A 68968-nucleotide genomic window follows, 5' to 3' on the forward strand; every position below is an offset into this window, starting at 1 on the left:
AAAAACAGTGATCCAATCTCAAGAGCTAGAGAACCTAAGCTGCGGCAAGATGCAAAACCACAGCAGATTTGCAATGTATGGAAACAGATCTGAGGTGCAACTGCCTGACTAATACGCACAACTACACCCTATTAATCTTTTCGGAACATATCGCAATGTTCAACGTCCAGGGCTGCACCTTTGTCCAAGTGCAGCCGTGGGTCATTGGTGTTTCGTTCACCGTCCTTAATACTTTTATAGTTTCTCAACGTTAACCCGGGGGAATGCTAATGCTGGATTCACAGCAGCCTGTTTTCCTCGTGGAGGACGAGTGTTTTCTTGCAGCCCACCCCCCCTCAGGCACGACGGAAGGGAAAATGGGGCTGAGGAGAGAAAAAAAAAAGCAGAGGAAGTGAAGATGACAGGTCCCACTGTGTTGGTTTTTTACGGCCCGTGGCGGAGCACATGGCGAGTCGCCGGTCACATGCCCTACATTGCCGTTACATAGCGCACAGAGTGGTGATTGTCCAACCCGAGCCGCACCAAAGTTAATTTTGTTGCCCCCAAACAGCAACTGATGTAAAAGAGGTCTATTGAAAAGCTGAACATTCCTCAGGCCCTGCCGAGTCATTCGTGTCCGGCCGCCGGGTTACATAAGCAGCGACGCCTCCTCGAAATCGTTACCTTGAATCGTTACCCCCCCCCCCCCCCGAAGCCTTGACCCCCTTTCTCCACAGCACATCCCATTAAAAACCTAGGAGGGGTCAGAGTTCAGACGCTAGCGAGGGGGCTCTACCTGGCCCCTGGAGACCCCTCATGAAAACACATACCAGTGAATTAGCCTGCCAGCCCGCGCTGGGGCTAACGTCAATATGAGAAGTCCGACCGTGACCCCTGCGAGGGCGCCAGGGGGGCCAGGCGACCTCTTCCGCCGAGCTGCTGGAACAAATGGGTCTTGTTGTTGTGATGAGGAAGGAGAAGTTGCCTCAACCTCGACCGAGCGGGAACGGTCGGGATTTGATCCAAAGAACACATCTGAAAGTCCCAATGCTCTTTATTTTTACATGAGTGGCTTTTTGAACCGGCTTTATTAGCCTCTTGATGAAAAAAGCAAACACTGAGTTGACGCTTTGTGCCAAATTGACACTTGATTGCACTTTCCACACGTTTGCAGAGGGCAAAACCAAGGCACGGTTTGGGATCAAGGCCCTTTGCAACGTCCCAAAAGGCCTTGTTTTGCAGAACTTTGGCAAAAGATGGACTTCTGGGGGGCTTATTGACAAGTCCAACATTAGTCAACACAGGTTTGTATAATATCGCACCTTTCATTAAAGAACTGTGAAATAAAAGGACTGCCCTGGTTTCAATACGGTAATACTAGGTGACAGAGACACAGTAACAATGGTGCACAGATAGACAAGCAGCCAGTTTAAGGAGGGTCCGATGACTCCCTTTGATGAATGCTTACATTTCTCTGGCCTGTCTTTTGTCCACACTGTCAAGGATCGACTCCCTCCTCCCTTCTGTAGCCCATGGGCGTGTAAAGAGATGGGTGGGTGAGGGGTGGTGGAGTGGAGGTCTCATTATGTAAGTGTTTTTGTCTCATGACTTTGCGCTCTTTTATTAGTCTGCCCAGAGGTCCGTGTGCTTGTGTTTAGATGTCCCTCTCCGATAACGGGCCCAGACACTTCCTCTCGGTTCGCAGGCCACAATGACCCGTTTCCACCCATTGGCTGGTGGCGCTGAAAAAAGAATGCCTGATTAAGTGTGTCACGGGCCACATCCACACACCCATTGGATTTATTTCATGTATCCTTTTTGGTGGAACGCCAATGGAAAGCACTTCCAAAGAGGGGGAAATGTTGAAGGTCATTCGGTGACCTTTGTCTTTCTCACATTCCAGCGGACAAATCAGGCTTTTTTTTTTTTAAATTGTGGAATTTAGCATTTCGCTCGACATTTGGGGCCACCTATTGGTACAGTGAGCGATTTTCCAATTCCAATGAATCTGCCACTTGTAGCAGCCATGCTAATTTCTCTCGCAGCCGCCAATGTTCACAACATAGTTGCTTCTTCTCTTCTTCTGTGTGTGTTTTTTTTATTTTTAGAATTGCTTTGATCAGTTTCTATTTAATCACAACTCACAACTCTAATCGTTTTTAACTGAAAAGGAAGTTGACTCAAAATACGATCTATAGATGTTGGGCATGATGGATGAGAGCGACTTCCTCAGACGTCAGTCGTGACATTCGAGTGAAACACCTGCCACGCAGGGGTTTGTGAAGGCTCTTGAAGAGGTAAGACATTTCATCGTTCCCTCAGTGAAACTTCCCCCTTTGTTGGTTTCTGACGTGAGAGGAAGTCGTCGCCCTCGTCTTGAGAAATTCACCGTCTTGACGAAATCAGAGGCTGGTTAGAAAAGGGCTGAACCCTTGCACTGTGTGACCGCGTGTTGTGCAAATGAACTGTTTATGGTTCTCAGCCGTAAACCATTGTTTATGCAGCGAGAAGATCCTACGGTAATTGGCGGGTTTGGCCTCAAGATGGCTCCTGAGTAGTCTCGCATCAGTCGATAAGTGTACACTGTGTTCTTTAGCTGCTTGAACAGGGATTTCGTTCTGGCGCATCTGTCGCGCGTCGTTCAATTTGTAACTCAGCCGGCGACCGATTAGCCTCACGAGGCAGCCGAATCGCTCGGGTTTCAGCTCGGAAAGCTCGGAAAGCTCGGAAAGCTCGCACATCCCTCTTGCCGACCTCTAATAGACAGATTGTCTGACTAGTATCGAAATGTTGTTCCATTCTGCAACCAATCAGAATCCTTGGAGGTGTGAGAGAGGTTGTTGTAGCTCTGTAAAATGAAAAAGAAGGAAGGAAGGACAAATTGGGTAAATGGCTGTTGCTAAAAGAGATTAGCATGAATGCTGTCGCGGGTTCTTTGGAGTCTGGTGGTTTTACTGAAAAAAGAAGTAGAAGACATCACTGAAAACATTTGTTTAATCAGCAACATTTTTTTGATAAACAGTAGCAAGTCATTTGACGGTGAAGTGGAACTCTGGAACTTGTACCGCTTAACTAGCAGTAACAGATTTGATTGTTCCACTTCAGTGCTTCCGAGTTTACACGCGAGAAAACTCAAAGATTTGGAAAACATTCTGTCTGCTGTGCCTGGTTAGCACCCTGGTTAGCACCCTGGTTAGCACCCTGGTTAGCAGCCTTGGCTTTAGCCCCCAGGAGCTGTGCGCTGGCCCAGGCTTCAAATTACTCCGCCGACTGTTACAACAGGGGCCGATTCGATCCACGATGCCACGCTTCCACTGACTCCATAATTCATTTGGTGCTGGGGTGTTTGGAGTGATGGGCCGGGGTCACACGCCGGTGCCATCTGCAGTCTGTTTGCGGTGACCTCATCGGAGAGTTGTCAGAACGGGGCAGCAAAGGTCTTGGAGCCTCATAAAAACGAAACGGTCCTGAAGCCTCTGGTTGATTTAAATGCCTAACACGCCACTATTACCCCCCCCCCCCCCCAATTCCCCTACTCCCTCTTTTCTTTTTTACTCCCCTCATCCTACAACTGCTGGCATTTAAGTCACATCAATTACTGTGGTCAACAGAGAGAACAGAGAGCTGCTCTCTGTGGCGGAGCTGTCGGTCAGTCGCTTCGCGGCCACAGGATGACGTGCAGCGCTGACGCTGGAGGAGTATTAAAAGATAAGTTGCCTAATCCTGTTGGCAAGAGAGAAAATCACAGAAGGCAAGGGGATAAAAATAAGACAACAGAATGGGCTTTGGGGCCGTGTTGTCTTTTCCTGTAAACTGAGGCTGACACTCAGCAAATGGCCCTGGCGTGGGGCCGATGTGTGGCCTCGTTACCGAACCTGGATTCTGACCATAAAGTGGGTTCAAGGTCTGGACGCAACAGTTTGATCCAAGCAACCGAGCCGCTTCCGCGATAAGAGGTCAAATTTACCTCCAGTGAAAGATAAGACAATGGATTCTGATGCTCGATGGTTAATATGCACCTTTGTTACATAAAATAAGCTCTTGATAAGAACTTTGTGAACTTAACCTTAACCTTTATAGTAAGTTGAGCAACTTAAGGTCAGCTGAGTCTTTGGATGTTTCTGGCTGCAAGCCTCTCTGTTTCGGGTTCGGCTCCAGACTCCCAATGAGCCCCTTTTTACGCAGCTTGTTGTGCTGTGCTCCTGTAAAAGCGTCAGAGAGGCGCGATGGGGCGGTAGGTCAGAGTAGTCACCGACTCCCAAACGGCCGTAGAGGCACCAAAAGCAGCAAATTAACTTCAGTGATGTGAGCAGAATGAGGAGGAGATGGCTGCTGCTTGTAGAGACAAAGGATGCAAAGATCACTTACAGTCTTTTCCACCTTAACATTGGCTTGAAAAAGAAAAACTTCTTTGAATGAAGTGGAAAAAAATTGCACACATTGCAACTGAACTTTTTTTTTCTCTTTTTTAACTTTAAATGTCCTGGTGCAGACAGCTGATTCTGCTTCCTGGAGCTCACACTGTGTGGGCTGGTGCAAACAGCATGCGTTGTGAGAGAAAAGGCACCGAATGAGCAGGAAAAAAAAAAATCCACTTCCTGTCTGACACCAACCTGAGCCACCAGAGCGAGAGAAAAAACGAACCTCATTGCTCTGTGCTCGTGTGTTAGGCACCGTTTGCACGCAATGCCACCGATTGCGGTGAACAAAGTAAAAAAATGAGAACTGAAGAGGAGTGGGGGCGTTTCTAACACAGGGAGAGAAACTCGTGTGAATGAAACTGTGACCAAATACAGTCAGGCATCAGCAGTTTTCAGCGTTGGTGTTGCTTGGAGGCAGAAAAAATATGTTCACTGATGCATCCTCGTAACTTGTTGCACTTTTAAAACACGTGTGCGTTGTATCGTGCAAGATTCTAAATTCCTTTTTTTTTTTTATAACGTTTACAGCAATCGTGCGAGGCTGCATCACTGGAGGCCAGGGATATGAAAATTAAAGATGTGGAAACAGGAAAGACGCTCAGAGACTAACGAGCCGTCTGACTCCGACATGCCGAACGTCTCGATAAAGCTTGTCTGGATCTGCCGAAATAACTACACAACTCTGCACTCGCGTTTGGTTCTAATGCCAGCATGAGGGTGTGGGCCAGAGCAGATGCACCCAGGCGTCAGTGCGGACACACACACACGCACACACACACACAAACAGTCAAACACACACACACATACCGAGAGCAGACAGACCAAGTTAGAAACTGAAAGGCTTTTCTCAGCTGTTGCCTGCGTCTCCGGCCTCCTTCTCCCTTTTCACAGCCACATTCATTGTCTTATTAATCCAAGCGAACGGAGCTCCGTTCACACGCAGTACGTGATTCATGCCAACATCATGCGGGAACTATTCAAGCCATGTCAGTGGGGATTAGAATACGACTGCGGTGTTGGAGAGGGCAGACACCTTCGCGGGGAAGATGAAAACACGAAACGAAAAACCCCAAACAGAGTGCCAAGCGACCGAAGCCTGGCGGCCCAGACAGCAGTGGCCATCCATCAGGAGCTCGGGGTCGGTTCCCAAAACAAACAGCTGTTGTCTCAGCCGGTTGGCTCGATGACATAGTAGAACAGAGGCGAATGGAGAGAAGAAAAAAAAATAAACACTTTCAGTCATGATTTCCCAGCAGCGGCGAGATAAAAATGGCGGAAGGAATGTGGCCCTTTTTTTTCTCCACTCCTTTCCAAAAGTGCTCGGATCGGATGCAATTATGGTCAGGCGGGGACGGAGGAGAGAAAAAACGTCAGCGCCGCAGCGAGCGCCGCCGGGCCGAGGCATGCCAGTGGGTCGGAGAGGAATTACAGAGAGGAAATGGAGAAGGATGAAGAGGCAGAGGCAATGATTTGGAATGTTTCGCTCATGAGAGAAATGGATAGGATTTCAATTGGCAACCGAGTACAAGAGGTGGGAGAAGGTGCGAGCGATAAGCGCAAAGGATGAAAAAAAGAAAACAAATAGAATTTAAAGTTGTTTTTTCTTTAAAAATAAGCTCTTAAAATTTAAGGACGACAAGGAAATATTTGAATGTAACAGAGACGGTCTTGATATTTGCTGCAGCAGAAACAGTGGTGGGGTTTCATAACGTGAAGCCTCCCACACAGTTATCGCAGAGGACAAACAGGCTTTTAATTCTTCTCGGGGAAATGAGAGAGAAAAAGTAAAACGCTTCCATAAAACTGCACCCTTCCACTGCCGGCCTTTACGCAAGCGGACGCACTCGCCCATCCCACAGCGCGACCCGGCCCAGTGAGTCCGGTAACAGCAGGTAGGCGCTGCCATATGTCAGCCGATCAAAGCCCGGGGGTCAGAGGTCACCTGGCTACCATAACGATTACCTGCTGAAGCGTGCCACCGCCACCTCGCTGTGTTGGTTTGTGTCGCCGTGGCAACATGGCAACAAGCTACTCAGACATGCATGACACACACCACACACACACACACACACACACACACACACACACACACTCAAACACCTAAGCCAGCCAGCGTCTACAATGTATTGTATCATGTTAAACCACATTAAGGCTTGAACAACAACACATAATTATGAAGACAACTCAGAGTTGTATGAATCAGAAGTTTGGAGTCGGAGTTCTTGGAGTGGAAACTGTGTCTTAATCGGAAGAGGTCACGTAATTTCCATCCCACGTTCGAAACCCAGGGTGTGTCTGACAAGGTGTGTGTGCGTCTCGGAAAAATGCCGGATATTTTGCCTGCCCTGAGTGCGAGTGTTTGAAATTGCTGTTTGTGTGCTCAAACAATCGATCGTCAAATCAAAAAGTTCCAAAAGCCACAAGGAAATAAAGTTTGTTGGAAGAGAAATGGAATGTGTGGAGTAAAGCTGCGTCTTAAAGCTGCGGACTTTGCCACTGAATCGACTGAAATGACAGGTTTGGACTTTCCAGTTTTTAAACCACACCAAGGGTCAAGCCAGTGAGCTCAGATCAAACTGAAAACTCGGCTGTCAGAGGCAGCCCACTTTCCTGCACATGCACACCTTGCTTCATTTCTGAGTCAGGACTGAGAAATGGAAATTCCCCATAAGTTATGAGCGTGAGATTAGCACGGACACACCGCCATGGATAAACTTCCTCGTTGAAAATATGTTTTCTGTTTTGACGTCAAAATATTTTAAACACCGTCACTGCTCCGAAGCCTCGACTCCTGGACGGGGAGGGTCCGTCCCACAGCGCCCCCTGTCCAACGCCAATCATTTATCCCTCCGGCGGTGGCCTTGTAACCTGCTGCTCCTCTCTCCCTACTTTGCCTCTCATTCACACAACCTCTTCAGCCTCTCAGCCGTCCGTAAATCTCCTGCCAGACACCCGTGAACCGACTCGACTCCCATAATTTCCAAACTCTCGCTGCTCCCACTTTTCTGCTTTTAACCTGGCGGGACCTCCCAGGGAGACGCTCACGCTTCCAGTTTATGCACTCTTTCGTGTGTCTCCTGCGTGTGGGTGTGTTTCCACACTGGCTTAGCATTAGGAGAAGCCCCGCCGCGGTGACTTATAGTTCACGCTGACAGCCTGTTATTCATGCGTCCCTCCGGGCCACGGCGTCAAAACCTGCCCCCGGTATATCCCTCCCTCACTTTGCATCCGATCGCCTCACAAATCAGCCGAGCAGACTCACACGATCGGCGCTAAATTACGTACATTAAACAAACCTCGGCAGACTTCGCCTTGACAGGCTTGAACAACGAGCGACTCTTTAACACTCGTGTTTTACGACCGTGTGAAGGATTTGGGGTGGCAAGAGGCTGTAGGTGTGTATGAATTTCCACAAAAACAACAAATTGGAGCCTCAGAAGCTTCTTTATGGCTGAATGGGACCATAAAACACTCTGGCAGGCATTCAGATTGAGTTAGCTGCCCTCCACCGAGTGTCTGAGGGCGTGCCCCCAATTCGATAGGACATCCGGGCCTGACAGGCCCTCCGCGGATTCAAAACCCCCGAAACCTCGCGAATAAAGCGAAAGGTCAGCGCCATCTGTCAGGTCCTAACATAATCTTTCTAATCTGCTGCGACCATTTTGAATGAGGAACCAAGGTTTCATGTTTGAACACAAAGCCCACATGTCCCCTTGGCCGCCTACTATTTATTATCGGGGAGGCCTCCCGCTGAATTGCTCCTTTGTCCGGCTCCCTCTTCTGCTGGAGAGCCGTCGAGCAGCGTGGGACGGAGATATTTTGAATTCTGCGCAGCGCAACCCGCTCGCGAAGGCGAGAAGCGCCGTTTTCTCACACCCTCGCACCCTGGCGGCCGCAGCCCGGCGGACAGGAAGCGAGTCTGTCTGCCGGCCGCGGCCCCTCCGCCTGTTGTGTCTCGTGAGCGTTGCGACGGAGAGCGAAAGAATGCAGCACCCGGATGCCAGATCTGGCGGAATCCCCCCGCTGACGCAAGGCCGGGGCAAGAGGCACATCGCCGACGGGGCACTGGCAAGATGTAGAATCTGCTGGGAATCTGAGGACGGGCCGAGAATTGGGAGGCCACAAAGCAGTTTGTTGTTTGGTCAATTATTTGGAGGTTTATGCCAGAAATGTGCAAAATGTTGCCTTTGTTTAAAACGTCTCAGATTTCTTTCACTTTAGTTTTCGCTCCAGACTCTGGAGGAGCAGTTGTGCATCATTAATTGTACTTAAAAAAAAAAAGACAAAAAAACAGGGCCTCAATTCTAGTCAGTTCTCCAGTTTAACCCTCTGTTTACAGCCACCGGCTGTATATCCAATAAGACTCTTTTCGTACTGGACCTTTCATATGTTTACGAGAAGGTTTCAGAGGGACCACCTCCTGCAACAACCTCGCTGTGGCTGTTATCTGGGAGTTATCGTCGCTCTCTATGACATCACAAAGGGTTTATTTTAAGATCTGCATGTTGTACTACAAACTGTCTGAAAAATAGAGCAAGCCCGAGATATAAAGGAAGGCTTTTTCTCATTTCAGGCAGGTCACCGACCATCACAAATCACTTTTTCAAAGAATTTGTGCAACGATTGTTTCTTAATAAATCCCCAAGGAAGAGCACAAATTGCATGAAATACCTCTGCGGGTTCAGCCAGTGACTCCTCATAAGAGCCTTCAGAGCCTTTGATGTGACTTGAGCTTTGTCCGCAGTACAGTGTTAATGAGGAGACCAGCGTTCGTCCTCTGCACCGTGTGATCCGAGGCACTGATCAAAGACCAGGGAGACAGAGCGCATCATGTGATCTGGCAGCGGCTACTGTGAGTTGTGAGGCGGCCAAAAAACAAAAAACGGCAACGAAATTAAGTTCGCCAAGGCCCCCCCACCCCCTCTGGTTTTTGTTTTGCCAACAACTTAAAAGCAAAAAAAAAAAAAAGAAAATCATTTTGAGAAGTTCTCAGGATGCATTCAATCACATGCAAGTCATGAACTACCGGGTCTCCAGTTGATTTTTGACTTTTTTTGCAAAAAAAAGTGTCAAATCTTTCTTCTTTCATAATCTCTTTGAAATTAAGTCGATAAAAACAAAGATTTTTTTTTTTTATCAACCCTACTGCTCCTGATAATCAATATATATTGACTACTATTTGCATACAGACAAATTTCAAGTAAATTCAATGAGTAAATCTACTAAAAAGATTCAGCATTTCCCAGATATCTTGATACCGTTTCGTCCGCAGCTCCTGTTTGGCATTACACAAATCCTCCACTGTGTCTTGTGACACCTCATACCCAGTAAGATAACCACCGACGCTCCCATTTATTGGGTTCAAGTCACTTCCACGTCCACCGAAGGCAACCTGCCAATGGGGTTTTTCACTCCTTGAAGATCCACTGATGCAATCAAGTGCACAGTTGCTGCAATTAGTTGTGATTTTTTTCCCCCCCTGTTTTTCACAACACAATGTCGCTTACTTTGGTTTGGTTCGGTTTTAACTTTGTCGCACTGGAAATAAAATTTTTATTTGCCAAGCTGACATAGAAATGGGGCCAACATTACGACACGATATGTTGATGATCAAATATAACGCTGCCACACAAACAGACGTGCAGGTATCGCAGCTTCTCAAAACCTCAAAAAGCAAGAAAGAGCGAAATATGTCACGATACAGAATTCAGCGATGACACAAGGAGGCTGACAAGCTGACAGACAGACTGCCGGGCATTTGGAGCATTTTAAAGGTCGCTGACCCTGTTTACACACCTGGTTGTCCCTCAATATTGTTGCAAGCAACTGTATGTTTCCATGTTATGAGTGAGAATAGGGCAGGTCTCACTGAAACCAGCCAAAGGCACCGTGACATAAGGAAATAATCCCGTTAATTCATGGAAGGCCAGTGGTTTTTCACAACCCCAGTGCATGCGCCCAGAGAAGACTGCATGATGATTTACTTATTCATCTGCCAGTCATAAAACCTTTGTGTACCGCAGGCTGGGCCGTCCTCGGTCCAGGATCAGACTCCTGGCTGATTCCACTCACAGGTGAAGAGGGTGTGAGCCGACCTGCCCTGATTCTGAATCCATCTGTCAACCAGGGAGGAATGTGGAAGGTGAGTCCGGACCGGGCGACTCGCTGAGCACAAACTGGCTCTGCAGGTCAGTGCGATGCCCTTTTTAGGCGGTGAAAGGCGCCCTATGAAGATTCCCATGGATGTCATGCATGGCATGCACGCATGGGTGTTAGCTTCTCGGTATGCGACGCCTAAGAAATAAAGTCATCTTATGTAACCAACAGCCAGTAATAATAACAATAATGATAATAATAATATGTTGGCGCCTCTCCTCTCCAACCACACAAGTCAGCTTGCTAAAAACCCAAATTACAGGCCGAAAGTTTCCCCCCTTTAAAAAAACGACCCCAAAAACGTAATAATTACACGTTGAACGACAATCTTTCTGCAGAACTGCGTGCCCCAGATACGGCCCAATGTTGGCTGATTTTCCCAGAGCAGCGTGCGGCGCACCACGTTTCCCAGAGGCTCCCGCCTGCCTCAGACCTTTGCCCTGTTATCTCACGACGGCAAGGGAACGTTTGCCCTCCGTCGACCACCACCAGGGGGCTCTGAGACGTTCCCCATGTCACTGTGACCCAAATAGACGTCAACAAGCATCTTGACCTTCGACCTTTGCTCCAGTCAAACTGAAAGGAGGCTGGAGAGGGCAGCGTGCTAGCGCAGGAGGAGAGCTGCAGCTCTTCAGGACCTTGAAAACAAAACACTGATATGACAAATTTGAGCGATGTGAGATAAGCACGTAGTACCGTTTACAGGGAGAACAAGCAGCCTTGAGGGATTTCACTTGTGCTTCTCGGCCATTTTTTTTTATGGAAAGGAAGTGATGTGGAGGGGCGATAAGGCTCACATGGTGCTTGGGAACGGTTTACATCTGCGTCCTTTGCCTGGAGTGGGAGCATGCGCATGAAAAGTGCAATTACATAATTCGCCAATTTGTTTGCTTGTTTTTTTTTTGTTTTTTTTTAAACACTCCAATAAATAACTTTGTTGTGCGTCAAGGGAGCCGGAAGGCAAACAATGACAGCCAGGTCATGGGAGAGTAATGGTGACACTGTAAAGATTTTGATTGACCCCGAAAATGTTGCCTATTACGCAAAAGGCACTTCACCAAAGTTTTATAACAATGTGTCCAGTTGGTGAACTTCCCAGAAGTGAAAACAGACCATCACTTTATTTCTTCTGCTTGCTCATTTTTGAAGTACAAAGTAAAAAGGAGCCCCACGTGATGTTATTAAGGGCACTGACCCCACCCCTGCCCCTCCTTCCCCCAGGTTAGTGACCACATCTCCAGCCAGCTTTTAGCACCACCATCTGAGACCAAATTGTTTGTGGTCATGGTCCAAGGTCCAAACACCTGGTCATAACATCAAATCATCCGTTTAAGCTGAAAGCTAACGCTAAAAAGCTAACGCTATAGAGAATTTTTTGTAGCCAGCTGCAATCAGCGGGCTAAATAGAACTGGAGACCTATTAAAATGATTAGATAACAAGCATAAATAATCAAGTGAGGCTGCTTCTCTAGAATGGAGAGGCAACAGGAAGTACAACATAAAAATAAGCAATGCACAATAACCCGATACTGAAAGGCTGGAAGGTATGCGAGAGAGAGAGAAAGAGAGAGAAAGAGAAAGAGAGAGAGAGAGAGACATAACTTTCATTCCAGACTTTCAATTTGTCAGAAAAAAAAACAAACCTGGGAAACTGTTGACTAATCGACCAATGAGAACCTGCTCAGCGGGAAACAATGGCTGAGCCCAACAGGTATGATTGCAATGAGGACGGGTGACATTGTGGTTGCGTGGTGCAGGCGTGTGTGCAGATCAGAGAGAGAGAGAGAGAGAGAGAAAGAGAGAGAGAGAGAGAGAGAGAGAGAGAGAGAGAGAGAGGTTTCTGTTGAGCTCACAGCGAGGATTAACTCCCAACTGTGGGACTCAACAGAGGAGAGAAAGGGCGGAAACATGACGATCCTCTGATGGCATCGCAGAGTCATGGAGAACTCCAGGAAGAAGAAGAAGCAGCGCTGGTGTCAGGCGCGCCATCACATGTCATTCAATTCATAGCAACTTTGCAACACCTCCTGGAACTGGAATCCCAGAGTTGTGCCGCATGAGGCGGCAAAAAACTGCGAAGAGTGTGTCCTCACTTCGTGTTTTAGTAAAGACCAACCGAGACCAAGACAATATTAAGACCAGAGAGTACTGAGACTGAGACAAGACCAAGACTGCATCTGCCAAAGAAAAGATACTAACAAAACAGAACAAATGACGAGTATCCTTTTTAAATTAAAATTTGCTTCTACATCAATGAAACAGCAACATCTCACAGCTGGATTCTTTTCTGTTATTATCTGTCATTGCCGTGTTGGCTGAGTCTCGACGGGTCTTGATCAAAAATCCAGACTCCGCCCAGTCCGAGACTGAGACAAGACCGTTTCCGAGTCTGAGACGAGACCGGGACTCTTAAAAAGTGGTCTGGAGACCGAAACCAACCTCAAGTACTGCAACACCAAGATCACAAACACAACAAAACCGGGGCTTCGTTGTTCCCGAGGGCCACAATATCTCAACTGCACTGCACGCTAATCTGCTTTTGTGCGTTGAGACTTGTGCGTGCGTGTGTGTGTGTTTGTGTTTGCCAGCGAGCGGATGTGGGCTTTGCGAGCACGTGAGAACACAGGAAAGAGCTCGTCTCCAATAGAGCCGCGAGAAGCACGAGGCCGCAGCTGCAACTACCGCGAAAGAAAATACGCTTTGCAAAAGGAGAAAGGTGTCAAATGCGTTGCTTTTACATCAACAGGAAATCTGCAGCCAACTACCGCAAACTACCGCCGCGCACGTTGCGATGAGACCGTGGGTCACGTTGTCGTGTCTCCACGCTCGGTTCCAGTGTGTACAGAGCCGAGGGTAAACAAGGGCATGTAACCAAGCGGCGCCCGAGGCCAGACAGACAGACAGACAGATGGACAGACTGGGGACTGTTCATCAGGGCGATGGAGGTGCGAGGGGAGGAGGAGAAGAGAAAAGGAGAAGAAAGAAGCTGCCAGGTGTGAAACTGCGCAGAGTGAGAGTTTTTTTTTTTTATTTATGATGAGGAACTGGCTAAATACCAGTAGGCAGCAGTCACTCTGGCTGCGCCTGAACACACCACCCATCACTTCATCTCACCACATCACAGGTGAGGCGCTGGTGCGTGAAGCGCCTGGAATTCACTCCCCCTCTGCACCTGGAGCAACAAGCCGGCGAGCCAAGAAAGCGAGGCTGGAATCCGTTCAATTCTAAACAAAAACTTTCTTTATCTGAGGCGTGATTCATGTTTTCTGATTCGCGTCTGTCTCGCCTGCCAGTGAAAACGAGAGGTCCACCGAGCACTTCTCAAGACAGTGTGCCCAAACACGTAGTGCTGGAAATCAGCCCATTGTGATGTCAAGAGGGGGGGCGGAGGGGGTCACTAAAACCTCTCCCTGGCTAGTAGCAACATCTCCTACTACCTGTTGGCTCCGTCCCTCTACAACATGTAGCATTTTTTTTTTTTGCAGGAGGCTCCAAACACAGGGCTAAATATATTGTTTTCCAGCGGTCTTCAGAGTTGTTTTTATGGCTGCATCATGCGAGGGGTCGTCCTTTAAGAGCCAAAACAAAGACTGAGTTGCGAAAAATGTTTGTCAACTCATCAACTCTGATTTCTCCCCCCACCCCAGCCACCAGCATTTGGAAGCTGACCCCACAAGCTTCTGATGAGATATTGGGCTAAATGTGAATTGTTAATGTTATCTTGCCAGCACGCCAGATAAGAAAGCTGTAAGTAACGAGTTTGATCTCGTTGTGGAAAAAAACAGAACAAAGCCCTGCCACTTGGATCAGATACGTCTGTGTTTGCACAATAATGCTGCTCCTGCTGCTGTGTAGCATGCACACAACCCCTCCCCCGCTCCCACCACCACCACTACCAACTGACAGCCTTCCAGCCTTGATTAAGACATCGGCGCTGCGAGCTAAATAAAGGTCGGGTCTCGTCCGAGGACATTCCAGAGTGACAAAAAATAACTAACAAGCAGAAAAAATGGAAGGAACAGGATGTCCTTGGTGTAAAGAGAGAGAGAGAGAGAGAGAGAGAGAGAGAGAATGCCTGCAGCTGCTGGTTGAGGAATGACAGGACATTTCCCATGACACAATCGCCGCCGCCTCCTTTCGGCTCTGAAGCTTTTACACAAAAAATACTGGTTGTGTGGAATGTAAAGAAGCGACGGGTCAGCCGCTTGATCTCAGGGTCTGATGATGACGTGGAGGCTGATGTCCAGCAGGCGACTGACGGTGCAAACCGCTTCTCAAATACCGTGGGAGAATATGCATGTTTATAAAATAAGTGATATCTGACTGTATTTATGACCAGTACTTGAGTGACCTCTGACCTTTGGAGAGACCCCAAATTTTGCACTTAAAAGATGAGACTAGTTTCTCTTGTGGGACCAGCAGTTTTGTGCTGAAGTACTCGAAAACTTGGTTGAATTAATTGTCCAAGTACTGAAAGAGAAAATACAGTACACGCACATAATTAACCCTGTGTTTATAACCTCCTGCTTGGCTGGAGTTTCTGTTCAGATACTATGTTGGATCTTAACATTTTTGTAAGGCGTCGGACAAAAAAATCAAGACAGCGCCAAACAACACTTGGATGGAAATATTGTCACTAACCTTGAATCAGTTCTGATATCAGCGGCAACACAAACTGCAATTTCCAAAAGTCTGGGTTTTATCCCACAGTCTGCTTTCTGAGCAGTTTGCTGACCAGCTGGAAGCGAAGATTATCTGGTATAAAATCGTGTATGTTGTCTAAATATTGTCTAAAAATGTATGCACAGATATACTGTATACCTGTGAAGCTATTTTTGCAAAGGGGTGGAAGGTCACTCTCAATGTTTTGCTTGAGCAAATTCCATTCGTAAAAAGAAAAAGAAAAAAAAATTGCTGATTTTGCCTTTTCTCTCCTCAGGGCCATTCAGACTTTCCACATGTCCTCTTCCCTTCCAGCCGTGATGGTTTTAGCAGAGCGGAGCCCCTCGCTTGTGCGTTACCTTGTGAAAAATCCACCCTGGATTTCTCAGGCTCCCTCCCCATTCAGCCTTCACCGGCATAAAGCGTCCGTATGTTCTGCGAACAGATGTGTTGCTTGGGGCCACATCGCTCATCAGTCTGCAGTTTAGAAGATTCCTCAGTATGGGTTTCCTTTTATTTTCCTTTCTTTTTAAACAATCATGCCAGATTACGCTCTCAGCCGAGGGAACTCTTTCAATCTTTCACTCCTGCAGGCTGGATGTGTTTTGCAGAACAGAGGGATTGTTGCTGTTTCCACCACACAGGCCTCAGTGACCCGCGTCCACCGAGACGGACTTGAGCACCGGAAAAAGCTATTTCAAGCCTTTTTCCATGAAAAAAAACCAAAAAAAAAACATAGAGAAACCACAAAGCAATCTAAAAAGCAGTGTGTCATGGGGGAGACATTCCGCCTATCTGTGCCATCATTTGTCAGATGTCTTTGCGGCGTGTCGGAGTAAAACGTGTGGTCACGTTTTCCCCGGCGAATGCAGACATGGAGTTATTAAGGCAAATATTCATCAAGTCTAGACCGAAGCTGCCTGTGGTTTCACTAAGTGGGGCGAATCCTCCCAGACAGACAGGTAGAAGAGGGAGGAATCAGGCCAATATCAGATGGAATGGCGACAATAACAGACGCTCACGCCCGCGATAATGGCAACTCTCGACCCCTCGAATGGCTCATTATTGTTGTTAGACTCAAATCAGCAGCATTTATTGTGGTAAAATATATACAATTATACAGATTTATTGATATTTTGTATTTCAGAATAAAATTCAGCTTGTTTTTACTCTTTCATACCACTTTACTACTGTCTATTATTGGCGTTTTATTTTTCATTTTTAGAATTGTTGTAAGCGCACAAACGTTCATTTCACCTGCATTATTTTGCCTTAATTTCTAGATCTACTCTTTTCTTTTGCTTCACCCTCACTACACTAATACCACATACAAACCAGCAAAATGCAACAGGCTGCAGTACACAGGCCATACAACGTGCTGTCAAGTCGCACCCAGAGACGAGCAGTGGATGGATGGCTGCGTCGTCTCAAAAGAAGAGTTGATGGTTTTACAGCAGAGATCCACAATCTGGACGCTTCCCAGCATTTTCTCCCCTCGAGATAAGACAGTTTGCAAACAGTGTCCATGGAAACACCTCACCGCCTCCTCCTCTGCAGCCACAGCGGACACGCTACATGTGAGTGCAAAAACTTCATGGTGCTAAAAAAGCACATGGGGGCCATAACAGTTTGGCACAAACCATAAAAACCAGACGAAGCTCAGCAAAGTCCGAGGAGAAGCTGGGTTTTTTTTTTTGTTTTTTAACAAGGCTGGGGATTCAGAGATACTTGAGAATGGGTCCAAGGCCAGCTGCTCTCTGTCCCACGGACTTCGGGAGAGCAGCCAAGCTGATGCCATCTCGATGGGAGGAACGCAGCCAAATGGGACGGAAATTCCTCCTCACTTTTCTCCCACTGGTGGAATGGTAGATTGTTTTAATGCAGACAGGAGAAAACAGTAATAAGGACTGTTAGCCAGCTCCAGCTCCACTAGTTATAAGCAATGCATTTGTCCCGCCAACATACTGCAAACTTCAGGAGCCTCAAATAGCAGCCCCACACAATCAGTGCTCCTGTTTACTTTTACTGCAGTTGAAAAAACTTTAAAATGTATTTTTAATTTCAAATGTATGCACAAATTTACTTACTTAGCACGAACGTTCTCTTGAGGCTTTATTGCCATCTAGTGGCGGCCTGGGTAGACGTGTTGACGACACGCACCTGTCACATGTCTATTAGTCAATTCCTCGCTGATAAATGACTCACTGATAGCAGACACTTTGGCTTAAATAGAACGGGCTCTGATTGGCTGATTATGATTTCAAGCTGAGACGAACAAACAAGGAAAAATAGTCCACAAACTAGATTGTCCTGGACTTACATCAGCTGAGAGGAGAACCGCTTTCTAGAAAATGAACGCTCTCCATCATCATCAACATTAAACTCGGGTTTGCTGTGGGTTTCTTTTTTCAGGATTTCTGATCCGTATTGATACACGACAGCAGAACTCACTTCAAATGTCTGACGTTTATGATTGTTTTTATGATATGCTGCCACCTGGTGTTGATTATGAAGAAAGCTCTATGCGCGACTGCACAACCTGCACACATAGCGCATCAGAGAAATTGTGCATTTAGAGTTAAACGCCTGAAGGCTTTTTTTTTAATATATATAAGTGAGGCATAAAAAAAAATATATAAATTAGCAGCATTTCCCACGTTGGCAACAGACAAAATGAAAATAGAGCATCAAGGGCGTGGGAAAGGCCAGGGAGGAGGATCAGGTGGCTGATAGCTAGAAGATGTTTAGGAATCCACCGGCCTTGGAAATGCTGTGAGTTTTTTTCTTCACATCACATCTCCTTCTCAGCCTGCAACAGCAACGGCTCAGTGCAGCTCAGCAGCCAGTGGGGCAACATGGAGAAGAAGGTGGTTCTGATCACAGGATGCTCCTCAGGAATTGGCCTCAGCCTGGCTGTCCGGCTGGCCTCCGACCCTGAGAAGACCTACAAAGGTAACGCCGCCCAATCCTGGTCCTAACCTTATAAACCTCCCTCAGGTCCCATCACTCTTCTCCTGAACATTGAGCCATCTTCTTACATTAATGCCATATGGCTTCCTGTCCAAGTCTATGCCACGATGAGGAACCTGGCCAAGAAGGAGCGCCTTCTGGAGAGTGTCAAAGGCCTGCACAAGGACACTTTGGACATACTCCAGATGGATGTGACCAGCATGCAGTCCATCCTCGACGCCAAGGAGAGGGTAGTGGAGAAACGGATGGACATCCTGGGTAAGACGATGCAGCGGGATTTCCAAGATTAGATTGTAAGACTTCGGGAACACTCTCGCTCTCCTGATCTGCAGTGTGCAACGCTGGTGTGGGCTTGATGGGCCCGCTGGAGGTGCTGTCCCTGGATTCCACCAGGCGGATCATGGAGGTCAATCTCCTGGGCACCATCCAGACTATCCAGGCTTTCCTTCCGGACATGAAGGCCCAAGGCAGAGGCCACATCCTGGTCACCGGCAGCACCGGTGGGCTTCACGGTGAGCTGAGCAATTGTCCCGTGAGCTTTGCCGTGTGCCAGCGGCGTTCCACACGTGCAGGTTTTATTTTTTTCAGTCAGATTTCAAAGACAGATCCGTGTTTATGCAAAAGCGCCCTGCTTGAAATTGCCAAAACAACCTCTGGGGTCTGGGGTGCTGTGTGCTCTCCCACAGGTCTCCCTTTTAATGAGGTGTACTGCGCCAGTAAGTTTGCAATAGAGGGGGCATGTGAGAGTCTGGCCGTCCTCCTGCAACACTTCAAAATCCAGTGAGTTTCCAAGTTTCTGCGTTGCTCCTGACAGTGGAAAACAAAAATGCTCTTATTAAGAATTGTGCAATGCTGTGCAGCGTGAGCCTCATCGAGTGCGGCCCCGTCAACACCGACTTCCTGGCCAACCTGCAGAAAGCCGAGCTGGGGGACGAGTGCCTCCGAGAGGTGGACAACCAGACGCTCAGCCTTTACGAAAAGTACTTGCAGCACTGCAGCTCTATTTTCCAGAATTCTGCACAGGACACTGAGGATATTGTAAAGGTAGGCTTGACTAACAATTTTGAAAATAGTGTATCTTCTGGTGCTCTGCACAATTGTGTGCATGGGCCTTTCTAGTGCATTTGTAGATTGTTCCCTGTGACCACGGGAACAATCAGGTGTATTTGTATTTACGTATTACATGTGGTATCATGGCACGCTGTATTGGATCTTTCAACTTCTGGAAACAAGGACAGTTACTGGTTTAATGTGTGACGTTGCTGAATATCATCCCAGATTGCTGTTCAAGTGCTGTGGCGCGTCTGTTTTCTTCGGCAGGTGTTCCAGGAGGCCATCCGGTCGCCCATCCCCGCCTTCAGATACTTCACCAGCGGCGTCATGCCGCCTCTCACCAAACTGAAGTTCACAGAACCGGACGGCTCGCGGTACATCAGCGCGATGAGCAACATCATTTTCTCGGCCGAGGAAGAATAACCTCGCCCGTGTTTGTTTTTGTAAGCGTTCACCCGGCCTACTTTTTCCTGTTGATTTCTTGTTTTGATATTTTAATTCATCTGTTACAAATTCAATTTCATGCTTTGATTTTTTTTCAGAAGTGACTTTTTGTCAGCTTTTTTTTGGATTGTTTAGTTCGTTAGTCAATGCTCAAGGAAAAAACATGGAGTTGTTCCAAAGTTTTATTTTTGTTGCTCTCTTATCATAATTGTAATTTGACATAAGTATAGATTCCCTTCAGGTTAGTGGAGAATACTTAACAAGGACTGTGTGTTTTTTTTAAAGGGTCGGTGCAACTTGCTTTCACATCCTGCTTTTCACTTAGTCAAGCTCTTGTTAGAATTGCTGGCATAGTTTTATGTTCACACTTTTTCCTTGTAGGTTGACTGTTCAACTTGACTGTTCCAGAAAAGAAGAAACAAACTATTCTGTATTATACATGAATTTGACAGCAAATGAAATAGTCATGATTTTACATAAACCGATTATATTCCTCATGAAATTTCTGCCCAAGTGATTTGACACAATGTGCATTTAAAGAGATCTGAAATTATTTCTGATTATTTTTTCACTAATTTAAAATATTGAAAGTGACCTTTCCTTTTTCCCAATCACATCACCTAATAAATGCCGACTGCAGATTTTAAAAGGTAAAAGGTTTCAAGAAAATTACAACAGCCACAAAAACAATCAATAGTCTGTAGATAAAGGCATTTTGTTGAAAACAACTAGCGCTTGTTGTTCCAAAAAAGGAGAAGAAGGCAGGAAATATGCATGCAAGTGCATTCTTTCACCCGAGCTGCCCCTCCACCTAAAAGTGCACTCACTTGGTGGCCTCTGGTCTTGTCTCGTGTAGGCCGCAATTTACAACACACACACACACACACACGGAGCCCCTTGACAGGGTTTGCATCACTCTTCTGGGAAAGAACACAAATAGTTTCAACTACAAAGAGGTTTTGTTCTTTTTCTTTCATCAAATCATCAAATCACCAAAATCTCAGGGGATGTTTGTCCCAGGTCTTCACCTACAAGGTAACGTCTTTCTCTCTGGGGGTGTCAAGATGTGTATTTCCACTAATAACGGCTGACGTAGCGAAGCCAAACTGGTCACATGGCCCTGCTCTCCAGCCGTAGAGATCTTGTCTGTGAAACTGCAGGCCTTCTCCTCTCCCCTGAGAATCCACCGTCCCCCTCCCCCGTCCTAGAGCAAACAGCAAGCAGGCACTCGGACACCGCCTGCCCCGTCAGCCACTTTCAAAATATTCATCCTCTGGGTGTGGCAAAGCCTGTTAATCAGGTCAATGCGAAAAACAATTCCATCAGACTGAGAGGGGTTTTGCATTGGGGTGGAAGGATAGCACTGGACTAATTCTAACGACAAGGAAGGCATTCAAGGAAGCACCCTGCCCCCGCCGTGGCTCCTCAGACTGCAATGCTAATTCCTGCGCACAACCCCCGCTGATCATGTTGGAGAAAAAGAATCCACTGTGAAGTGAGAGAGGCTCTGGCCTGTGAGAGCCAGCAGAAGGTGAACTAACCGTACAGTGAAGTACAATAGGTATAGGTGGGCCTCAAATGGGACGACGATGACCTCGCTCACAGAGAAAAGACGAACGTAAAACTGGTTGGGTGGGTGGGGTTTGTGAGAAGAAGGAAGGAGTATTTACTGACCACACTGAGGTGGAGATAGAAGGTGGAAACAAGTTCCCAAGGGTGTGGATAACAACTACTTCCTCCTGGTCTCTTCTTAAATAAGAGCACACACACCCTCCCCCACCCACCCAACACCCTCCCCATCATCCTCCCCAACATTGCAACAGAGGCATGAAACAGAACGCTCTAAACCAGGGGATGAAAGAACCAGGGAAAAAGTCCCTGACATCGTCACAGACCATCATGTCCGGGACATCATGACTCCGAAGTGCAGTTCACTCGGCTTTGCTCTCAGCCTTGTGTCAACAGCAACAGAATGGCAGCAAATTTGATCAAATTTGATCAAAGACCCGTGGGGAACTCCCTGGAACAGGTAGCCCGCAGTAAACCACAACACCCCTCTCCCCCACTTCCTCCTCATCGAGTGGCTTCCTCCACCTGAATCTCCGTGCATCCACGGCTTCTTTAAGTTCTTCTCTAATTAAGCAGCCTGATTCCAGATTGATGATCCTGAAGTGGATCCAGAACTGCCAGTTCCAACAATGCTGTTACAGCACAGCCTTACTGGCTGGAGTGTAACATGGACACCATCACAATTCTACATATAAACATAAAAATGTAAAAGAAATTCCGTGCTCCTGATGTGAGTTCTACAGTTGCTCAGTTGTAGAATTACACCGCTGACTCCCTCTTACCAAAGTCCAGGTGTGTCACGTGCAAATCATGCCGCATCTATTTGTTCACTGATTCAAAAACAGGTTTGCCAAGAAAGTTGTCACTGACTGGAATTGATCGGAATTGGTTTGTGTCCCATTACAGTGACGGTGTTAATGCCTTAGCAACAATAAAGTCACATGGTCATGAGTTCTGATGATTAGATGAGGATTAGATTACTTTAATTAATTCCACACTGGGGAAATGTGCCTTATTACAGTAGCATTTTAAGCGCAGCAGAGGGGAAAAAAAAGGAAACTGATAATAAAAAATTGACGGCATAAAAAACGTTTTCTATACATTTTATAAACATTCTACAAATGCATTTATTTATTTTTTTACCAGTATATTTCAATAAATAATATATTAAAAATGAAATTAGATTGAATAATATGTATTAAACAAAAATGTTTAATATCATGAATTGAGTTGAGATTTATGGCCACAAAACACCCGAGATAAAAAAAAAAAAAAAGAGAGAAGAAAAAGAAAAAAGTGATCAATGACTAAGTCGAGTGATTGTCGTGTGTGGCGGTCAGATATCGCCTCTATCGCCTCTATCGCCTCTCTCACCTGTGCGTGAGCGTGGGTCCGATTTTGGGATTGGTCTATCTCCACGTTTGAACCAAATGAAAGTGCGTCGTTGATTGGCTCGAGTGTGACGTGACGTCACAGCCGTGGCTCCAGCCCAGCGGCGAGCATTTATGAGGCGCAACAAACGCCGGTCGTTGTCGTTTGCTCTCGTTGCTCTCCGGACGGACCTCAGTGTTTTTGTTTTGACGGAGAAGCCGCAAGATGGCCAAGAAAGGCTCGTCCACGTTCCTCAAGGGACTGATGGAGCTGTGCGAGGTCCACTCTTCCAAGACTTTGCGTGGAAATAACGCTCGGAAAATAAACGGCAGGTAAGTTGAATTGGCCGAGAGGCGGAAGGAAGAAGAAGAAGAAGAAGCAGAACTGGGACGACGATGGGGTTTCGGTGAATTGTGGTCGCGTTGGCAAAAAAAAAAAAAAAAAAAAAATTGGCTTTCAGACGCAACACGAACGAAATTTGTATTCGATGAAAATAAATAAATAAATAAATGAAACGGTCGTTTTAATTGAAACTGATCGTTTCGGTGCGGGTGATCCCCGTTGAAACATTTTTGGTAGAATTCTTTTTAAACAATGGGTTTGAGGTCTTTGGCCCCCGATGACCCAGGTTTCCCTCGATGGATGACGGGTATGTCGACAAAAATCAGCATTTGGGGGGAAAAAATGATTGTCAAGAACTTCGTGGCATTGAAAGATTGCATGGAAAGTCATTTGTTGATCATAATAATTGACGGGTTTATTCAATTCTGCGCTTGATTTTCGGTTGATTCTTAAACAAAAGAAAATAACGAGGAAAAAAGACCACTTTAAGGGCCCACGTTGAGCAAAAGGCAACATTCATGCTTGTTTTGATAAATAACACCTGCCTCCATCCTGCCAGAGACTTTTTTATTGTTGTTTTTCTGATGATCTATTCGGTGGTTTCGATTATGTAATCATGTGTGAGGCTGAGATCCAGGATGGAAATTAAAGATCTAGAAATTTTAATGTGTGTTTAAAATGGGACTTTAAAGAAGAAAAAAAAACATTTAAGCAGTCGCGCTCCGGGTGTTCTCAGTAATAATTTATCCCGGAATTTCCAAATTCATCCTTCAGTTTCCACATTCTGCAATGCGCATTGATTAAACCGGTAGGACTCCTTCGCTTTCAATGGCCTCCCTGTCACGTGACCTGATCTTAATCCTCACCGGCTCACTTGAACGTAACATTTCTCAAATAAGAATCCTGCCCTGCTCACTGTGCTGATCTGATTGCTTTCTAACCCCCCACACAGACAATTGGGTGCCCGTGATTCCAGCGCAGCCAACAAAAATACCCCTGTGACCACCGTCCCCAGCCCCCCGGCTCGCAACCCACTCACCCGTGGCTTCCTCAACCTGGCTGCCTCGGCCAGCGCCCGCCGGATGGAGCACAGAGAGTGCCGAGTCCTCGGGTGAGAAAAGTCAACACGCTGGAGAGATCTCTGCTCGCCTTACAAGCCAAACAGTTCCTAGTGGGATGCCTGGTGTCTTTGCACAGAGAGACAGTCAGGGGTCTTCGCCCCACACCAAGGGCCGTGTGGAGACACAAAATGGCTGCCTCCTTCAATAGTAGAACCTGTCTCTCTCTCTGTGAATCCACATGCTTGTAATGTGGCATGCTAGGTATTCCATGTAACCAGTCAGCAAAACATGCGTTTATTCTTTTTTTTGGAAAAAAAAAAATATTCAATGCCATCAGATAAGTTTTGAATGCTTTGAAAATACCAAATTCATAAAGATAATCGAATGAAGCATTATTGTATCATTTTCCTGCGTTGAGGCCAATCAATTGTCTACTGACATGAAGTGATAAAAATCCTTTTTAAAAAAACAAACAAAAAAAGGTTGCAACTGTAGGGGGAATTGTCGTCCTGCCACCCACACAGCGCCCTCAGGCAGACCTGCTGTAGGAACAGCATAGCTGTGGTTGCGTGCCCAGCACCTGCCTGTGGATTACAACAAGTTTTTTGCTCAGCTGCTCTCTCTCCTCTGTTGGTGTGCCGATGTTGCTGTAGAGCAAGTCATGCTGTCGTGAGAGGGTGCTAGGCAGGCCACCAACGCTGTGACTTATCAATGGCACAATACACAATTTCCATATTGCTTGGCAAAAAAATTGTGAAAACTAACTTTTGAAGCTAATATTTTACCGTACAGACAAAGAAGTTGTCACTTTAAATTCCAATGTCGTCTAACTGGATTTTATTTTTTTCCCCTTCTGCTGCCATGTGTGTTTTCAGGTATTCTCCTGAGCAGCTGTACGATGTGGTCGCCAACGTGGACCAGTACCAAAACTTTGTGCCCTGGTGCAGGAAGTCCCGCTTCATCAAAAGACATACGGGGGATTTTAAGGCCGAGCTGGAAATAGGCTTCCCGCCTCTCGTAGAGCGCTACACCTCTGACCTCACTTTTGACCCCAATCGCAAAATTAGGGTGAGTAAATAGAAATTTAAGCCTTGGCTTTGTCTTTGTCTCTTGGTATTTTAATGTCGGTCATAAATGAGGAATGTCTTCTTTTTCCCTTCTCTCTCCCCTTTTACAACAGGCTGTGTGCACTGATGGATCCCTCTTCAGACACCTTGAAACTGTGTGGGACTTTGCCCCTGGTGACAAGGACTCCACCACCTGCAAAGTGCAGTTCCAGGTGAGTGTTTTATGCTTCCGTGACCATGAATACATGACGTATAACACGACTCGTAGAATAAGAAAAGAATGAAGTAATCAACAATGGGAATTAGGCTACATCATCAATACATTCACTCATTCAAATATCAGCCCTCCGCCCCTTCTAATTAATTAAAAAAAAAAAAAAGGTAGAGCCTCGCTGCAGCTACAGGTTGCTGTGAATGGATTATTGACTGGAAGAAAAAGTGGAGCATCTGTAATAGCCTCTGGCCAATCGTGCCGCGGCTGACAGGTTTGAGCCCATTCATGCCATTACCTCTTGTTCAGTGAGAACATGTATCAGGCCTTGTACATGGAGTTGCTTTTTAAAATGTCAGGTCGCTGAAACTGAAGCTTTTGGAAAACAGCCTTTGGGGGAGTGGGGGGGGGAGTAAACATTACTGCTTGTGTGTGTATGTGTGTACACAGGAAACCAGGGTTTTGTGGCCCGTCCCTTTTGTTTGACTCTTAGTGGGAGGGCTTTTGTTCGTGTGGCTCTATCTCCTAAGCAACCGCGGATCAACGGCAGACCTAACCAAGTTAGCAGTGGCGGTGCTAGTTTGAAGAGCTCCAATAGGGCTAGCATACATGTCAGGATGCGTGAACGTTCCGTCCACACTGTGGATGGGAGGCTTCATATGGGAGTTTCTAGTTTTCTAGCTTTTAAAAAGATCCGAAAGTAACTCGACTCCACTGTCAGTCCAAACATACATCCCCTCCCCCACTCCTTTTCTCTACTAGGCTTCTGATAGGCCAGTATGCTGGCCTACACTTTGGGAATTTGTCGCCACCTTTTGGTTTGGTTTAGTTTGGACTTAGTTGCAGCCAAAAAAAAAAAAAAAAAAAAAAAAAAAATCAAAATAAACAAAACGATGTGCAGACAATGATGAATAATCATGAATAAGTATGTTGGCTAACATGCTCCTCCTTCTGTCATCCACAGGTGTCCTTTGAGTTCAAGTCTGTCCTGCACTCCCACCTGGCCAGTGCCTTCTTTGATGAGGTTGCCAAGCAGATGGTTAGTGCCTTTGAGTTAAGAGCCTCCAAACTCTACGGAAAGCCGCCGCCGCCGGCCGATGGGAGACCCCGCTGTCTCTGATGTGCGTTAAGTTTTTTTTGGCCAACCGCACCACAGCCAAACCCTACCTCACTCCCCCCCCTCCCCCTCCCGTCCATTCATATGGACTTTCAGCAAAGTGTCTGTATGTTTACCGCCTGACAGGAGACTAGAGCGTCTTGCACTGTCTTAAATATATAGATATATATATATATATATATTCACTACTGTTGTCATGCACGTGGTCTTGAAAAAAACTTGAAAGTATTTATCTCTTTATCACAAGTCTCAGGAAAAATATTTTCTTTTTATTGTAGACGTAGTTAGAAATAAATGAAGGGTTTTTAAAATATTGTTAAACCACAGTTGTATTTAATGTTTGATGCAGGGGTGTGCACAGATGAGCGACCTCTGTTAGGTGCTGAATAGCTAAATGGTTGACATTTTGTTTTTGCCCGTTGTTTTTTTTTTTTCCAGTTGGTTGTTTTTTGATTTTTGCTTTTTTGTTTGGTTTACAGTTCAATTAAAATGTCTTATTTTGTTAAACTCACAACCACTCTCTTATTGTTTCATTTTTAATTAGACCATATAAGACCAATTTATTTATCATGCTTGACTTCTATTGAAAAGCCTTAAATTGAAAACAGAAACTAAAGCTCTAAATATTGTATTTTTTTTTTTTTTAAATGACTTTGATAGATCAGGGTAGAAGGTCATATATTCACTGGTGACATTTTGACAACGCAGGAAGAGTCACTGTGTAATCAGTCCAGCAGAGGGCACTATTTATGTATTTATTTTTTTTTTACATTTTTGGAGTCCACGCAAACTCCTTCACCATGATAATCACAAGGAAATATGACTGTAGCGCTGCTATGAAAGCTCCATGCATAGTATCTAGTTACTGAAGATGGTTTAAATGGGATAGAAAGTGTCAAATGGGTTTTCAAACTATGCCGAGCTTGCCGAACATGCAAAAATGAAAACAGAAACATCTTTAAGTTTGTCAATTATAAGTGCGAGTAAATGTATAAACTAATAATTCAATATTTACTACAGAAAAAAAACTTGAGAAACTGTCCTTTTCACTTTTGAATGTTTCAGTACTCATGATTTACTGAACAATAACAATTCAAGCATTCCATGAATGCTCGTTTTCCAGAAACTCTTTTATTTGTTACCAAGCAATGGAAGAACCAAATTACAGGAAATGGACTTTTACCAATCTCATCTTTGGAATAATGCAATGTTCCCATTTATCTACAATAAGACTGCAGCCCTGCAACATTCCTCTGTCCCTCATTTCAACATTAATATATATATATGTTGTATAGTGGCACCCTATGTCAGTGATGTTCAGTTAATTTCTTGTGATATTAAAAAGAAAATGTCCAATAAGACCGTGCAAGAAATTCAAGAAGATGATGTGTCGACAGTTTACTCTTGAACAATGAGCTTGGCTGAGCAACACGTCTCTCCGTGGCCATTTGAAGCTTTGCATGTGTAAACGTTGCTGCTGCCGGGACCAACTTTGGAGAGGATCAGGGTACATCTGCCATCTTCCTCATACTCGATCTGAATCATGGGCGTCTCCACCACAGGCTCGTCGCCGCAAAGCCACACCACCTCAGGGTCGGGGTATCCTGCAAAGACGAGCCAGATTTGAATGACGTTTAAGTTTGTTATCTTGTGAAAAGCATTTTCCCCCTCCATGTTCGTTTCGGAATAACAATGCTGCTCACTGAAATCTGCATAGATCTGTATCACAGGCAAGTCACAGCAGGCAGTTGTGCTGAGTTAAGCCAGACTCTGCTGCCCTTTCCATGGCTTAAAATAAAAAGGTACGTGACAGCCTAAGAGACCGATGTTGCAACAGAGGATTTGGTGCCAACAATAATGTGAGAGATTTTGACAAGTTCTGGCTTTTATTTGTACATGCCTGCCTGCATAAAGCTGGATCTGCAATCTGCCCTTACAGCCATATCCTGAATAGTAAACCACACTGCAGCTTTTATACTGATCTATCTTTATTTCCTCAGATTGGAAAAACTTTTATCGATCGTAACAAAAAAAGTGGGAAAATGAACATTATCAATTGCTGCTCCCTATAACCTGCCGGGAAAAAAATGTGAATGACAATCTGTGTCTACCTGTGAGGTGACATGAGAGTCTGGCACTAGTGCCTGGAGCCACTGTCTGGTCCTCCAGACTCTGAGTAAATTTAGGCGGTTCCTGCATCTTGTGCTCCAGAGACTTCAGAGCATTCATTGCCTCTGGTGACAGTGGTGATTCTGGAAGAAATCAAGTGAAAAGGTTAGAAAACTATGGGACTGCCAGACATCATTATTGAACCTGGAAGTAGAAATACAACAAAATAGTTTTACCTTCTTTAGGGGTGGTAGGAGTTGGACTGCTGCCGTCACCTTTAGACAGTAGAGCCATTCTCTTCAGCGCTAATAAGGCCTTGCCTGCTTTCTGTGTTGGCAAAAAAAAAGAAAAAAAAAAGTCAAAGGTCTGATTCAAAACAAACCCGAAACAGCAACCCAAAGACACTTTGCTGAGGTGTCACCTTCCACTTCTGTCTGGCAAGATATCTCTTCATCTTCTCCTTGGACAGATTCTTGGTCTCCAACTCCCCTGACTCAAATGCAGCCATCCAAGAGTGAGCAATGGCCGTCTCACAGGACATCCTCTTCCTGGAGAGCATAGTATTGTAAGTGACAAGTGTATCAGGTGACACTGATGCAAGTGACATGTGGTTATAAACCACCTGGGATCCTTCTCGAGCAAAGAGCTGATAAAATTTTTGGCCTCCTCTGAAATCTCATCGAAGCTCTCCTCATCAAACTCCCACTGGGCAGCTGTGACCAAGGCAAGGGTCTCCGCATCATCATTACCCTGGAAGGGAGATTCACCACTTAGTCTGAAAGGAATGAAAGACAACAAAGTTCATAAATGCATCAGTTAGAATCAGCCAAACAGTCACAGTGCGAACTGGTGACCCAACACAAACACAATTTTAGTTTTTTTTCGATAAGAGAAGTTGAGAAACATTTGAAAACAGTTGAATTGATGCAGTTTTAGCATTTTTCAGTGACAGTGGATTATAATCTGACTACACTATACTCACAAAATGTAACAGATGACGCCGATGCTCCACATGTCAGTGGCATGGGACACAGGTTCGTAGTTGATCACTTCAGGTGCCACAAACTCCGGAGTTCCCTGCATCACCTTCAGAGACGTGTTGCCCTCTGTTGTGAAGATACAATGCACACGTTAATGGATGGCTTTTTATTTCCAGCACAGCAACAATAAATCTGAATTGTGAAATGGTGATATTATTTCTTCACTGTAGGTGCAACCACACTGGAAATCTGCAATTTGTGATTTACGATACTCTAATTTGAAGTAATTGTTTGACACTTTAAATGCATTACGACATTTACGTGGAAGTGAAAATGTAGCATACGAACCACCGATTCAAAAAGACACAAAATTGAATGACTGACATTCAGCCCCCCAGAACTGGCCATTGTTGGCTACCGGGCGAAGGTGGCGAAATGAACATGCTAGCATACGTTAGCATGTGCCGTTAACTCAACAATTTGCCCCGTTAACGTGCCACGTATATAAATTTCTGTCGCCCCAAAATCTTGACCATTTCTGTCCATTTCGCCATTAAAAAGAAGGATGAAAATAAGTTTGATATCGCTTCCGTTCAACGAAAAGACATTGGTATGAAATGTGTGTGCAGCGTAACCCGACCGCACAACACGACTATAGCTGGAGCACAACTTTGCTGTCAGTCAAATCAGTACAACCGTCAACACCTGTGAACAGATACATCGTCAGCCAATAATACTTGTTCTGTGACAAACGTCACAAGGAACCTGCTACATGGAAAGAGACGCCTTCAGAGTTGAAGGCAAACTGTCGCACATTCGGCATTATTGATCATACATCAAACAGAGAGCCAAATGACCGTACATTATGCCTGGGAAAACTGCTCCTGCTGCTTAAACAGTGGCTTGTATTAGTTGGCCGGCAAACATAATATTCGGCTTGGTTGTTTTCTGACCGTGTCGCATTACAAACGAACAGCTTCCTGGCACGCATGTTTACACAAGACATGTTTAAGGGACCACTATCATACTGCCGCTGAATCCGGGTTTCTTGTGTGTGTGTGTGTGTGTGTGTGTGTGTGTGTGTGTGTGTGTGTGGTAACAAGCCCAGATTTCTTCAGAATGTTTGGTAGATTAATTTGGTGGTGGAGTCATTAGGAATATTTGTCAAGTCATAGCCTGCATTAAATTCATTACATAGAAGGTGTGTGTTGCACTGCCCTCCTCCCCAACACCATATTGACCTGGTGTGCTGCATAACAATGCATAACAACATCGTAACGCAATGTGACTTTAAGAGAAGTCTTCCCTTTGCATACCTATCTTGATTGCCAATCCAAAATCAATTATCTTTATAAAGGTGCCTGTGGTGTCGAGGCACACAATGTTTTCAGGTTTGAGGTCCAGATGGAGGATTTTTTGTTGATGCATGTAAGTGATGCCCTCCAGGATCTGCTGCATGTAGTGCACACTGGTGAGCTCTGTGTGCTCAAAGTTGTCGTCCACGATGCGCTCAAACAGCTCACCGCCAGCAATACTGCAACCCAGACAAACCACAGTAAAAAGAGAGAGAGAGAGAGAGAGAGGATGTATTCAAGCACTTTTCAGGGGGTAGTTTTCTAATCCACATCAGCATTCCTCAGTTCCATGGAGGGGAATGATTTCCACCTGGTAGGAAGCCTGTTGTTGCCAAAAAACAACAGGAAAAAAAAAGAATCCAACAGACCAAAAGCAAAACATGTCTCTGTACTGCAGTCCTTGGCTAGAGTAGGTTTCACTCAGATGGAATACTTTGCTCGCGTGAAATTGAAAAATGGCTGTGTGGATTGAAAAAAGTCACAAATAAGCTACCCGCTGCATAGCTTTCAAAATTACACTCACAACTCCATGACCATGACCATCTCTGGAGACTGATCATAGGCCGCCAGGCACTGGACCAGTTTGGGGTGGTGCAGGTAGTTCATCAGCTCGATCTCCTTGCGAGCGGCTTCCCTCTCCTTTGCACGCCGGCCCTTGTAGAACTTCCCAGCGTACACACGACCCGTTTCTTTGTGCGTCAGCTTGAACACCTGGCCAAACTTCCCCCTGATGCAGAGACACAGCTTGAGTCAATGTTCTGGACCTGCGAACCTGTAGTGCTCCTTGTTTTGCAAGACTAGAAGAAATGTCTCTGCAGGCGCAGTATGTTAATTCCTTCTTTCGAGACCTCATGCAAATAAAAGATTCTTCTCTTCGCTTTTTGGAAATTCTTATTTTGGAAAACATAATGATGAAAGACACTCACACTCCAAGTTTCTCGAGCACGTTGTAGTGTTCTGAAACCTTGTGTGAGGAGTCAATGGTGACAGTGCCGTAAGCCTCTGGCTGCTCCTCCTTCGCTGGTTTATTTGAATCTAGACACAAAGTCATATTAGCTGGAGGCCAACTCTGATATATTTTCTTATTTGCCATAAGAAATTCAAAGCCATCACACCTTTCTGCTCCATTCGGACCACAGGCGACTCCGGTCCTGGCTCACTGATCCCCACTGCGTTGTAGGCACTCGCTCTGAAGCAGTACTCCTGCTGAGGTTGCAGCCCGGACACTTTGTACGAGGTGCTCTTGCACTGGGCGGTGATCTCTCGCCACTCCCCGGGTTCTGCACCTCCTCGATCCTTGACCTCAACCACGTAGCCCTGAATGGCGCTGCCGCCGTCGTAGCACGGGCCTGACCAGGAGAGCACGAGGCTGGTGGAGGAGACGGGGGAGATCACAGGGCAGGAGGCAGGTGGCTGGGGTCTCTCTGATTGGAGGGGGGGGTGTTGGATTAGAAAAAGATCATCAAAATTACACAGATGTATATTTCGTGAAACACGTTTACAGTGTGTATTACTATCCTACCAATCACAATTAGCGTGAGCGTATGTTGAGCCGAGTTCCTTCGGTCCCTCAGTAAAACCGTGTAGCCACCGGCGTGCTGTTGTCTTGCTTTTGCAATCACTAATGTTGTGCTGAGATCTGTATTTTCCACCCACACCTCGGGGCCGTCCGCTATCTGCATGGAGAAATGGTGAAAGCCGTGAACAAGTCTGATAAACACCCATAGAAGTCAATGATCTCTGATGGCTTCACAGCGCTCCATAAACAGTCTCTCGCTCTGACTATTAACTGTGCAGGCTATCATACGCCTCGAGACAGACAGTGAGAAGTTTACAACATTCCTGTTTTGCATGTTTTGGGACTGTGTGTGTGTGGGAGAGAGTTCCTTTGCAGGAACATAGCGATCCTGCAGACTGGACTGGGAAAACATCCCTATCCTAATTGGGCTGTCGAACCGCTGCACTAATCGACTTCAGACGGCGGCGGATGAAGGATTCGTGTGCAAGTCTCACAAATACAACACCTGCTCGCCGTTTCTGATCCAACAGGACGCGATGGGCGGGCTGCCAGTGAACAAGCAGGTCACGCGTGCAGTCTGTCCCGCCTCTGCCTTCAAGTCTCTCGGAGGGCTTTTGAATTGTAACGCTGGACCTGCAAAGACATAACATATGTTTTGTTGTCTGCCTGCCCGCACGTTGGCCTACGGCTGAACTCAAAGATGTGCACTGGAAGGAAACTATTCAGCGTGGGTAGTCTGATAAAGCCAGGCGGGTACAGGAATGGGATTGGATGACGCTATCTACAATGTTTGCTGCACATCACCAGTGTGTGCTACTTCCCCTGGCACCCCCCATTATTGTAGCACACTGTAGACAAAATGTCTTGGGAAACAAATGCAAAAAACAAGTGACCTTCCACACACAAGAATAACCAGTCCTTGTGCAAGCAAGTGTGTTCGGTAATGTTGTGTTCACACTCTCATACATGTCCCTGTTCTGTTTGCCCAAACAAATATCCTTAAAAGGAGCAAACACATTGTGTCTAAAAGTTTGATCCATTTGTTTGTTTAACACCACCTGCTTTTACTGTCAGTGGATTAATCAATTTGTTCAGGTCATCTTGTCATGTGCAGTTCCAAGCATCCGGATACTTACTGTATACTTTCACTTCTTTCCTAATGTCTATTTATTTTGCCATCGTCTCAAGCCTCCACCCTTATCTCTTCCGCACAGCCATAAACAATCCAATCAGGCCATTACAGGGACACTGGACACTCCTAACCAACATTCAGACCTCCTTGTGAAAGCTTTTTTCGCGTTTTTTTTGGTTGAATATGGCAGAATTACAGATCATGGTGCATGGCAAAACCGATTGGCCAGAACAAAGCTGTCGAGATCTTCACAAGAACAAGACAGAAAAGCAGGTGTAGCTCAGTTCCAGCAGCTGTGTCCGAGTTCGAATCCACGCCAATGTGAGGACACAAACTCTGACAGATCATTTGGCAAAGGTTTGGTAAAGAAGGAATGATGAATATTTTTTTCTCACCTCTTCCCGAGTTGGCTCTCTTCTTTGGGATGACTTCTGTGGAAACGGGATGAAGTGGTGTTTTAGTAGGTGGGGACGGAGGGGGTGTGGTTTTGCTCTTACCCTTCTGTCTCAGCTCACAGAGAGTGACTGAACTGTGTGCACTCCCCTACATGGCGCTCCACAAGGGATTGAAACTCTCTAGTGGGTGTATCAGGAAGCAGCATTATTGTGGAAGTTTGTGCATAAATTCTGAGACACACACTTCATGACAACCAATAGCACAAAGACAGGAAATGCAGTTTTTTCTTTTTACACTCCATTTAAAATATGACATCTGGACATCCGGGGGCTGCAGTGTATAGATGTTGAGAACAATAAATTGACCTCTAAATTGTCAGCGTTAAGTGGGCAATGGCTATTTTTACCTCTTGGTGATGTGATTGGGCTCAGCTTGCTCGAACTCGCACGGGAGCTCCCCAAAGATCCTGTGAAAATCTGTTGCCCCTCTTGGTGAGACGGTGCGGCCCGTCCGTTCTCTGTGGCGGCCTTGGACGTGGGGGTGGAGGCACTGGGGACTCGCTGCCGCTCAGCAAAGATAGTTTCAAAGTCTGGTTGGGTTTTTAATTTCAGAAAGAGGAAGAGCAAAGGAGACCGCAACATGTCACAACTGAAAGGAACAGTAGTATTGAATTGTGAAAGGAACAATGACTTTATCCTTTGACATTGTACAGATCTTTTTGATCTTTCTCTCTGCAGCATTAGCTCAGCACCGCTGACACGAGCCGAGTCTCATCTCGCTAAAATCAATTGTTTCCAGTTTACTCTGACTGAACTTTGTATCTCACCGTATATTTGAAAGAGTTGCAGTGGTTCATAGGAAGTATATCACAACTGGGAGACTCCGAAGCCACGTGTTAGTTTGAGATGCGTTTATCTCTGCTGCTATTTTTTTTCCCCACAGAAGTGGGATGAGTTCAAGTAGCCCTGCTGGTTTGGTGTCGGCGTTCAGGAGACGATAACTCGGCTGCAGAAAAAGTATTTGTGTTGCAAACTCTTGGCGGTCTCGTCATTTATGTGCTGCATTTGTGTCCTACTGACCTCTGACCTTCACAGTGCCGCAGCTGTAGGTCCTTCCCGTGCTGTTTTCTGCCAGGCAGGTGTATTCCCCAGCATCCTCAGGCAGGGATTCCTTCACCACAAACTTTGCCTCCCTGCCGTTGAAGGAGGGCTGCCCAAAATTGGCCACCTCACCTGTCCACAGCACAGAAAACAAACGCACAAACTGTGAATCCTCCGCTGCTGCCCGGATGGAGACGCCTGAACTGTCGGGGTCTTTGTTCTCACCATTGTGCAGCCATGACACTTTAATCGGCTGACCTCCTGCGACGGTCCCCTGCAGTATGATGTCACCTCCCTCGTCCACGGCGCAGCCCTGCAGGGGTTTTGTGAAAACTGGCGGATCCACACGTTTCCTGTCTGTGAGAGAAATTCAAACACAGGCGCGTGTTATTTATGTCTGATTTATATCTAGAGCACCATTCTGACACGCTGACGCATTTGCTTGAGGAACTTGAATTCACACCTTCAAGAAGTGTTGCACAGAGTACTTAACTGTCCTCATGCTCGTTTCTTTTCTTTTTCTCAGTTGGTGAACACCTTATATATTTAGATCAACAGCGCATATACTGATGCACCGACATAGAAATACTTTTCAAATTTAGTTTAGATGAAAGGTCGAACTGGCAAATTAGGTTAAAACTGAAAACTACACACAGTGTAAAAGTGCAATGAACCTGATTTCAGGCTCTCCTTTCGTTCAGGCTGTATAAGGTTGGACTTTAACAGGTGGTTTTAGGTCAACCATTGGCCACCGTTTACAGTGCAGAATTATTTCCTGCAGTGCCTTTGAAATTAGCCACCAGCTGCTGCTGCAGGTGTCGCGTCAGCTGCTTCAAGCTGTAGGTACTTTGGGCACCAAATGGCTGATTTTCCCTCATTTTGTATTGTGTCTGCCATTTTCCAAAACGGCCCAGAAAGAAATTATATGTTTGACAAGGCAGTCTGCGATGTCGGTCATATGGCTGGACCACAAACTTATGAGTTTGTACTTTTGAAAGGAAAATATTTCAAAGGCACAGCTGCCATAACAGACAAGCCTGTGACAATTACGACACCAAAAACAATAAGGACGCGTTCTCAAAAATCACAGAAAACATGCGGAAACCAAAACACCACATTAAGCAACAGACAGTGGAGAACACGGGCTGCTGGTTTTGTGTGGGCCAGTCAGAAACACAAGGTTAATTTCTTGCTGCGTGTTATTGCAACGGCCCCAGGAGGCTTCATCGTGCCCTGGCTTGTCACCATCGCCTCATCAAAGCTACTTCTTGGACTCCTCCAACACTAAACTCACACCCCCAATGTTATTTAATCCCAGCAGCCTGCCTCCTTCACCCCCTCTGCAGCTCTTACCAGTGTTGGTGGACCGCTCTGCAGGTCTGATTTCCACACTCCTGGGACCGTTTCCTGGTGAGGATGATGCACGTGGTGAATGGATGTTCATCTTAAAGGTGGACACGTAGAGCTGCTGGGTGCCGTTGCCATTCATTTTTGCTTTTGCTGCTGGAGGATCTCCCCCTTCCTTCCTTCCTTCCTTCCGTCTTTCCACGCTGGAGAGCACAGAAATTTCACACAGTCATTTCCTGAGCTGATAACCCCACTTCCTGGCTTTGTCGGCTCGCCAGGCCCCCCCTCGGCTTGATCCCTGTTGTCTCTTGTTGACCAACACGCTCTCAAAGTGTTGCTCTCTCCCCCAGCTCTGCCGTGGCAGCTCTGCCAGCCCTCATCACACTTCTCTCTTGCACATGTTTGAGCCCTGGTGCGACACCCTCCCCCGTGCTGGTCCCGCGCTCCGCCTACATCACACTGGGGGGAAGAGCATCTCTTTATCATGGGAAAGGCGTTCTCACAACCACTGCTCAGTCCCTTGCGTTGTTTGTCTTGACACCACAGACACACACAAGCCCCCCCAAAAAACAAGCACAAAAAACACACACAAATAAAGGAAAAACAGTAAGAGTGATTAGTGGGAGAAAGAGGTTGGGCTTATCTCCCCACCCAGCCAAAGGTCGAATGAGCCCTCTCACTTATCAATGTGGCACATGAACTTTGTGATGCCTTCGAGGCTGGAAAAGCAAAGGTTCTTTTCTTTTTTATTTCACTGTAAAAGTTGTGTTTGTGAACAACAGGACAATAAATTTTCTCGACGCAGCTCCTCCCCTGCACGGCAGCAACAGCACAAACACTCTGGTTATTTCCTGGGTGACGGCGTCTCTTCAGCAGAAGCTCCCGCCATGGCAACCGCTGCTCTCTCAAGCCGCAGACCCTGCTGAATTCATGCTTCTGAAAATGTATTTTCAAGTCATGACGAGATGCACATTGTCGGGATTTGATAGATGATGTCTCCCCTGCTCTGCTCCCCTTCCTCAATTCCACAGCAGTGAGCTCTGTGTGCACAGGGGGTTCTGTTTTAGTTTCTCTCTCAGGGGAGAATTTTTCCCAATCAAACATTTACCACAAAGCCAGACCCACAGATACACCATTGTGAGGATGATTCTATGACAATGGATCAAAAAATATCCACTTGCAGATGGTAAAAGTGTTTTTGTTTTTGTTTTTGGAACAGGAATGTTTCTTTTTAAAATAACAGGACATTGTTTACTTCATGAATATTGACCAGAAGTGAACTGTGCCAAGAAATAATTTCAGCGGGAACATGAAAAATATTGACATTTTTCATGTTCAGAGGCTAATGTGCACTTTAGCCTCTGTCTTACTCCTCATGTTGTACTTGCTGGAGGTGGGGCCTTCTACATGAAGCGTTAATGCAGGTTCTGACTTGCAAAAACAACTTCCTGATAATCCCATCAAATTAATCTGATAAAGATTCTGAAGAAAGAATCTGGGCTTGTTAACACACACACGCACGCATGTACGCGAGTATGCACGCATGCTGGTGCGTTGTTGTGGCTATCAGGTCGTGGTGTCTATTGTTTTTCTTGAGGCTGTCCGCGGACACAAACAGGATGTTCAAAAGGACAAGGAAATAAACAGATTAAAGGAAACACACACACACACACACACACACACACACACACACACACACACACACACAAACAACACACAAATATGCTGGACAAAGTGTCTAACTGGATTTGACCCAAGGCTGTAAATGCAATGTGACAGCTTCCTGGAGGGAAGTGAAACTAAGTGTAGAGTGAAGTTAGCTCATTATGAAGAGGGAGACTAATAATAATGGTGTGTTTCTGCCTCCCAACCTTGGCCAGGAAAAGTCTAATTAATGCAATAAGGAACAGGATCATTTACTTCACACAATGGAGTCAAGAGCAGGAGAGAAACAAGCAAGGCCACCGACTTACCTCCACCTCATATTGCCAAAAAACCCTTAACCCTTATCAATGCCAATCACAGACATAACAATAATAATAATAATGACATCATGACAACACAAACAGGTTTTCCAGTGAACTAACATCACCTCAAGCCATTTCCTGGTTGAACTCCCCTCTGAAAGCTGCTACCTGATACCAGAGTGTTGTTACAGTCAGGTTTGGTCAGGGTGAACCACGTGAGAAGAGGTGGATTAAACGTCAGCTCAAAAGGATTTTTTTTTTTTTAAACGTAATAGGTGACTGGCTCCGTCTAGTGGCCAAAAATGTACATGCAAGCAGTGCGAACTGTCAGGTCCACAAAGTAAACTCCAATCAAATATTCACACAGTTCTTAAAAATCAGATATCCTTCTGTAGCCGGCAAAAACTGCATTCACCGGCGTACAACAAAAAATCAGCGGACAGGTGTGTCTTTGATATTTTAATGGCAACCAAAAGAAAATGCCTCCTCTTAAAAGTATATGTACTTTATAAAAGTATATGTATAAAGTACACAGAAGAAAAAGAAAAAAATACAACAACAAACCAAAAAAATTAAAAAAAAAAAAAAAAAAATACGGCAGTGGACTGGGTGGATTACAGTCACTTGTAGAGATGCTTCATCTACTCGACACAGTCACCTTTAACTCGTGATGACCATATTGGCTTTGCTTTAATGCTTTGCTTTACTGTCTTTGCTTTACTGTCACGACTCCGTGACCACATGGCACAACCTTTAACGTTCAGGACCGAACTCTCGTCTCTTTTTTCTTGCTCGCGTATCTCAAAAAAACACAGAACAAAAGAACTCTGCAACACCCGGCTAACGGTAGACTGCCCCCTGGTGGCAGCTATACACAACAACATAATAAAATAAAAAGAAGACCCAAGTGTTTACCACCCGGTTACACTTCCTTGAAAAAAAAAAAAAAAAAAACGATTAAAAAAAAATGTGACGGCCTTTGATTATGCTTTTAGTACAAACTGACAATATAATGTATCTTGTAACATTAGATATTCCCTGCGGTTTAGTTTAGTTGTAGATGTGGAAATGTGTATTTTGTTATTTTGATGTTTTCACCCAGTGTTCAATAAAATATTTTCTTGTTGTGACCATTTCATGTTTTTGCTGTAATTGACGTGTTTATGGCAAAAAACAAACAAACAAACAAACAAAAAACATTTCAAAGTTTTCCTTCTTTGGCATTTGCATTAGAATAAAATCCGTTTTTTGTCGCATTCAAAATAAAGTGTCCTTGTGTATTTCTCCACCTTCTGCACACTTGATACTCCCTTAGTAGCTGATTCCTGCAACAAGAACAACAAAAAAACTTTACACAACTCTGTGTGCAACTGTCAACTGGGGTTGTGATGAAGCGATGCAACACCTACCAGCTGACCGTTGACCTCTGACTCCTCCACATCAACTCACAGGCAGCCAGGACAAACAGTCATTAACGGCCTCAGGCTGTCACACTGAAAAGGCCAAAGTTGCGCTGCTGCCCGCTGTTTGCCTGCCTGCCGTCATTCACTGCTGTCTTAGTCTTTATTTCAGACCCAAGGTCCATAACCAAGATGAACAAACACAACAGACACACAACTCGTCCAAAATTAAACAAATGCATACATTAATATAAAAAACAAATACACCAGACACCTAAAGGAGCTACTGTGATGTTGGTCAAACTGTTGATTATCTGACTTTCCAAAGCATCAAGCTGACAGATAAATCTGTATACATAAGATTTCTAAGAACAGCATAAACAGCATTTTATTCACACTCAGCTGCCGAGGTTACTTAAGCAACATTCTGAATGCATCAATGTAACCAAACTGCAGTTTCTGCATGCTTGTTTTCTTATATTTAACACATTGGTGTTCAGTATGCAGAAGTGTGCAGCTTGTACTGAACAGTTATTTATTTATATTATTATTTTTTTTTTACATAATCTGTAGGTTTAGGAAACCTGCTATGGACCAAATTGGAGTGACTTGCGTGCACGAGCGCCAACTAGCTGCAAAGATTTTTGTTGACGTGATGTTGCAGTACAACAACCTGAACACCAGGGGGTGTTGTTCACCATGTCTATGTTTCCACACAGATGAAGTTCATCTAAAAGTTGTACGTCTTAGTTTTGGGTCGCATTAATAACCGCACGGGTTGGTTGTTCAGTATTTTCTAGCTCTTCTGATGAATCACCATTTGGAAGGATCTCCTGAGCACCATAATTCCTCCTACTTGCAGTTTAAACCAGTAGGACGTCTTTAAAAACTGACCCTGTCGCGTGAAAGGTCCTGTTTTTACTCGCACAGTTGGTTTCACACATTGACCGTGACTGTCTGGCCCCACAGTGCCCGGGGCTCGCTACTTCAACATGTGTGGCAAGGGAGGTGCGTGACACAAAGGGACAGGAAGTGAAGGAAATCTCACGGAAATTATCCCCCAACTCCCCCCAAGAAAGTCCAAATAAGCCTCTGTGAGACTTCTTGCTCCTTAAGTAGAGAGATTTGCATTGGATTTGATGTACATGTGAAACATTTGCAGCTATACTTTCTTTAATACCTCAAATCCCGTCGCAGCATATTGCTAATAGCCTTGCCAAAAATGAATAAATAAATAAATAAATATTCCATCTGTTGCATGTGAAAAAGGGCCTTATTGGTCCTATATGGAGGAACACATGGGTATTTGTGTGTCAGTGCGCGACTCCCACCTTTGCATGTGAGGCCCTCCGCCCCTTTGTTGCCGTGGAGGACCCACATGGAAGTGATTAGGCTGCACAGAGAGTGAAATTACAGAGGAGAAAACCTCCACGTCTAGAGCCCTCCTCCGTCTACTCCTTTCATTCACACACAAACACACACAAACACACACACACACAGAGGCACACACAGAAGCCAACAAGACGCACGCACACAGTTGCGGAGAAAACAAGCGGCGGCTCTGCAGCCACTTTGCCCAAAAGCAGCACACTTGCGCCGCCGCCTCTGTCGGGACAAGGCTGCTGTGTGACTTCCCTCCTGCAGGTCTGGAGCGGAATGGGGCCAGGGCTGTAAATTCCTCAGAAAGAGCTGTTAAGAGCACCTCCATTAAAATAAGGAGGCTGGGGGGCGGCACTCGCCAGAGAGGAGCCGATTCAATAAGTCATCTTCGCAGCCCGAGGCCCTGGTGGGGCCCACAGGAGAGCAGCAACAGCTACTGATTGGATAAAAGTTGCTTTGCTCTCGCCATAACAGGCGCCTGTTTACCTGCGAGTGCAGGTGCTGCGAGGCCCCGCAATGCCGCTCTGATGGGCCAATGGGAATAATTTTACTGCCTTGCAATGTCTCCGCTGGGGGCCTGATTGAGTCATCAATTAGAGGCTAAGCGATTACTTTCGCTGCAGTTGGAGTGCACGATTCAAGACATCTTCTTCTTTTGTTTTGTTTCATTTTTAAGTCCCCTGCTGCGGGGACACAAAACTCGCCTGTTCTGTAAGAATTATAGTTGTTGTTTGCGATCGGCCTCCTCTGAGTGTTTGTCGATGTAAAACCAAGTCCATCTCTGACTTGCTTTGCATAGTAGACGCAGTTCTAGAAGTCAATGACAAGTCTCCCTGGTCCCAGGACAGGACATCCATGTCCTTCAGTGACAACATGTGGGAGGTCCAACAGAGCGCTAGTTTTAGTAGGATGCTTTGCAGTAGGGTGTAAACAGAGGGCTAAATACGCTGTTTCCTTGAAGTCTGGAGAGGTTTCTGTCTTCGTGCAAAGCTGCTCCACTGGACCATGAAAGCAAATTAACTGAAAATGGGGCCTTTAAATGCACATCAGCTCCTCAGCTGAACACACTTGAAACTAGAATTTGGCCGTAACAGGATTTTTTTTTTTCTAAAAAACATTTCCTTGGTCTCTATGACCGTTCTGCTAAAACGCAGCCGCAGTAGTAAATCACCTTGGCTGCGAAAAAAGCTCGACGAACAATGACATCACACAGTAGCTGAGCGCTGCAGACACTTCATCCCTCCATCTGTTACCCCCTTTGCCTTCAAGTTTTACGAGTGGCGTGGCAGCAAACACACAATGTCTGGATGCATATGAATCATCTCCACGCCTCTTCTCACACACACACGTGCATGCGCATGCACACACACACACACACACACACACACACGCATGCACACTCCTCCCAATCAAGCCCATTATTATCCCAAGTGTGCTACCAGATCCAAAAATATCTGTCAGGCAGCTGTCGGCACCTCTCTGCTTGGCAGCTGGAGCGGCTCGCCGGCACCCTCTGTGGGACCATCCCAGGCTCACACTCGCCCGTAGGACAAACAGCCACACACACACACACACACACACACACACTCCCAAAACGCGTCACATTCTCCCCCAGTTGTTGTTGTTGTGTTTGTTTTCTTGTCAGAGCCTGAGTGGTCTGCACACTGACGAGCAATAAAAGCCCAGACAAATGGCGAGCGTCAGGCCGTGGAAACGAGCCACAGAGGGGCTCGGCCCAGTTTGTCGAGCTCAGCTCCCGTCGCCGCCATTGCTTTTATAGTGGTCTTGTAGTGCAAGGAGAGGAGGCCGACCACATGTTAATCTGATGAGCAAGGCAATAAGGTATTGGGGGGAAAAAAGAGAGCGAGAAGGCTGCGTTTAGTAATTCAAGAACATCTGGCGAGAGACAATGACGCGAGACAGAAGTGATGGAAAAACAGCAAAGAGAAAAAAGAAGAAAAAAAATCCTTGGATGATAACTGAAATGAAAACACTGCGAGATCTCCAGGATGTGGAGCCACTTTTGTGTTGTTATGAATAAACTTCTTTTAGAGGATTGAGGATCATTTCTGTCACTGGGGAAAGGCATTTTAATATGTTTTTAAATGAAGTTGTTACGATAAGATAAGAAAGCTGCATAGCAAACAAAGAATAAATGTAAATACAGTCAATATAAACAAGGGAAAACGCAGCATAAATGAACACCGTATGTAGTGCGAAACAGAGGAGATTTGTTGCAGACACATCATGGGTGGAGAAACAGGACGCCGGCCCTTTCTGCCACTATCAGCAGCCGCCATGTGCGAGGAAACAGACTGCGAGGATATGAGGGAGGAAGATCACTGATCAGTGTCAGCGTGCTCTGGAAAATCAGTCGGCCGCTCTCCTCCTATGGTTAGGATAATTTATGACTGCAACCTAATTTAGTGTTGGGCTTCAGAGCCAGAGTTCCACTTGAGCTCGCGCCAGGATTTGATTAGAAACAGTCTCGGAACATGTCTGGGTGGCGCACTTCTTGATTCCCTTGTTGTCAGCGTTGCTCCACAGAAGGCCGCCCGCTCAGGCCGTAAATACGGTGACGTGCGTTCAGCACGTACGTTCGCAGGGGCTGTCGAACAATGGCCCGGGAGACGCTGCCATGCTGGCTGCCTGCGTCCAATAAAAACAACGCCAACACCGGAGTCAACTGAGAGGGGCATAGTTCTCATCTCTGCCCGGATCCTCGGCTTGTCCCTTCTTGCCTCGGAGCGCACCAGGAAATGGCTGCACGCGAGATTTAAGATCTGAGATCAGCCAACATGAAAGATGTCTCTGAGCGCTGAACCCTGGGCGCTGCCTGTGACACCCAACACCTCCTTTGTCGCTCAGTGTGACACAGTCAGGCCCCGTCTCAACGGTTTGTCGGTGTAGAATTGATCAAAAATGTCCAAAGGTTTTTTTTGTTTTTTTTAAATACACAACAATATCACAGAGCAAAAACAACTAAAGCTTCTGCCTACAATCACTTCTAAGTAGAGCATCTGATTCTGTTTAGCTCTGATAGTCTGTGATCCAAAAGGTTTTTGCCTAAATATTCAGTAAATCAGAGGCCCGTCTCTCCTCATTTGCCTTCTTCCCTTCTTTGTTGTTTTTCCGCTGGAAGAAAGACAAAGGCAACCGAATAATACAAGATTTTCCATAGAGCTCTCCAAAAAAAAAAAAAAACTCCACCTCCTTCTCCTCCTCCTCCCCCTGCTTTAACCCTCAAAACAATCTTGCTGCTGCACACCGCCAGCACCCCACCCCACCCCACCCCGCCCCGCCCCGCCGCAGCTTGCCTCCATTCTCTCGCTCGGCGCTCGTTTCTCCGCTTCGGTGCAAAGCCAAACAAGCCGGCCATTAAGTCGAGTTAAGCGCAGGAAGTGGGCCTTCGGGCCGGGCGGCCCTGTTTACAAGGAGCTAGTCGGGTTTCGGCGGCGCTTTGATGTGAGCGGGGCACACAGGAGACCGTCTTTCTGTGGACGAAAAAAGGGCCCGAGCGCCGCTCCACTGACTCACTCACATTCCCCCCATTCATCTGAGCAGAGAGAGACAGAGAGAGAGGGAGAGACAGGAGGAGGAAGGAGTGGGAGGGAGGGAGGCAGGGAGGGTGGGAGGTGAGGAGGGCGGAGGCCAAGGCGCAGGGTGTAGATTTTATGGGTTTCCCCGCTCTGAGTATCTGTTTCGAGACGCTCTGTCGGCTGCCGCTGCCCGTCTGCTGTTACAACATTTCTTCATCCAGCTTGAGATAACAGAGGAACAGAACCCAACTTGTTCAGGTGACGAGATGTGAGGAAGATCAGTGCAAGCAGCCAGTGACTTCAGCATTGACTCTTACTGTCAGGACTCAGGGTGTGTGTGTGTGTGTGTGTGTGTGTGTGTGGGGGGCTTAGGAACAATGTTCTAAGCAGCACATTCGTTGTTTAAGTACAATGCCAATGTAGTTCTATACCCCCCCCGCCCTCCCCCCCGCCCTGCCACAAAAGACCCTCTGCTGCAAGGCACGAGGATCAGTTTCCTTCTCCAAACGTCCTGTTGCCTGATGACATCAGCACACCAGACTGGGCTCGGTTTCAGCCGGGCATGACCGGAGGGGATTCCGACTGGAGCTGCGGGAGGTGGGTGAGGGGCGCTAACCTCAACCAGGCGGAGGAGGTGAAACATTTTCTCACCTGAACAGCTGCACTTTACTCCCGTCGAACAGCTCAGTTAGATTTTCGCTTTGCTTTCCCTCTCTGGCAAACAGACAATACAGAAGGTTTTTTTTTTCCTTCACTGGTGTGTAAAAAAGGTAGGTTCTGGTGCTCCTCTCTCCAAGGAAGCCAACCTGGTCCACCACCAGCTTCTCAGAATGTTCTGACATCATGTCATCTAGCCGGAGAGGTGTGTCTGATTTCGTCAAAACAGGCTGCTTCACCAGATGACTGGTGTGAGGGCTAATTTCCAATAAGAATTCCAATAATCTTTCGCTGTTGCCTGCAAGTCTGAGGCAACAGATGTTCAGAGGTGACTCAAACCTCAACTCCCCCACTTGGAAAAACAACGCGGCTGCACTTTTATCAGAGAAAATACCTTGTGAAAACGAGATTTATGAAGAACACTGACAAGCAAGTGAAGGAAAAGTGAAGCCAAAAGCTGGTTAGCTTGACTCCGCCCATTTAGAATGTTGACTCTTATATCAAGCAACTGATTTATAGCCACTCCATCTGCCCAATTTCAGCACATGATTCTGGTTAAAGAGTCACTGCAAAATGAAAAATTGGATGTCTCCCAACAACCTGAAATGTGGACATTCTTTTAATTCATCAGAAAAGCAAATAATATCAAGCAATTCATTAAAAAAAGAAAGCAGCGTTACTAGGTGGACAGCATAATGAATGGTTACAGTGCAGCAGGAGGAAAAAGCGGGATGACTTTTGTTAAATACAAATATATATATATATAAATCCATGTTTTTACAAACGCTATTTACAATTTTCATCAGCGAAACGTTTACACAGCGGATGAATGGCTCTCTATGTTCTCGGCTGCGGGATGGCGGCTCCCTTTTGAGTTTATGGGGGGGCTTTAAAGAGTCAAAGAGGTGGGGAGGAGAGCGCTTCAGCACATGGTGTTCAAAGTCCCGCTGCTTGTTTGTTCAGACACTCAGGTTCAGTCCCTGTTTATCCAGCTTGACCTTTTGTCAGAATCCGACCCCTCAGGTTTGGCACGTGTGATTTAAAAGCCTGAGGTACTAAAATGTGGCAAGAACCCCCCCCCCCCCCCCCACCCACCCGAGTAAAAAACAAAAACAAAAAAAGACGAAACAGTCCCAATGGCGTTCAGATGCTCTACACGGCCGTTTCCCCGTTTTTACCGTTTGTCAGTCGCGTGTAGAACTTGTGCCATGAGTGCAGAGTCTTCCCAGACCAGATCCAGAAGCCCGAGGTGATGCCCACGATCAGCGTCATCAGGTACTTTATCATGTACACGGTGAAGTCCGGGGACATGCGGGGCCGACTCTGCATGGGGCAGGGGATGGCCAGGGAGCGGCAGTTGTGGCTGACCCAGCTGCGCTCCCAGTGGCTGCGGAAGGCCTGCTCGTAGAAGAAGCAGGCGATGACGATGGTGGCCGGCACGGTGTAGAGCACGCTGAACACCCCGATCCGCACCATCAGCCGCTCCAGCTTCTCCGTCTTGGTGCCGTCGTGCTTCATGATGGTGCGGATGCGGAAGAGCGACACGAAGCCGGCCAGCAGGAAGGAGGTGCCGATGAAGAGGTAGATGAAGAGGGGCGCCAGCACGAAGCCCCTCATGGGGTCCAGGTTGCTGAGGCTGACGAAGCACACGCCGCTCAGCACGTCGCCCTCGATCTGGCCCATGGCCAGGATGCTGATGGTCTTGATGGCCGGCACCGCCCAGGCCGCCAGGTGGAAGTACTGGGAGTTGGCCTCGATGGCCTCGTGGCCCCACTTCATGCCCGCCGCCAGGAACCACGTGAGGGAGAGGATGACCCACCAGATGGAGCTGGCCATGCTGAAGAAGTAGAGCATCATGAAGAGGATGGTGCAGCCCTCCTTCTTGGTGCCTTGGACGATGGTCTTGTAGGCCTCCGGGCTGAAGCTCTCGTTGCAGACCACGCCGTCCCCCAGGAAGTAGCCGGCGATGTAGGCGATGGAGACCATGGTGTAGCAGCCCGACAGGAAGATGATGGGCCTCTCAGGGTACCTGAAGCGCTGCATGTCCACCAAGTAGGTGGTGACGGTGAAGAGCGTGGAGGCACAGCAGAGCACGGACCAGACGAGGATCCAGATGCGGGAGAAGTGGATCTCCCTGTCGGTGAAGAACATGCTGCCGCCCCTCCTGGAGGGCTCGCACGGGGCCGCGCAATCCTTCTCCTCCAGGAACTTGTAGTTGAGATAGGTGGGGATCTTCAGAACCGAGGGGCAACGGAACGGCAGCTCGTGCGTGTGCGCCGTGGAGAGGCCGTGCGTGTCGGCGCCGGGCAGCACGGGCGGCACGGTGGCGGCCGACGACTCGTTCTGTCCCACGCAGAGGTTCCCGTCGCCCATCACGGGGAAGTTCTCGCAGCGCAGCCGCTCGGGCCACTGGAAGCCGAACTTGTTCATGAGCGCCTCGCAGCCCAGCTTGGCCCGGTCGCAGAGGGACCTGCACGGCGGGATGGCCTTCTCCAGCACGGTGCACACGGGCGCGTACATGGAGCAGAGGAAGAACTTGAGGTCCGGCGAGCACTGCACCTTCACCAGGGGGTAGAACTGGTGCACCTCCAGCCCCGCGTCCTCCTGGTTGTAGTGGCCCATCAGGTTGGGCATGATGGTCTTGTTGTAGGCTATGTCCGTGCACAGCGGGATCGAGATCGGCTGGCAATAACCATGTTCCGGGACGACGATCCCATTGTCCCCTTGGTGCTGGCTCGATGCGAGCAGTGGCAGCAGGAGCGCAACAGCCCACGTCTTGCAAAAAGTCATCCTCGCGAGTTTCCGAAAAAGGCTGACTTTGGACCAAGGAAGAGGGAAAAAAGTACTCGAGGCGAAATTTATGTTCTGTGTGTCATCGGTCCTGCGAAGAGTTCTCGAGGAGTTTGGCCCTTGCGTAGGTGAAAAATAATGACAGTGTGCTCCCGATAGCAACAGAGTTGTGGTCTCTCCGCTCCGGAGAAAAACTTCAGGATGACTTTTTTTTCTTCCTTCTTTCCACCAGCCCAGATTTATTCCCGTTGTCAAGGCAGCTGTAAAACACACCCAACTTCCGGTTATAGTTTTCCAAAATAAAGTCGTCACTGACGGAAACTGGCTTGTTTTTTGTCTAGCTGCTTCAGAGACCAATTGGTCACCAGCGAAACACAAATCACGGCAAATGGTTATCGATGACACTTAATTATGAACATAACAGAAGATAAATGTTTTAACATGTAGACGTAAAGTGAGACATTTGGTTCCAACGGTTTGGTTTGGTTTGAACAGATGGCATGCTTTTACTTTGAAAGTATTTTGAGTCATTCGCCCTCGTATTATTGCACAGGGAACTACACACATCTGGATTGTATAACCCAAACAGACTTAAACGGAGAGAGGTAACCATACCCACAAAGCACTCGTCTGCGTTCCAATTTATATTGAAATTTGATCCATCTATCTGTCAATCTGAAAAGCATTCAAAAAATGTATGCGCAAAGTAATTATGCCTAGAAGCCAATAAAGTGGCCATGGCTGTCAAAAGTAAAGACAATTTACAGACGGTTATTTATACGCATTCATTCAGAAAAGGAAAATGAGAACGAAGAATACGTCAATAACAATGAAATAAGGGTTATAAGCTCTAAACCTTACATTGCACAGTCATAAATTATAACTGTGCAATGTGAGAGCCGGACCACTTGTTGCCATGCCTTCCGAGCTCCTTGCCTAATGTTAATTGGAGCAAAATTAGGCTCGGCCTCAGCCAATGAGGATTGAGATGGCGTGGGCCGAGTTAAACTCCAGTCTGAGTGACAGGAGCTTGACAAGTGCACGAGCGAACAGCCTCGTTGAATTTGATTATCCATCGCCCCAAGAAACACGGCGGCAAAACTCCGTCAAAGGGATTGAATGAGGTAGATTCACTTTTTGTTGGCGGCGGAAACTTGTTGTCGTGACGGTGGGCGAAATGTGAAGTTGCTACCACCGTTTTCTCCGAACTAGCCAAGGCACCGTAAAGTTAGCCAGCGTAATTGTTGAAGTTGCTAGGTGGTGTAAAAAAAAAAAAAAAAAAAAAAAGTGCACTCCCTGTACTAACAAGCAAAACTTTTGGGAAAAAAGTGATCAGGGATCGTCAGTGAACGCATTTTGAATGACAATCGTTTTTTGTGTTTTCCCAGATAAGAAAGAGAGAGACGGCGAGAGCTGTGTGGCCAAGTAGGCCGAACTGATTGAAGAGAGAAGATGGCGTCTGGCGGCCTCCCGAGCCTCTCCGTGAGCGACGACAATCCACCATTTTATACGCACCAATTTCAGGTAGGATTCGATTATCAGAAGGACGTATTACGCAGACGTTAAACGTACATATTTCACGAGAAGCGATTTTCACCGTTACACGAAAACAGATCGTTCAGAACACATTGTACCTTGACGTTGTATTTATATAATAAACTAATACCGTCACCTCGATTTGTGTAACTAGTATATCACGTTATTGTAATGATCATATGATAGTTTTATGAATCTTTCATATTAGTTTACTTCATGTTGGGAACAATTCTAACATTGTAAAGTCAGACTTTACAATACTACAAATTCTGTAGTTGGTTGAGTTAAAATTCCCTGTGCCTGTTGTCTGTCTGCAGGAAGAGACAGCATCCCACGTGTCTTGGTCTCACGATGCCCATTATGATCCCCACAGCCTTTTCAGTTCCGCCCAAAGCAGCGCCAGGAGCTGGTAATCAATTTTAGATTTGTTTTTGGTGAGATTGTAATTGTTTGTTTGTGCGCTCTCTGAGGCGTGCTTAAGAGGATTGATGAGAATCCGCCTGCTTGTCCATCTAGTCAGAATGATCTCGCGGCGTTGGATTTTTTCTTTTCTTCCTGTTACTTAAAGGTGCTGGATGACTTTCTGTAGTCGAAATAAAAAGTTTTTATTTATACAGTGAAATATAATATGGAGAAAAATAATAAATATATACATACATTGTAATTAAGACCATGTCTTCTGAATTTGTAGGTATCCCACAGAACAGACTCAGCCTGATATGCAGGGTTTGGTCTTGAATGATATGGATGGAGGAGACTCACACTACGATTACAGTCTCTGGTATGTTTAGGTGTAATGTTTTCGAGTCCTGGTTATTGGTGTTGGTACAATTGTGTTGCGAAAGATTCAGTAATGTGATGCTGTATTAGAAGAGCCAAAATGAAGATATTCTTTCAGCTGTATACATGCATTTAAAGACATTACAAACTCTTCTTTTAGGTCTCTTCTGACACGTAGCTCCATCTGGTCTCCATTAGGGGAAGAGAAGCTACAGAATTTTCAACCAGATGCTAAAACACAACAAAACCCCACTTTTCTTCCGAGCCAAGCTTCATGTCTGACACAAGGACAGGCAATAGGCAAAAATGTGAACAATTTTTACCAACACTACAGTGACACCAGTGCCAGGCAACTACATCCTCCAAATCTGCCCTTACCAAACAAAGGAAGTGGCTACCTGCCTCAGGCGCAGTGGAATAAATATAGCAGTACTTCAGCTCTGGACAGTGCAGGGAACATCCAGCACTTGAATAAGTTACCTGTCATCAGTGAAGTCTTTTTACCTCAAAGTGAAATGACCGCACCCTCTTTTGGGCCTCATTATGATGACCAGCACATCCAAAACAGTGCAGAGCCTCCCCGTTATGAACCATATTCACCTCAGGCCATCAACCAAATAGTAAACAGTTTTCAGTCACTGATGACCGCTGATCATGAACACTTGGGAAAAAATAGAGCAGCGAGGAGCAAAATACCAAAGTGCACCACTAGTGGTAGTGCGAGTCTGCCACACACACAACACTTCCAGCAGACGCAGTTCTACTCTGGCTCTGGCAGTCTCCAAAACCGACAACAAAAAATTCCGTTGGCCACAAAGAGCACCGTGCTCCCTGTGAACGTGAGGGCAAACCATCATTATAGGCAGCATCCACAGCAGGGCCAGAGCAGGAACAAACCGCAGCCGGCGAAGGAGAAAAGGAGGACGCACATGTCTGGTTCCCAGGGAGACGGTTATTCTACCAGGAGTGCATCTAACTTTCACATGAGGGGGGGTGAAAGTAAGAGGTACCCACCACCAAACAGCCTGCACCCTCAGACATATGCAGGGGATAATGGCAGAGTGAAAGGTTTGGGTACTCAGCAGCTTGGCCCTCCAGGGTTTCATGCGAACGACCCCGCAAGGCATTCTGCTGTGAACTTTTCCAACTTCATCTCCAGATCCAAAACACCTCACGGAGGTAGTTTTACTGGACTGGAAGCCAGCAATACGATGGTAGCCAATGAGGTTGTAGGTTTAGGGCCAGTTCAGAGTGACACAGTCACCCACCCAAGAGATGCCAATCTTAACGGCGGCGCCTCAACCACTGCGATGAACGAAACGCCCGTGGCGCAAATTCATCTCTACCTGGAAGATTGTCACAGCCAGTGGAAGCTCTTAGAGATGGAGACGGAGATGGTAAGCCTCACTGTCATCCCTGATTAAGCTGCAGAATCTGTCAAATGTCAGAAATGTCAGAAATAGCCTCATCATCAGCGAGTAATAACAGACATGTTTTTTTGTTGTTGCTGTTGCCATTTTCATTTTCACACTGGATTTGTTGTAGACTGAAGCCGTCCTTGGAAAGAGTCTTTTTGGGAAAGAGACGACGTCAGTGGCCAAATCCCTACCGGAACAATGCAGCGTCGACCAGCTCCTTGTCAATCTCACCAATACACAAGAAAAAGTGAGACCAATAATGCATTATACTGCCACCTAGAGATGACATTGCACACTGCAGTCTGTCTTTGTTTTACGTGGCAGTATTGGACATTGTGCTCAGAGGGATGAAGTGAGGCTAAATCCACCAGTTGAATTGGTTGTTGTTTTGTAGGTGTCCAGCCTTCTGGATAAGATTGAGGGTCTCAGCGTTTCTCTGCACATCAACATCCGCACAGCGCTGAAGAGGCATCACATGGCCGTTAGCATGACTCAGGCCAGGCGCAAAGAAGGAATTACTAACATGATGCGACGCCATCAGCTGGCAGCTCCGCACACGGAGTGCAGAGGTGAGTCACTTTGCGAGCACAGATGTATGTTTTTTTTTTAATTTTTTTTAATTTCTTTTGAACTTGACTGATGCTGATGTCCGTCTGCTTCTGAAGACACCCTGCTGCTCGCCATCGCACTCAAGGACCTGGCTGCTTCCACGCGGAAACTGCGGACAGCCCTGTGGTGCGCTCTGCAGATGGCTCTCCCAAAACCCGTTCACAGACTTGATGAAAAGGGAGAAAGTGAAGACGCAACTGCACATCCTCTCCCAACAATGAATATGTATTTTACACTATGAATTAGCAGTCAGAAAGCACACGATTAAGTTAAGTAAGGAGATGCATAAAATAGGACTTTCCTCCAGACTTCAGCGATGTACTCTCCAGGCCTGTTCCATTCCTCTTGTATTTTAAGGTATTATTTATGAGGAACATTTTAGTGATAATTGCCCCCCCCTCTCCATTTTACCTATTTATTAAAATGAAAAAAATTAAACCAAACCAGTCTAATCATTAAAGTACTGATTTACTTCAGCTTGCTTTTCTGTAATCACAAAAAATCTTAAAACATGATTAATTGAATTATATTGAAAACATTGAAGCTTTTGAAAAAGGTCATTGTTTTAAATTGTTTCAGTTTGTCTTATCATATTATTTTTTTGAATCAGTGACATTAAAACATACAAAAACACAGTGGCGATTGAAGACCACTGTGAAAGAACCCCTATAATTTATTATATTTAGATGCAAAATTCTAAAAACATTTGAGTAAAGTCAGATTTCTTTGTCGTTTTGTAAGTTTGACATGTAGAATGTCATGATGTTCAGAGTTTAAATGTTTGATTCTTTTAAACTTGCTTTTCATTGTTATTTTGTCAGAAAACAGTTCATTTGTCTTAATATTTCTGAGTGATGCAAAAAATATGAATCAACAAGTTGACGATATCCTGTTATGTTCCAAAACTGTTTTTCTTGTTTCCTGTTCTAACTGGCATATAATAATCCATCAATAAAAAACAATCACTATTTCTCAGTGTTTTTTTTTTTTTTTTAATTAATTTAAAAAGTCAGCAATAAACATTCATATTTTGTTGTACAGTAATATTTGAGGTATAATTTAGTAACTTCTCCTTGGATTTGGATTCTCAGACAAAATACTGTGGAACTGTGCAGAGCCATGAGACCTTCGCAACTTTTACAAAGGAAGATTTAATGGAAAAAGATTTGCCATTCCTCCGACCCCGCAATGTTTTTCAAACAAAATCGATCATTGTCAATCAACAGTTCCAATCAGAATTGGTTTTAGCAAAGTCATTGCCCAATAATTCAAAACCTGAATTTGAGTCCTCCACCGAACTTTGCAGAACTTTGTTCTATAAACATGAATTCATGTGATGTAAATAATAAAGATGTGATAAAGGCATGATATTATTTGTAAGGTGCCAATGGGCTTAGCTACAATCATGAAAAGAGTGTTTAATCATCATGTTTTGTAGCAAAATATTGTCACCTAAAAAGTCTTCCCATCTCCTCGGTCTTATCTTTTGCGTTCCCCTTTTTGCGTGCGCTTTTTCTCCTTGTCCTTCCTCTCTTGTTTGGACACTTTGTCCTTCTCCCGCTGCATCTTGTCCATCTCCTTCTTTTTCTGGGAATCTTCCCGAGCCTGGACCCGCTTCTGCTTCTGCCTGTTGAACACCTCTTCAACGTTGGTGTTCTTGAAAAGAGCTAGGACGTGAAGTGAAGGACAAACAGACGGAAATAAAAAGGACCCATCTACAATGCTTTAAGTGCCTCTGCATTGGATGCGATTTAAAAAAAAAAAAAAAAAAAAAAAAAAAAAAAGAAATCACACAGAATTAGAAGGATACAGTTTTCACTTCCAATCATGTGGGCCCCACTTGTTGGCTCCTCCTCTTCTTCTTCTGTGCGTTTAGTCAAGGACGAGGTCAACACCACACGTGGATCACAACTAAACATTCATTCACAAGACAGTAGACCGCACGGCAAAACACGACTGGGTAAAACAACGACACGACAGCTGCAAACTCAAGGATATTCCTCTCCATCCGTTATGTTGGCGTACTGAGCGAGGAGAGCTTCTTTCCTTTTCTTGGACTCTTCGGACACCTCCTTAGACTTTACCACTATTTGAGCTTGCTTTTCTATCATGCTGGCGATGGCCTGGACCTCGGCTGCAGTGCGAAAATGCAAAACAAAACAATGACCTTCAGTTCCTTGACTTGCAGTAAAAGTTCATTATTTATTTATCAATATTATGCTTGCGGTGTCTACACAAGTATGTGTTTTAGCCACAAACGTCACTGAGTGCACAAGCCTGTGTGATGATATGCACAGGGTAAACAATCTCTTTCCAGTAATAAAAGGGGAACAATCTGAAAAAACAACACTTTCTGGTATAAACATTTTTTCATACCACAAAAAGAAAACTTTCTGCAGTTTCAGGAACTGTTTTGCTTTACTCTTCCAGGAAATCACTCCTCGAGATAAAACTGTCACGCACTCTGCTCCAAAACTCAGAAATAAACAATTTCACAATGTGTGTGTGTGTGTGTGTTTGTGAGTGATGCAAGACTCGTGGCAAACTGTCTTTTTTTTTTGTTTAATCTAGACTGAAGCCAGCTGATGTCACTTCTGCAATTTATTTTGGGGGTTTCAGTGACAGTGCCCACACTGTACAACCGTGCAGTGCGTTTCACCACAAACTAATTATTTTCAGCAAGTGATAGCAAATCTTGTGAAAGGAAAAGAGGATTGTAAAAAGACAAAAAAAAAAAGACAAAAAAAAAAAGATAAGTGATAAAATACCATCGTCACTGTCTCTTTTGGCTTTTGATTGGCTGATGTAGTCCGTCCACTGTTTGATGATCTGTTTGCAGACATCCTCCACAGCCACCTCGTCCTGCACAGAACGGAAAGACAGGGTCAATAGCCGAAGACAACTTGACAGCGACACGCCCTGTACTGACGATGTGGCCTCTTTACAGGTCAACGGTTATTTCCTGGCACGCACGCTACCGGTTGAAACATAAATGGCGCACACGATGTTTACAAACGAGCAGCGCGGTGCCTGTCTACGCCATCGTTCTGCTGTCTCTGGGAGACAACAACTGCTCAAGCCCAAAACATTCGATTCGACCTTACTTGCCGCCTGCGTCATTTACACCACGCACCCACACCAAAAACTTTGAACATCCTCACTAATATTGCGAACGACAACAGACGTGAGCACACACTCCTCGTTAAGGTTTTGGTAACCATATTTTCCATATAAGCAGAGAGCTATCATTAGCACACCCACTTCGTGCCGCCCATGCTCACTGGGCAACCAGCGGCTCAGCGGAGTGAGACCGCCGCCGCCTTGGTGGCAGAGGGGAACATGCCGTTGTGTTTAATCACCAGAAATGCAGATAAAATCCCCTGAAGCGCGTCTTCTTTCTCTTCGTCAGTCTCTTCCTCTTGTAGGACCCCTAAAATGTACGCCCCGTACACCTCACGGTCCACTTCCAACGAGTCCAGACGATCATTTAACCAGCTTTCAAACTCCCCGGCGTCTGCCACGGGCGCAGCCATCTTGGCCCCTTTGGGTCCTTCGCTGGGCCACTGCTGTCCTTTGTTAATGCCTGTAAGAAAATCCCTCCAATTCCGAATTTGTTTGACAAAGATGTCTGCATTTGGGTACTCTTGAATTTGTTTGTAGTTCTAATAAATATGAAGGTGGATTTTGTGGATGTCTGAACTAATCTTAACTAACTGAACTAATCGCATTTATGTACTTATTTCTAAAAACGTATTGTTGTATCTTTTTTTTTTTTTTTTTTAAATCACACTTTATCTTTCAGCCACAAAAAATAGACAAATTACTTGGAGTGTGTGCATCTGCCCCGAATTTGACTTGACTGTATGAATCAAGATATTTTTCTGTATCTCTTTCAACAATTGATAACGTTTATTCACATTATTAATAACTGAACTTGTCAAAGACTAATTGAAATAACAAATTATGAGTTATTCTTTCGAGATAAAAAAAAATAAAAAAATCTACAAGGTAAGGTTTTGCAAGCCTTCCATTTGATTAAAAACTGTTGTGATAACTTGGGTATACTGCCTGGCTTGTTGAATTCATTCCAACAGCCTTTCAGTCAGTGGCACATTCTCAGCGTTGGCAGCATTTGTACAGTAAGTGCCTTGGGCTTTTGCCACAAATCTCAAAGTTATTGGTTGAAAATTAATTTTCAATTGTTGCACAGTTTGCACAGATCTGAGCACTCGTGCACTCACTCACGGGCTTGACAGTAGAGGTCTAATTGGTATGCTGATTTCAGCTGGTAGTTGAATAGACATTTTTTGGCTCGTACTATAAATTTTCATGCCATAGAAAAAATACTGGAAAAATATTTGTTTATTTGAGTCAGATGAGGCATTGTACTGTAGTTATTGTTAACCTTTGTCAAGGCTGTTTCAATGCATTATTGGCACTCAGGTAGAATAAGGCCTTTAAAGTCTTGCAAGGTGACAATCATTAAATCAAAAAGTGAGTACAATTTTGTTGTTTATTCACTTGTGTTGATCTCCAAATAAATAAAATTTATATCATAAAAGAAGGGAATGAAATAAAAATGCATCGCAAGAGAAGAACAGGCCTTGACGTTCCTATATTGTCCTCTAGATGGAAGTAGAGAACACACTTTTCCCCACTCCTGCTGCTGAGGCGTTGACTACACACACGGCGGAACCTTGCATGACCATAGTTTGCGCCTCTTTTTAAGAAGTGACTCACCGCAAATTGCTCCGCGCTATCTTACGCTGCTTTTGTTAAGTATAGTTGCCGTAGAGCTGTAAAATGGAAACGTCCTTCCAGCTGTTTGTTCGTCCTCTTTCGTTTGACACCGTCAACAACTGCAGCCCCTCCCAGCTGTTTGAATGTATTAAACTGCGTTTCCATGTGAATGGCTTCATCCTGCTTCCGGACAACACTTTCAGCAACAGGGGACGGGTGAGTTATGAGTTGCCCTCCACATGCACATCCCACACCCTTTGCGGGCCCAGACGCACATGCACACATAAACACACTCGTCCCACTGTTCCTACATAATGACTTCACACGTCCCTGGCCTTGCAGTAATGAAGTGTGAAGATTCTGTGACGCCACGGGGAAGCTAACGCGTGGAACTCTACTCTCTATTTTAGTGCACCTCCTGCAATTCCTTCCAGCCTGGACACAGTTGCTTCCTATGAGTTCACTCTATGATATATTTATATTTATCCGGGCAAAAAAAATTCAAGTGCCTAACATTTCTTAAATACTTTTTTTTTTGAGTTTGTTATTCCATGTTTATATTCTATGGCATTTGCACAATCATGTATATGCATTATGCATTAAGTCTGACAATGAGACGAGTGCTATGAAGATATTAAAGCATGTGAAATCTAAAAGCAAAAGTAAACACTTTGTTTTTCATTTTTGAATGTAAATTGCGGTTTATGGTTTTACTGAGTCCCAGTCCACGTAGTCATTAATGTTTATTCATTATTCAGCGCCAGGCCTCTTCCACTCCCTTTATTTAGCTAGTGCATTAAGCACATTCATTTAAAAAAAAAAAAAAAAAATGTTTTTTTTTGTGCCAAATTAGTGCTCTTTCAAGGGGCTTCTGGTGTGCAAGTTGGAGGGAAGCTCATTATTACAACATCATCACGACAGGCTGGCGTAGTCAGCTGAGGGGTCTTGGGTCGATGCATAATGCCATTGCCTCTATTAGCACTACATGGCTTTAGGACACCTGTCCTATTTATATTGAGAGACTGTGGATTGATGCGAAATGACGAGAGCCGCGAGGCTGCAGAGTGGGTGGGCATCCACATGCTCCGCTCCACAGGCAACCCTCCCCTCCCATGCACACGCACGTGCGCGTGCACACACTCACACACACAGACTCACACACACACACACACACACACACACACACACACGCCTGTCTTCATGTCCCAGTGCCACCAGCCCTAGAAAAGCCCTAGAGTCTCAATGTGCAGTGTCCTCTCTCTGTCAACATATCCTCTTTTCCCAACGTTAATGTGACAGAATATAACCAGAGCCCGGAACAGCCAGGCAAGTGCAGCGCCATGAAGCAGCAGCATGTGTAACAGGCATGTTTCCCCACACTCCTCTCTTATCTAGGGTGCCCCTGTCCCCGTCGCACGTAGACTCCACTGCATGGAACGCCGTGAGTTGAGACTCACAGGCTCCTAATTTCCGGTGGATAATATGCGGTGGAGATTGCAAAGCCCCTTGAGGCTAAATAAATAAAATTGACTCGACTTGAACGAGCCTGTTAAATCTCTGCACTTGATCTGTTTTGCTGTGCGCAGCTGCAGAGACCTGGATTCACCTCGCAGCCCACAACATCTCAGCTGAGCGGCAGATACGCGGTATTGACTGGCATTAGTAGCACAAAATGGTAATTTATCAAATCGTTTCTCCAACAGTAGCCGATGACATCATCGCTCTGTGTCTTGGAAACGTTGCAGCGTTTGAGTCCGAAGCAGCAAAGCCACAGGTGAAACTTGAAACTGTAATTATACAACAAAAATGAAACCATATCATATCGAAACATCTTGTTCTATTTATCTATTAAACATGTCAGGCATTGCACTTGTTCTTCTCACACGTATAGATAGACACTCTTGCTACTTCACCTTATACCCTCTCCTACCCACACACACACTGTGCGATTTGCATGGCAAGGGATTATGAAAGCAGCAAATGTTTTTTTTTTAGACTGACTGCTAATTGCAACTGTCTGACGAGCTGTCTCTATGTTGTTAAACGCACACAATTAGCATGTGTAAAACCTTCCAATCTCACTATAGGAAGAGTTCAGGGATTTAGTGGACGTAGACGGAGAGGCGGAAGCCAGCGGGCTCGACTGAGGTGCACATCCCAGTCAAAAGCATTTAGTGTTTGTTCCAGCTAAATGCTACTTATTAAAATGGTAAATAATAAACAAACCCTACATCTATTTCCTTGAGCGATCCATAAACCCACCTGCACGGCGGTGGCATGCAGCAGTTCATCAGCTCGCTGCAGCCCTGCAACCTGCTCAGAGGGGAGAAAAAATTAAGTCGAGCTTAGAGCCATGGGAATAATCTGGTTATGTGTAATGAGTGCTCTTATTAGTGGTTATGTGTTTATCAGGTTGCGCTGTGCGCTGGTGTTAGACTTCCCACATCCTTCCCTCAGGAGGCGCGGCGCTCTCACTCTGCTCATCCGGCTTTTTACTCGGAAATGTAGGCAATTAAAATCCCGCCATGTGAGGCCCGGGAAAAGAAAGGTAATGAATATGTAACACAGACTCAGGGACGTCTGCAGAGACCGCTCGCAAGAGTTCTGAGGGTCCCCCCCACCCCACCCCCCCCCCCCCACTCCCCACTCCCCAAATCATTGGAAAGCACAAAGATCATTTGACAGCTTTCTATTTTTTTCCCTCGCACCTGTGCCTTGCTCGACGGCCACGTGGCGCCCTCAGAGGTTTTAAATATGCAAAGCCCAGTCTTTCCAGGCAGTTGAACTTCCGTGACCTCTGGCAGCGCGAGGGGAAACTTTTTTTTCTGTCGCGGCTTTTGGCGCCCTGCCTGGCCGACCGCGGCGGCTCTGGCTGCCTCTCGGCAGAACGGAGGAGTGACGGGAGGAAGAAGGGAGAAGGGAGGATGGAGAGGATACGTCTCGATGGCCAAGTGGCGGAGGGCAAATATTTGCGGTGCCACTTTGGGAGGAGATCCAGCCCTCCACCCCCCTCCCCCCTGCTCCACCACCCCCCACTCACCGTGGCACACCTCTTACTCTGAGAAATCAGGCCATGTCTCCATCCGTCTCCCTACACCGACTCCACACTCTGTATTCAGGGGCACGGATCTCATTTCTGGGATAATATTTCAGACTGGCCACAGATGGGAAATTAAATTGAAGACCTGGCCCTGTATGGGGCATAAAGGATGAGTTTAGGGGTATTTCTGTAAAAGAGATGATACGGACGGAAATGGATCCTGTAGGTTTAGGCTTAGCGCTTTTAAGCCACTTTTAAGTGTGAATGAATGTTCGAAGAACGGCGAGCGAGCTGCGCGCTTTAACGCAGGCGGAGAAACCTCGGCAGACTTCACTGTCACACACATCAGTCGGCCGCTCCAAAACAAAACTGCTGTTTTTTGGCTTGTGAGAGCTGTCAGTGTGATTCCTGACTGTCTCGCGGTTATATGTCAGTGGAGTTTACATGCAGGCGTTTGCAGCATTTTCTTTGTCTTTTTTTCTTTGTTTTTTCTTTTTTAAGAATATTTCCTTAAAAGCCCCACCACAAATCCAGGCCAATTACCCCTGGACCCCCCTTCCCCACCCCACCCCCACCAAAAGCATTTGAATAAGCCTGCTGTAATCAGATGAATGGCTGTCAGATGGCTGCCTAACAAGGATACTCAAATCAGGGGTAAATATTGACTCGGGCGACCAAGCACATGACAGTTTAGGGTTGCACCACATTGTCACGCGGATGACAATTTGCGCGCTTGCATCGCGGCTGGCGTGACGGCGGCGGCGGGAGCCAAAGTGGCACGCGGGGGTGGCAGGGAGGGAGGGGAGGGGGGGGTCGGGTGGGGGGGGGGGAGTGCCGGGAATTTGCACTCAGACAATCGCGCTCATAGTTTGGTTTCCCGCAGACTGGCGCTGGTGTCGCGTCTGCCGTTGGACTTTGTCGGCCCTGCTCCGCCGGAAGCCGTCAGTCACGTCGCGCGAGGCGGCGCGGCGAGTCTGGCGCCACCTGCCTTCCTGTGTGCAGACGCAGCCCGCGCGACGTGACCGTCTTCGCCGGGCCCCCTCGGCTTCGGGGGGCCGCTGTGCTGGCGACGACTCGGCTGACGAGGAGGGCAGGGGCTGAAGTTTGACACGTGGCACTCACGCTGGTGCAGGCTGAAGAACAGGAGATCCATCCAAAGATTTTCCTTTTCTTCTTTTCTCATTAGTCATCGGTGGCCGTCGAGCCGTCGCTGACGTGGCTGATTGATCGGTCGATGATTTTGACTGGCAAGCTGAGACAGTTTTGATAAAATATTAATGATAGGTCGTTTATCAAGTGAACTGCCTGCTGTGATAAATTGTTCCTTAGCTGGACGGTGTTGCGTCATTGTGAATCAAATTTTTTTTTTTTTTTTTTTTTTTTAAACCCAACAACAAAAAAAGCTTAGACAACTTGCCAGTGTGTTGTGAATTTAGAATTTGGAATTTTTTGACTCTATTGAAAAAAGAAAAGAAGAAAATAAGCCTTGTGAACCGTTCAGGCTGTCACCACAGGGCTCGTTTTTTTTTTTTCTTCTCTTAAACATTTCATATCCACACCTCTCTAATGAAAGCACTTGTGTTGCATCACTGTAAAACCTAGCAGGACTCGCCCTGCCGCTGCCGCCGCCGCTGCACAAATTACAGCTTATTAGAACCAATAGTCGCGCTGACAACATTTATCAAGGAAAACATGTCCTTCTCCTCCCTAATTGTCCCCCTCTGGGCCCGCTGTTATGCGGACCGCCGTCAACAGCCAGCCAGTCATTAGGACATCACACTCGAGCCGGGGAGCAGAGAATTGGAAGGCCGGACTCTGATTGGTTCATTTGATGTGAGCGGAATGACACAGCGTGCGAGGTCTTTGTGAGCAGCGTGGAAGGATCCAGACGGCCGCGAGGAGACTCCGGGGAACCGGAGGATGTGAATACCAGCAGGTTCGGGAAAAGAAAGAGCAGCCAGGTTTTTGAGTGTTGGAACAGGAGCGAGTGAGTGATATTCAGGTGTATCTGTCACTCTCCGGCCCGGCCTTTGAGAGCGAGCGAGGCCGACGCGGCCCGTCTGAACTTCTTTGTGGCTCTCGACAATGACGGCGGCCGTGACTGATAGCGATATGCCACCTGTCCGTCTCCCGTGTGCGCCGTCTGATCTTTCCTCCCCGCCTTTTGTCTGCGTGCGTTTGCTCTTCAGATTGTGATCTGCGGCCGGGGCGGAGTTGTCTCAGCTGCTGCTGCTGCTGCTGCTCGTGCGCGACGACACACTTCGCCCGACACCTGGGGGCGGGGCAGCGACACAGAGCCCCGGCCCCTCGGAGCGGAGAGGCTCGGTGTTTTGTCCAGATTGGCCCTGCTGCCACTCGGAAAAAGGTCTTTGCCTCTAAAATGTTATCACCTCCGAGCCCACGGCGCCCCGCCGTCCCAGATGGCCACCTGATATATCTCTCTGTCTGTCTCTCTCTCTGTCTGTCTGTCTGTCTGTCTGTCTGGGGGGCTGCACGCCGCCTGACGCCCCTCCCACCACCCTCCCCTCAAGTGTCGGCGCTCTATTTCGGTTCCGAACCGCCTCGCACCGGCGATTGTCGCACAGCTTTTCACGTTCAGGGGCGCTTTTCCTTTCCTCCCGATGGTTTGGACTGATGTCCCCGCTGACAATTAGAGGCTCTGATGCCGATCAGGCGAGCAAAACGCGTCTCTTGTCTGTTTGCCTCCTGGCTACCGAAAGGCCAGACGTGCGCTGGCACCAGATAATCAGCACTTCTCACACAAACAAGATAAAAAAAGAAAAGGAAGAGGAAGAAAAAGTTTGTGGATCTCACTGCCGTCCTGCTTGTCAGGCCTCCCGCTGCAGACGGGGGAATTATTTTGCTGGTGTGGGTGACGGCTGTCGTTTCCTAAACCGATTTCCTTAATCTTCCACTTTGTAAACACAGGGGGTGGAAGGGAGGGGGGGATGATTTTTGTAATGTGGGAGGTCCCGCCGAGGTTGCACAGGCTCACAACACCGACATCTTGTCCCTCTCTGGCTCCGCCCCTCCCCTCCCCCCCCCCCCCCCCCCCCCTCCTCGTCAGCCTCCACCCTAATTAGTCAGAATTAAGACGAATGCCTGGGCCCCCCGCGATCAATTGGTATCGAGCGGACCTTCGCTCGCCCCTGCCTGGAGGCCTCCGCCGGCCCGGCAGATCATTTATATCAATCGCCTTTGTTTTTCTTTTCTCCTCCCGCTCGTCGTCTTCTCGCCCCCCTCGCCGTCCAGGTCCAGCGGGGTGCGAGCTGCGCTCTATTGGCTGTCGCGCAGGATGGACGGCGGGCGAAATGGCAGAATCTGGCAGAGAAAACGGTGTTTCGGCGATATTGATGGAGCCCAACTACTCTCTCTCCCTTTCTCTCTCGCTGTCTCTCTCTCTCTCTCTCCGTGGAGGTTCAGGGGCGAAAAGCACGCGTCATCCATTTCTGTGTGTGTTGGAGTGCTCGCTCTGTGCTTTTCACGCTGCCTCCTTTAAGTGAAACGCTCACCCTTTAGAAACGCGGGTCCTTCTTCTCGGCCCCTTTCTTCATCCCGCTGGCCTTCCAGCAAACCTTCATTTCTCTCCTTTATTTCTCCTTCTCCTTCTTCTCTTGTCCCTCTCGCTCGTTATTCTGCGCTTTTCTGTGTGCGGTCCTGGCTTTTATCGATCGGGCTATTTGCACCGCGATAATAATCGGTTCAGCGGATCCATGTCAATCCATCCAACTCCTTAAGCCCGCCACCCACGTCTTCTCTTTGCTGAGGCTTTTATTTCGTCCTCTCTCGCTGTTTAGAGACGTGAGACCTGCTTCTGGGACTGATGGCATTAAGATCCTTTTTGAGATAAATAAAAAAAAAAAGGAGCAATTTCCGAATGACAATTTTTTTCTGCAATGATTTTAAAGCCCCAATTGATCCTTTCTCAGCCAGCAAAAACCTTTTTGCATTGCTTTTCTTTTAACTTCAACGACCGTTTCTCACTGTAGCGGCAAACGTCTTGTGCTATTTCTGCTTTTCGCTCCGTTTCGGCCACAGCGCCGTAGGGAAATTCTGTTAAAGGACAAATTAAATAAAGAGGGAACAAACGCAGACTTTTATTAGTTTCTCTCGCCAAGGTTGCCCGGGCCGAGGCGAGCTGCCAGTGGAGGCAGCCACCGATCCAGTTTGTCCTCTTTATGCAACTGTGTGGGTCACTGAGTGTGCGCCTGTGATGTTTTTGTTACGCTAGCTAGTACACACACACACACTCACACACACACACACACACGGGTGTATGACGGTGAGTGCATTTACCCCGGGGGACAGGATCAAATCTGTCAGGTCAGCAGCCTCTTCACGGTGCATGCTTCCAGCGCACGGCGCTCTCCTGATGCCTTGGAGACGGCGTTCCGACGCCACCGCGCTCATCCAAGCCTGGGCGCCGTCTCAGTTGGCTGTTCTGCCGCTACGGGTAGCGGGCTCGGGTCCACGCGTCTTTAGCGTGATCCAGCTCTGTCCAAACGACTTAAGCCAAGCTAACTGGTTTAAGCCGTGCAGCTAAGCTAAGATGAGCCTCGGGGGCTGCGAGAGGAATCCAAAGCAAACCAGTTACACGTTAGCCAAGGTGAGAGCGAGCCAAACCTGCTGTTGCCTCCGCTGTGGCCGCGTCTCTGTTTGCACCTGGACAGGTACTTCAATTTGGGAACGTCAGGCAGTCATCTCCTCCTCCTCTTTTTTTTTTTTACACACAGTGACACTTGAGACACAGTTCGGACGGCCAAAAGAGTTTTGTCTTTGCTGTTGTTTTCTGTAAATACAGGCAAAACTACCTGGGTTGTCGTGTGATCTTGTAATCCTTGCGTCAACCAATGGAGCGGCCGCGCCGGACGCCCCGCTTGGAAACGTGTTTGGTGTGAGAGGGTACGGAGCAGTTTCTGCGCACCTGTTGCGGACGCACCACAGATGCTTTTGGTGTAAATTGGGGATGAGTTCCCTGCTATTTCCAGACAAGTCAATGCGGTGCAATTTCCACTCTGCAGCGAGGGGCAAAGAAGATATAATCAAGAGCAACACGAGGGGGCATGCATGGAGGAGCTCTATAGGATCCTGCCAGATTAATGGGAGGTGAATGTGGGGATATTAATCCCATTTTCTCTCTTTGTGCTGTGAGTATATCGGGGGATATGATGGAGACAAAGTGGCGCTTAAATATTAAGCAGTGTATGCTTTAACACATCCTGCTTATTACCGTGCCTGTAATGAGCCACCGAGGAGCAACGCGCACGCTCAGCCGCGTCCCCCCACGCGTGCGTGTGCTTGATTGGGCCACGCCGTCTGCGGCAGTAGTGGCGGCTGCTTTTTCCTATTTCTGCCTAATTTACCATTGTGAATACTATTGAGTTAAGTGGCCTAAGTTTGTTTTGATTCCCCCCGCCCCCCCCCCCCCCCCCCCGCTGCGTTAGCGTTATTACCGCCACTTGGACCATAACGCAACTGGAGGAGCAGAGCAGTGAGAGACGAGGAGATTTAAAAGGGCCAGATGGGGCAGAATTTAAAAAAAAAGGGTGGAGGAGGAAGAAGTTCCGCTTTCCTGGGTCGATCCGTTTCGATCCGTTTGATCCGCCGCGGCTCACCCGGGTTAGCTTTCAGGTCGGACGGATCAGACAGTTGATCAGTTGTGTCACAGCCACAGAAGACTGACGTCGTAAAAATACATGGCTGGATCCTCCACTGGTATTTGAGCAATATGACAGTGAAAAAAATGATGTGTATGTGATCTGTATAAATGACATGCACTACCTTTCAGCTGTGGTATCTGTAAGCTGAAAAGAAAAGTCTATTATAGTCTAATAGCTGCACTCCAGAACTGGATGATATCAACTGTGTCAATGCTGTAGACAGTTTCTTTCTAAAGATGTATTTAAAAGAACATTCCCAAAGATGATGGAGATCTGGGCTTTTTTTTTAAGGTCTTTTATCAAAGGAAAAAAAGTGAACCAACAAGTGGGCAAGTGAAAGATTTCCCATCTTCCAGTGCTGTACATTTCCATCCGGTGCTGTAAAACATCCCAATCCAAAACCTGCAACTCCGGAATTCCAAAGGCTGCACAGTCAGAGAGGGAGAAAGAGGCAGTCTGCCTGTCTCCGCCTCCAACCCCCCCTCCGGAGCGCCATGATGTATTCAACAACCAGAATACATGTTGTTTGGAGATCCACACGGCGGCAGATTCTCGTTAGCCTGCATCCTGAATAATCATTTGTTGTCGGAGAGGCTCTTCCTGCAGGGGACCCGAGGAAGAGACACGGCCCCCGGGAACCTTGGGGACCCTGGCTGAGGGGGCTGTGTGTGTGTGTGTGTGTGTGTGTGTGTGTGTGGTTTGCGGCGAGGGTGCCGTTTGACTCGGCGTCTGTCTATCAGGAGATTTGTAGGGACGCTGGGGGCGCGGAGTGGAGACAGTGTCAGGGCGATACCCTTGACGCTGATGTGATTGAGTAGACAGCCGGCGACCCGCTCCTTTCTTTTACCCGCCACCCATCTCTTTGCCGCCACCGCGTCTCCACCCACCCACCGCCGCCGCCGCCGCCGCCGCCGCTCCTCACGCGGCAGTTTCCCACAGAGTGAGCGATCACTTAAAACTGCGCTGGTTATTATACCCCAGCACATCCTGGTAATTTATGCATGATTGCCCTGCAATCGGAGGCCATTCATCATTCTCTTTCCTATCTTTCTTCCTTTCTTTTTTTTTTTTTTTTTTAATCTTGTTGGTGTCTTGTTCCCCTGGACTTTAATCTATAGGGCTATTAAGAATGCCTGTAATAATGACCAGGCCCAGGTGACAGCGTGACATTGGCGCCGTCATTGGCGCTACGCAGGTCTGGGGATCCTGCAGGACCTTGGCGCTGAACAACAACCCAACCTGCCTCCAATAGCTAAAGAAAAGGAAAAAAGAAAAACAGCCTTTTGACTCACGATGTTTGTTTTGGTCATCGGAGGACATTCGCTCCTGTCAGGCAGCAGGAGGCGCTCTGTTTGTCCGAGTGTGAAGCTTCGAACTGTTTTCGGATGTATTCTTAAAGTGCGGCCAGGAAGCCAGGCGGCTCTTCATCAAACTTTTATCTACTTGTTTGACGTTTTAAGTGCACACATGTATGTTCCGCGTTACTGTGAGTTGCGTCACGTTAAATCTGTACATCCATGAAATTCATTAAATTTTCATCCCAAAACGAACGTTCCGGAGGTTGTCTTTCGTCGCTGAGTTTTGACCGTAATTATGTTTGATTGACAGAGCTTGAACCCATAAACTAAATAGGATAGGATATTCCACCCCCCTAAAAAAAACATTCATCCATTTGAAAATAATTTAAAATAAGCACAATTGGAACACTAAAATAAGTTCATATAAGATGTATAAGGGGTTCAAAACTAAGCTAGTAAGAGAAGGTGACACTTTTTTTGTTCTGGTTTTGACGAGAAGCGTTTTCCATTTTATTTCTGCACTGGAAAGCGAAGGAGCAGCCTCTCCACTCTTCAGCTTGCACTCAGCTACTCTTTTTTCATTTTCAAACCTCAAGCCTGAAGGAGATCCTTTAAGAGACGTGTTTTTCACAGTGGGGCTGCAGAAAATTGGAAAAGAAGAAGATAAAAAAATAAAAATCAAGTAAATAAATAAATGATATAATCAAAATGTATTTTAATTATTGTTATCAGATCCAATCCAATTATTATTTCATCATTGTTAAATATAATCTCTAATATCATCATCATACGGTGGCCTGCATCGTTCATGCCATTGTGTGTGTGTCGTGCCTGTTTTCAAGGTTGTTTGTTCCACAAGCCTGCCAATGTAGTTGAAAATAGAGAGGTTTGTGACAAATGGACCAAAGGAACAGACAGACAGCCCCACTGTGGAAGACACTGCTGCAAAAAAACAAAAAAAAAAAACAACCTTAGACTTGGTCAACTAAAGTAAAAAAAAAAATACGAGGTGGCATGCATAAAGCGTGGCTTTACAGCCATACAGAAAAATGGTCATGATTATCAACATGTTAGTTGACTGTATCCTTATTCTAAACAAATGTCAATTTTTTTTTTATATAAAATAAAAGCAAGAAAAAACATTGTAAAAGTTAGATAGATTTTGTAACATTGCGAATGGGGTCCCCGGTCAGATGCTAATCCTGGTTGGGGAGCCATGGCCTGGAAATGTTTGGGAACTTCTGGGTTAAACTACTTAAATGCAGATCAGTGATAAAAGAAAATAAAAAAAATCCAATTAAATGTGGGTTTTTAGTTAGCTAGCTAACAATGTTAACAGCAAAAGGAGACAGAAAGCTTTGCTTCGTGACGCCTACTGCAGCACGCCCACTTGATTGGACCGCAAGATAGAGAAATATTGCTGCTCCCTACGTGCACTGCTGGACATGGATATGGTTGTCCACATGCAGACAACCATGAAACATTCAGCAATGGAGAGGCCGAGGCGTTAACAGCACCAGCACCGGGTGACCCCTCTATTAGGGAGTCATCCATCTGTGACTCCCAGGCGCGGCTAATGGATGCTGACCTCGCCGCCCGCTCTCCATCGCTTCCGTTCAGAACCTATCAGGCCAGGGATGTGTCTTGATTTACCCCCCTGCATCCCCCTGTAGTCCCGACTTCCACGTCCTGCATGTAGAGCGCAGCGACGCGGCACACTGTGGCCTGCCTGCGGGTCTTTTTAATCTCGCCGGGCTTAGTGGCGGCTAAATTGGGAACGGCAACAGCATGAG

At 46.4% G+C, this 68968-nt stretch overlaps 6 protein-coding genes across 7 annotated transcripts; 3 read left to right on the forward strand and 3 right to left on the reverse strand.

The window, feature by feature from the left end:
• The first annotated feature begins 13336 nt into the window (after positions 1-13336).
• hsd17b1 (hydroxysteroid (17-beta) dehydrogenase 1) lies at positions 13337-20144 on the forward strand. 2 transcript variants are annotated; one of them, XM_076038779.1, is made up of 10 exons: positions 13337-13549; positions 15496-15717; positions 15812-16795; positions 16928-17083; positions 18027-18170; positions 18285-18446; positions 18521-18700; positions 18875-18968; positions 19049-19232; positions 19509-20144. In XM_076038779.1, the coding sequence occupies exons 5-10, from the start codon at positions 18074-18076 to the stop codon at positions 19662-19664; spliced, it is 873 nt and encodes a 290-aa protein (XP_075894894.1). In that variant the 5' UTR covers positions 13337-13549; positions 15496-15717; positions 15812-16795; positions 16928-17083; positions 18027-18073; the 3' UTR covers positions 19665-20144. The 2 variants fall into 2 exon arrangements, with proteins under 2 accessions (XP_075894894.1, XP_075894895.1); XM_076038780.1 differs by lacking the exons at positions 13337-13549; positions 15496-15717; positions 15812-16795 and having other exon boundaries at positions 16865-17083.
• Positions 20145-22772: 2628 nt separating this feature from the next.
• On the forward strand, positions 22773-26937 carry LOC142896667 (coenzyme Q-binding protein COQ10 homolog, mitochondrial). Its single transcript, XM_076038480.1, has 5 exons — positions 22773-22957; positions 23920-24078; positions 24904-25096; positions 25209-25307; positions 26271-26937. The coding sequence occupies exons 1-5, from the start codon at positions 22851-22853 to the stop codon at positions 26424-26426; spliced, it is 714 nt and encodes a 237-aa protein (XP_075894595.1). The 5' UTR covers positions 22773-22850; the 3' UTR covers positions 26427-26937.
• A 529-nt stretch (positions 26938-27466) lies between these two features.
• mylk5 (myosin, light chain kinase 5) lies at positions 27467-36750 on the reverse strand. Its single transcript, XM_076038479.1, has 17 exons — positions 36368-36750; positions 35240-35371; positions 34994-35146; positions 34321-34503; positions 33914-33949; positions 32892-33019; positions 32390-32543; positions 31983-32291; positions 31794-31902; positions 31391-31594; positions 30829-31046; positions 29515-29638; positions 29155-29307; positions 28954-29080; positions 28769-28859; positions 28535-28675; positions 27467-28027 (listed from the first exon to the last, which is right to left on the reverse strand). Exons 1-17 carry the CDS (start codon positions 36501-36503, stop codon positions 27822-27824), a joined length of 2604 nt encoding a protein of 867 aa, XP_075894594.1. The 5' UTR covers positions 36504-36750; the 3' UTR covers positions 27467-27821.
• A 9155-nt stretch (positions 36751-45905) lies between these two features.
• LOC142896728 (frizzled-2-like) lies at positions 45906-48303 on the reverse strand. The gene has a single exon (XM_076038601.1). It carries the CDS (start codon positions 48092-48094, stop codon positions 46457-46459), a length of 1638 nt encoding a protein of 545 aa, XP_075894716.1. The 5' UTR covers positions 48095-48303; the 3' UTR covers positions 45906-46456.
• A 2772-nt stretch (positions 48304-51075) lies between these two features.
• Positions 51076-52678, forward strand: moto (minamoto). The gene is made up of 4 exons (XM_076038602.1): positions 51076-51807; positions 51956-52075; positions 52223-52397; positions 52494-52678. The coding sequence occupies exons 1-4, from the start codon at positions 51340-51342 to the stop codon at positions 52676-52678; spliced, it is 948 nt and encodes a 315-aa protein (XP_075894717.1). The 5' UTR covers positions 51076-51339.
• Positions 52679-53568: 890 nt separating this feature from the next.
• Positions 53569-56003, reverse strand: ccdc43 (coiled-coil domain containing 43). The gene is made up of 5 exons (XM_076038603.1): positions 55797-56003; positions 55206-55299; positions 54436-54571; positions 54248-54303; positions 53569-54104 (listed from the first exon to the last, which is right to left on the reverse strand). The coding sequence occupies exons 1-5, from the start codon at positions 55968-55970 to the stop codon at positions 53917-53919; spliced, it is 648 nt and encodes a 215-aa protein (XP_075894718.1). The 5' UTR covers positions 55971-56003; the 3' UTR covers positions 53569-53916.
• Positions 56004-68968: the final 12965 nt, after the last annotated feature.

The sequence above is a fragment of the Nelusetta ayraudi genome, unplaced genomic scaffold, assembly GCF_046127955.1.
Source record: "Nelusetta ayraudi isolate G7.1 ecotype Tasmania unplaced genomic scaffold, CSIRO-AGI_Nayr_v1 ptg000057l, whole genome shotgun sequence".
In the NCBI taxonomy this organism is placed as follows: Eukaryota; Metazoa; Chordata; class Actinopteri; order Tetraodontiformes; family Monacanthidae; genus Nelusetta; species Nelusetta ayraudi.

Bases quoted from the DNA above. Each gene is read 5' to 3' on its own strand.
- hsd17b1 (XM_076038779.1), top strand. From the start codon at position 18,074: ATGGAGAAGAAGGTGGTTCTGATCACAGGATGCTCCTCAGGAATTGGC. The intron at 18,969-19,048 runs GTGAGTTTCCAA...AATGCTGTGCAG, and splicing joins CTGCAACACTTCAAAATCCA to CGTGAGCCTCATCGAGTGCG. The intron at 19,233-19,508 runs GTAGGCTTGACT...TTTCTTCGGCAG, and splicing joins ACACTGAGGATATTGTAAAG to GTGTTCCAGGAGGCCATCCG.
- LOC142896667 (XM_076038480.1), top strand. From the start codon at position 22,851: ATGGCCAAGAAAGGCTCGTCCACGTTCCTCAAGGGACTGATGGAGCTG. The intron at 24,079-24,903 runs GTGAGAAAAGTC...GTGTGTTTTCAG, and splicing joins AGAGAGTGCCGAGTCCTCGG to GTATTCTCCTGAGCAGCTGT. The intron at 25,308-26,270 runs GTGAGTGTTTTA...TGTCATCCACAG, and splicing joins CCTGCAAAGTGCAGTTCCAG to GTGTCCTTTGAGTTCAAGTC.
- mylk5 (XM_076038479.1), bottom strand. From the start codon at position 36,503: ATGAATGGCAACGGCACCCAGCAGCTCTACGTGTCCACCTTTAAGATG. The intron at 35,147-35,239 runs GTGAGAACAAAG...TGCTGTGGACAG, and splicing joins AGTGTCATGGCTGCACAATG to GTGAGGTGGCCAATTTTGGG. The intron at 32,544-32,891 runs GTGTTGTATTTG...TTCTCCATGCAG, and splicing joins GGATCAGAAACGGCGAGCAG to ATAGCGGACGGCCCCGAGGT.
- LOC142896728 (XM_076038601.1), bottom strand. From the start codon at position 48,094: ATGACTTTTTGCAAGACGTGGGCTGTTGCGCTCCTGCTGCCACTGCTC.
- moto (XM_076038602.1), top strand. From the start codon at position 51,340: ATGTCTGGTTCCCAGGGAGACGGTTATTCTACCAGGAGTGCATCTAAC. The intron at 51,808-51,955 runs GTAAGCCTCACT...GATTTGTTGTAG, and splicing joins TAGAGATGGAGACGGAGATG to ACTGAAGCCGTCCTTGGAAA. The intron at 52,076-52,222 runs GTGAGACCAATA...GTTGTTTTGTAG, and splicing joins TCACCAATACACAAGAAAAA to GTGTCCAGCCTTCTGGATAA.
- ccdc43 (XM_076038603.1), bottom strand. From the start codon at position 55,970: ATGGCTGCGCCCGTGGCAGACGCCGGGGAGTTTGAAAGCTGGTTAAAT. The intron at 54,572-55,205 runs GTATTTTATCAC...TTCGCACTGCAG, and splicing joins CAAAAGAGACAGTGACGATG to CCGAGGTCCAGGCCATCGCC. The intron at 54,304-54,435 runs ATATCCTTGAGT...GACTAAACGCAC, and splicing joins AACATAACGGATGGAGAGGA to AGAAGAAGAAGAGGAGGAGC.